General features: G+C 42.8%; 1 pseudogene; it reads right to left on the bottom strand.

Moving 5' to 3' along the window:
* Positions 1-36,646: 36,646 nt before the first annotated feature.
* On the bottom strand, positions 36,647-45,598 carry LOC133777644 (protein TOPLESS-RELATED PROTEIN 2-like; annotated as a pseudogene).
* Between the last annotated feature and the right edge of the window lie 26,491 nt (positions 45,599-72,089).

The following is a 72,089-nucleotide window of genomic DNA, read 5'->3' as shown; positions in this document are numbered from 1 at the left end:
ACATTCTATAATCACGCACGACATGATGTTGCTGGAGAAATTCATCAGAAATTTTTTGCCAAGCCCTGATGGACCTTGGCTGGAGTCTTTTGAACCATTTGTACGCAGGTCCCTTCAACGTGACAGCAAAGCAATGGCATCTGGCCCTACTACTAATTCCCCTTAATTTCATCAAGTTGTTAAATGTCTGCAGATAGTACTTGGGATCCGTATTTCCTTCATACGGGGTCATATGAGGCTCCTTGAAGTTGGATGGGATTGGATTTCCTTAGTGAAGGGCAATTCATAGTCGAACTCGTCATCGATGGCTTGTCCTCCAGATGTGGTGATTATCTTGCTCTGGAGGCTCCTCATTTCTGTGTCTAGGTCTTATCTCCTCTTGTTCAAGGAGTCTCTCAATGTTGATGGGTTAGCCTTTCCCTTTCCTTTGTCTTCCTGGGGCACCATAGGAGGTATAGTCCTTTTATCCATCCTTTTCTTGTTGAGCTCTTCCTGTAAGTCTGACGGTTTTTTCCTTGAAGTGACTTCGACTTCGTTACGAGGGTCAGCATTGTTCTTCTGCTCTGGCCTCTGGGTCTGCTTTGGTTGTCCGGGACATTCGCGCTGCTTTGTCCGGGGGGTATTATTGGTGGAGAGTCGAGTCCTCCCATCATCCATTGGGACTGTAGTTTATGCCCCCTGTTGACCTCTCTCTTTTCGCCTAGGGAGAGAAATGTTTGATTTCCCTTGTAGCAGGCCATTCAACACCTCTTGCATGTTCTCTAAGGTGGTTTCTAGCCTTTGGCTCTTCCGGTGCAGTTCACGTATCCCCTCTTCGTAAAAATTGAGACCTAGAACTCGAGTTCATGGAATTGACTCGGGGATGCTTGTTAGGCCTGCGCATCGATGGGCCCGGATCTTGCTGGCCGGAGTTCGACACTTGTGGCGGTCTTGGGGACGGGAACTCGCCGACATCTCTCGCGGGGGCAGCTGCTAACCTCGGACGATTCTCATCAGGTGGGATGGCCAGGGATGAGGCCTCCCTTTAATCTTCATGAACCCCGGGCTCCTTTGATGCATTCACATTTTTGGGTGGAAGAGGATCCTTCATGGAGGCCTTCAGCTGATCTCCATCGAGGTGTACCTCAACCACCCGTGGTTCTCTTAACTGCTTAGAACGTCTCGACATCTTTTCTATCCGAATCAATGGAAGATTAGTGGCTTGGCACTTATCGTTCCCACAGACGACGCCAAACTGTTGACGGTAAGAACTCGTCAATGGAATATGGATGGAAAACTCAAAAACTTAAATCAGTATCTAATGAACACAAATAAACTTATAGAAACTTAAAGGAATATTGCAAGTAAAAAATAGAAAGAAAACTCTTATATTGCTCTTAGATTAATCTGAGCTTACAAGAATTTTTCCAACCACCTTGTTTGAGGCGTCAGGATCAATTTACAGTGGAGCTCTAATATCTTATGATACATTGTGGTCCCAGGGGACCATATGGTACATGGGTACATCATCAGTGTGGTGGCACAGGTAGTAGTGGTGCAAAAGTTCATGGTGTTGGCTCTGCTACATGGTCAGGATCTGTGGGAATGCTTCCACTTTATTACCTAAATATGCCTCCACTATTTATTTAGTACGATTGTCAGAGATTGGGTGGTAAGGACCACAGCAGGTACTTCATTCGTACGACCACTACTTGTCTGGTGTGTACATCGTGATCGTACTCTAACTCCTCTCGGATTGTAAACGCGCTCTGTACCTCTTCTGACTTTGCATCGAATCGTTGTGAGGCCTTCCCTATCCTTCCCTTAACGCATGTTAAAGAGGTCCTCGACTTTACATCCCGTGAGACCCACAGGAAGAGAGGTGCCCCGTTGGTGGCACTTATCTCAGGGAGAGAGATAAGGCATCTTCAATGAGGCCTGCTACATATGCGATAAGACTTGAGGCTCATGTGTGAGTCGAGGGTCTCACTTTGCGAGATCAATGCCCTGTGATCCCCATGCACGAGACGTAGGCGCGAGGGCCCGTGAGACGCTCAAGGTGAGGCAGGGTAATTTGGGGCCGCGAGACACTTGCCCAGGCGAGGCATGGTGTGCCTCGCTGCGTGAGGCTCTTCTCATGGCACAGACCCGGATGCTCGAGAAACATTTGCAGGGCAATGCCTCACGAGCTGGAGGTGGCGCAAGGCACCCTGGGGCGCTCGAGGCGAAGCGGGGTTGTTTGGGGATCGCAAGACACTTGCCCAGGTGAGGCGTGGTGTGCTTCGCTGCATGAGGCTCTTCTCGTGGCACAGATCTGGATGCACGAGACACCTTGGTGAGGCCATGCCTCACGAGATGGAGGTGGCGAGAGATGCCTTGGGGCGCTCGAGGTGAGGCGTGGTCGTTTGGGGGCCGCAAGATACATGCCCAGGCGAGGCGTGGTGTGCCTCGTTGTGCGAGGCTCTTCTCGTGGCGCAGACCCGGATGCGTGAGACATCATCGCGAAGCCATGCCTCGCGAGATGGAGGTGACATGAGGCGCTCGAGGTGAGGCGGGGTTGTTTGGGGGTCGTGAGACACTTGCCTAGGCGAGGCATGGTGTGCCTCTCTGCACGAGGCTCTTCTCATGGCACAGACCTGTATGTGCGAGGCGTGCCGTTAATTTTTAGGGGTGATCCTGCCTTAGCCTATGCATGAAATGAGGCTGTATAAGAGAGGTGTATGCCTTACGAGGTCCTTGGCGCAGGGTGCAAGGCCGACCTTGGCTACTCGCCTTCCATGCCTTTACCTTGAGGTTCAAGATTCAGGGTCTTGTGCGACTAAAGATCTGAAATCCACATTTATCATCGTAGCAAGGTTTTGTCTTAGGTTGCCTCTAAGAGGCCACTTTGTCGCTAGGCGAGCTAAATTATGGTTAACTAGAAGAAGTCAATGGATATTTCCTCTTCCCAAAGTAAGAATAAGGGTAAGCAGATTGCATCTGAGACCTTTATTCCTGACTTCGGCCCAGAAGTGGATAGGGAGATCGTGGTTGTCCCCAACGCCTTCTTTGAGGCCGAGCATATCAAATCCTGGAAAAAGACTCAAGGCAAGGTAAATAAAATTTTACTAAGCCACGGGATCGAGTTGGGGTCCGAGGGTCTTGTTGTCCGCCCTCTGAAGGAGGGAGAGCGGAGCTGCACTCCACTTCAGGATGACTTTGGGGCTTGGAGTGATGAGCACTTGAAAGTAGGTGCCTTTCTTCCCTTGGACCGGTATTTTGTAAATTTTGTAAACTATGTCGAACTGTCCCTGCTTTAGCTTCCCCCAAATTCGTACTGACTTTTGTCGGGGCTAAAATATCTATTTTTGAAGCATGAGTGGGAGGTCCCCACCACCACCGATATTATGTACTTCTTTTCCTCAAGGCCGATCCTGAGTCAAAGGGATGAGGTGATGGCTTCTACTACCTCACCAGATTCCGCAGCACAACCTCCATCATTGATCTCCCCAAGCACCCAAATGACTACAAGGATCAATTCTTTATGTTAAATGGGTTCAAGAACTGCACCCATCGATATTTCAACAATCCTTGTAAGTTTCTCATCTCCTTGAACCTTGTGGTTGAATTCCTTCTCAACATGGTTTAAACATATTCTGATCAAGTTGTTACCTTGTGCAACAATATATAAGAGAACGGGGTGGTCAGAGACCCTCGAAAATCAATATGAGGCCCTGGCACGTATTCTGAATGATGGTGAATGATGCCACCATGGTGGCCTGCAAGCAGAACCGAAAACATCAGATATTGGCCATCAGAGCTCAAGGGCCCTTCCCGGAGCAACCTCCTCCCTAGGAATTCATCCCAATTGTTAAAGAGGTTGATGAAGTGAAGGAGGTCGCACAATTGGTACACAAAAGAAATGTTCCTAAAAATGGACAAAATCATGACCAAGGCCAAGCTCAATCAGGGCTAGCAACTGGCACCTCTGGCCAAGGTAATCCATATAGAGAAATGAATCGAGCTACTTCCAGTTTTATGTTAGTTTGATTCAACCCGAGGAAGCTCGTGAGTCGACACCTGATTGATCCAAACCTGAATGTGACCCTCATTTAGTGTGTGGATCAATTGTTCGTACGCCACGATCATAGCTACCCCGAATTTATCGTAGTGGTAGATAATACCCTTCACTTTAGGTCCACTGTTTTTTAAGGAATATAGTACAAACCTTTTGTCATGACTTTCCTTGCATCATGGTGATTTTACCCTGGGTATTAAGCAGGCTGAGCACTAGTCTAGTCCAGATAAAGAGCTTGAACCTTGTAGGTTCCAAAATATAATAATACTAGAGTCTCCCCCTCTGATAATCTACTAGTTGGAGGTGAGGCTCTGAACATCCTTATGCTTTTCAGGGGATGGCATATCGACTAGAGCTTTGATCTTGTCGGGGTTTGCCTCTATCCCCGAGAACTGACAATAAAGCCTAGGAACTTCCCAGAGGCAACTCCAAAAGTGCACTTCCGGGGATTTAGTTTCATCCCAAACCTGCAAAGTACTGAAAACACTTCTACCAGGTCATTTGCGTGGTCGGAGGTTGTTCTAGACTTAACCAGCATGTCATCTTCCATCCCAATTGTTCCTCGAACATACGGTTAACGAGGCTTTGGTAGGTGGCACCAGCATTCTTCAGCCCAAAGGGCATCACTTTATAGTAAACTCATTTATCGGTTCAGAAGTTGGTGTGTTCTTGATCCGCGACATGCATGGAAATTTGATTATAGCATGGTGCTCATCCATGAAGAACAAGAGCTCGTGCCAGGAGGTGGTTTCGACAATTTGGTCTATTTTTCGCAGCAGGAAACAGTCTTTAGGGCATGCCTTGTTAAGGTTGGCAAAAGTCCATGTAGGTCCTCCAGGTGCCATTTGGCTTGGGCATGAGGACTGGATTGGATACTGTTGCGAAAATTAAAGATACGCAAGTATACATAATCGCTTTTGTAGTTTATTTCGGTAAGACCGATATTGTTCCCACGGAACTGATTATCAAGTACCAATAGACTATTTTATTTTCTATTTGGTAATAAAAAATTGGAATTTTTAAACCTAAAATAATAAATAACAGAATTAAATGAAAAACAACAAAGAACAATAATCTTGCAGCAAACTTGATTCAAATATATATAAGAAATTAGGGATTCTAATCTCCTCTACTATCCACTTTATTATTCATTAACGCAATCATAAAGATAATTCTTCTCATTAAGATAAAAGACATGCAAAAGTGTTAAATATTCAGGTTAAGAAATATAAAACTTGACATAATGCAAATTCTCTATATTTCTATGAGAAATTTAAACAATAGGAAGCAATGAACTCAGCCCTAAATCACGTAGATCAATTTGATACTCTCGTTCTAAATTAAAATCTATGTCTATTCAATTTTAGCATATGCAAATCTCACTTCATAGATTTTGATTTGAATTCATAAATAGCATGTAAAAGGTGTGCAATCAATCACATATATAATAAACACAAATTGAATAGATCTTAGATGAAAAAGAATTTAGAAAAATTGCATTAATTCATAATAAAGATTCAAGAGATTCAATTAAAAACCCTAAATAGAATTTAGTTCATGTTCATCACTAAGAAATCCATAAACATGAAATTAACATAAACTAAAGATAAAAAGAAAAGAAAAGAACTCTAATGATAAATCCAATCTTCCTCCAAAGCACTCCTAAACTCTTCTCCCAGTCCAGATCTGCAAAGGTGCCTCCTTCCCCTGCTTAATCTCCATTTAAACCTAATTAGCGCTTTTTTAAACATGAAATGACCAAAACATCCTTAATTCAAAATCTGCATTTTTCTCATTTGTAGACGTATCCTGCGGTTGCAGGATGTCATTCCTGCGGTCTCAGGAATCCCCGTGAAATGCCAAAACTCTTGTGGACTTCCGGCTGCAAGACACTCTTCCTGCGGTCGCATGAAGTGCTCCGAAACACCATTTTCCACCAATTTTTGTCATTTTATCGATTTTTCCACCATGTTTCCACACCTAAGTCACCTAAGCCCTTCGACACCTGACAACATACAGAAACAAACGTGAAATAGAACAAAAAAAAGCAAACACCTAAAACTTTATATAAAAAACACATAGATAAACAAGTATCAAACTCGTTTATCAGATACCCACTTAGGATATTGGGTGTCCTGAATGAACCAGTTTGCAAGTAGCTTGTCCACCTTTGCCTTTAAAGCCTTGGCCCTGGTCTGGTCAAAAGTTCTTCGCTTCTGCTGGATCATAGCGATGTTCAGATTGACATTCAGGGCATGAAAAATGATATTCAGGTCAATGCCAGTCATGTCGAAGTGAGACCAGGCAAAAACGTCCTGATTTTCTTGGAGAAAGCTCACCAGTGCTTCTCAGACTTCTGCCTGTAGACTATTCCCGACCTTTGTCTTCCTTTCAGGGATGGAGACATCGAGAGCTACTTCCTCAACCTCCTCCACGGGCTTGATAGTTATCTCTTCTTGAACCTGCGGGTCCAACTCGTTGGTTTCATCATCCTGAACAGCCTACAACTCCACCTCCTTGGGAAGAGGCTGTTCGGGGGCCACAGCCTCAACAACCATTATTGGTTGCCTGAGCGACACATTGTAGCATTGCCTCGCCTCTTTTTGGTCTCCTCAAATTGTGCCTATCCCCGAATCCGTGGGGAACTTCATGCACATGTACCGAATGGAGGTGACTCCACTGAACTCCACTAAGGCCAGATGCCCCTGTTGGGTTTTATGCCCTTACAAAACCATGTCAAATATGTAACACGATTTTATATTGTTGATAAAAGTAGTTGAAATCATTTAGTTGGACAACCGTGTTGTTTGCTTGTTTTATTACATGATAATTGAAATAATACAAACATTTATAAAATCCCAAACCTATGGATAGTTACAATTATAGTGACTAGGTCATAGTGGATTATAGTTGTAATTATATGTTCAAAAGAATGAGTCCTAAGATTAGATCAGCACATTGGATTTTCATTGATTAGGAAATCTACGATATTATCTACTTACACATTCAGGGTGTGATGTCTTGTCCAAGGCATTGACCAAGTAGATAAGATCGGGTGTATATGGTTACATTGGACTAGGACCGATATTGATTATTGATTGATACATAAGTATCGTTGCTATCGAATCTAATCAATGTCACAACATTGACCATAGGTTAAGTCGATCTTAATTATGAGTGATAATATTCTACTAATTATATTATTTAAATCGTTTGACTTGTTCGTTACCATCTTACCGTACAGTCTAGCCCATACTTATATCTTGAAGATTTAGTAGTGTAATTGAGTGGGAGTATTATTCATAGATATGAAATCTATAACTTCTGTATGAGATGTAAAAAGATGATTTCCTTAAATGCTTTGTTCAAAAAGTTAAATGATTGAGATCTCCTTTCTGTGATTAAGTTCATGGAAATATCATTTATAAGGAACTTAGTTGGAGAAAAGGATAAAATACTGACGATGGGTAAAATGGTAATTTTCACCTAGCTCGTTAGTAAGTCATCAATAGAGAATTGACTGACTATAATGGATATAACAATGGATAACGTTGTAAATGTGGGAATTCTTCCCTTGTGAATTCCATTCACAAAAGAACCTCTACACTACGAGGCATCCTAAAGGCTACTTATTGCACGCACAAGGGGACAAGGACGTCACACGGTGTTGAAGGAATTAGGCTAAGAGAGCCACCCTCGCTACACGAGGGCCCTCGGCCGCTTACCAATCCGAACGCCACCCTCGCTATGCGAGGGTCCTCGGCTGGCGTCCCATGCGCGCGGCATAGCCTTGGCTGTGCGCGGGTCCTCGGCCAGCCATCTGCGTACGCCCCGTCCACTCAAGCATCGAGCCTCGCCTCGCCTGCATACGGGAGAAGAAGACCAGCCTCGCTACGCGAGACACCCTCGATGTACGAGGGTGTGGCCTTGTTGCAGCACCCGTATCCTGAGCCTCGCCGTGCCTACACCCAGGGGGAAGAGGGGCAGCCTTGCTATGCGAGACACCCTCGCTATGCGAGGATGTGGCCTCGTTGCACCGTTCCCATCACGAGCCTCGTCTACACCCGGGGGAAGAGGGCCAGCCTCGCTATGCGAGACACCGTCGCTATGCGAGGGTGTGGCCTCGTTGCACCGCTCGTGTCTTTGGCCTCGCTATGCGAGACACCCTTGCTATGCGAGGGTGTGGCCTCGTTGCACTGCCCATGTCTTCAGCCTCGCCTCCATGTGACCTGTATAGGCCAGCCTCGACTCCTAATGCCTTGGCTTCTCATGACACATATAGGTTGAAGCCTCCTTGACATTGGCACGAGGAGCACTTAGAGACACTTAATGGGTGCGCCAAACGAACATTAGGCATCAAACGGGGATTAATGAGGACGGACAGGTACAAGACACGTGTACTGACACGAGGCGTACGGTTGTGAAGAGAACAGAGGCACGGCCCTGTCATCTACATCTGAGGAGTAGTGGCAATACGGACCTATACGAAGAGTAGTAGTACCACTAGAACACCCCCGACCATACGCCAGAGCCGAAAGTACTATGTCCTAGGCCACGACTCTGGCATTGTCAGGGTATACACCACTACGCCCTGAGCCACTACACTATCAGAGTACCCGCGTACGTCCCTGTCTCCTGGGAATTGTTTGTATCAAGGGCCAGTAGAGCCCACCTATAAATAGGCTCCAACCCCTCAGGTTAAGAGGTTGGAATACTGATTGTATGAAAGAGACTTAAGAAATACATGATCCTTGTTTCATTGTTGCTCTTGTTTTTTCTGTTGATTCAAGTTCTTTCCATCTGATTCTAAGCTTTCCGTAGTATAAAATTATGTGTTTTCTAACCTTTAATCGTTGACGAGTTCTTACCGTCAACAGTTTGGCGTCGTCTATGGGAAACTAAGTACCAAGCTACTGTTCTATCATCACTCCTATCAAGAAGAAATGCCGAGACATTCAAAGCGACTCAAGGAGACACGAGAGGTGGAAGTCCACCTTAACGGAGTCCAGCTGAAGGCCTCGATGAAGGATCCTCCTCCACCCAGAGATGTGGAGCCCCCAAGGGACACTGAGGTTCACGAGGGTGATAGGTAGGTCTCATCACCGGCCATCCCACCTAGTGAGAATCCTCCAAGGGCAACCACCGCACCCCCAGGGAAAGCCGACGAGTTCCCGCTCCCTAAACCACCGCAGGTGCCGAACTCCGGCCGGCAGGACCTGTGCCCCTCGATGCGTAGACATGATAAGCATCCCCGGGTCCATTCCGTGAGCTCGAGTTCTAAATCTCATTTCTATGAAGAGGAGATACGTGAGCTGCATCGTAAGAACCAAAGGTTGGAGACCACCCTGGAGAACATGCAAGAGGTGTTGAATGGCTTGTTGCAAGGTAAGTCAAGCGTGACCCTGCCCAAGAGGAAAGAGAAAGGTCAGGAGGGGGCAGAGACCATCGTCCCAGTAGACGATGTGAAGACTCGACACTCCACCAGTAATACCCCCAGGGTGAAGCCGCATGTGCGTCCCAGAACATCGAGGCCACCCCAGGGGCCAGGGCAAAGGAACAATGTTGGCTCTTGCAACGACGTCTAGGTCACCTCAAAGAGGACGCCCTCAGATCTACGAGAAGAGCTCAATAAGAAGAGGGCGGATAAGAGGATTACCCCTCCTACTGTCCCCCAGGACGACAAAGGAAAGGAAGATGTCAACCCGTCCATGTTGAGAGACTCCCTGAAGAAGAGGAGGCAAGACCTCAATACAGAGATGAGGAGCCTGCGGAGTAAGATTGTCACCGCATCTGGAGGACAAAGCCTTGAGGATGAGTTCGACCATGAATCACCCTTCACCAAAGAAATCCAAGCCATTCGACTCCCAGCCAACTTCAAGGAGCCTCATATGACCCCGTATGAAGGAAGCACAGACCCCAAATACCATCTGGACACATTCAATGACTTGATGAAGTAAAGGGGGATTAGTAGCGGCCCTAGATGCCACTGTTTCGCAGTCACATTGAAAGGACCCGCGTACAAATGGTTTAAAAGACTTCGGCTGGGATCCATCAGGTCTTGGCAACAGTTTTCAGATGAATTTCTCCAACAACATCACGCCGTGCGTGATTATACAATGCTGGGCACCAGCCTCACCAATGTAAAACAGGGAGAAAATGAGAGTCTAAAAAGCTATATCCACAGGTTTAACATGGAAGTAGCCAAAGAGGGGAGCTTGACCCGTAGGGAGTTAAAAATGGCCATCACCGCAGGGGTGCGTCCAGGAAGCAAATTGCGGGATAATATGCTCAAAAGGGAAGTCACTGACCTAGATAACTTCTACGAGAGAGCGTAGAAGTATATTCGTGTAGAAGATGGCCATGCGAACTTAAAGGCGGGAAAGTGTGAGTCCACTGCAAAGCCCCTAGCTAATGAATGGTCGAATGGAGCAAAGAAGAAGAGGGCGTACAAAGGGTCGAGGGATGATCAACATAGAAAGCCCAAGCGGGGAAGCGACCATAGGCAAACGACTTATACTTTCTATACGAACCTGATGGATACCAGGGAGCATATTTACCTCACCAACGAAAAGCGGGTTCCCTTCAAGAAGCCCCCACCAATGAGAAAAGACCGGTCCAAGAGGGATCCCAGTAGATACTGTCAATACCACAAGGATATTGGTCACACCACAGCAGAGTGTGTTCATTTGAAAGAAGAAATTGAGGAGCTTATCCGCAGGGGACACCTGGGCCGATATGTCAGGAGAGAAAGGCCGAAGTCAAAGGACGAACCAGTGATATCTCAGACGCAAAGAGGAGCTCCAGAGATTCATTGAGAAGTGAGAACTATTTTCGGAGGTCCAGGGTTCGGGGGAGACTCTCGAAAAGGGCGAGATAGGTACGCTAGAGAAGCCAGGCGAAGTCCACCACCCTGTGTCATGAGTTTGGAACAACGACCCCCGAAAAGCTTTAAGGGAGAAAACGACTCGATCACTTTCACAGAGGAGGATGCACGGGGGGTACACTTCCCCCATAACGACCCTATGGTGTTGACGGTTCAGTTAGCCAATATGCGGGTGCATCGGGTTCTGGTGGACAATGGCAGCTCAGTGGATATCCTGTATCGCCCAGACTTGGAAAAAATGGAGCTGGGCATCCGCCAGTTGAAGCCCTGCCAATCTTCCCTATATGGATTCGTGAGGGACTCGATACAACCCCTAGGGATGATCGAATTGGCAGTTACCATGGGGGAGCAACCCCGACAGACTACAGTCATGGCAAACTTCGTCGTTGTAGATTGTGTGGCAGCTTTCAATGCGGTATTGGGGAGACCATCCCTGAGAGAATTGAAAGCAATAACTTCCATGTATCACTTGGTCATCAAGTTCCCAACTCCCAGAGGAGTAGCTAGTATGAAAGGAGAATAGAGAGAAGCGAGGGAGTGCTACAACACCTCCCTCCGCGCATCCGTGAAACCACAAGAACCAATAGCCATGGTGATACACGAGGCACCACGTACACTCGCAGGAAGCCCGCAGGAGCTAGACCCCAGAACCGTGGAGGAATCTGGGGCAGAACCTGTGGAGGAAATAGAGGAGGTCGAAGTAATGGAGGAACCGTTGAGAAAATTGAAGGTAGGAAAGAGTCTTCAGAATGACGTGAAGGAGAGGCTGATAAGGTTTTTGAAAGATAACCTAGATGTATTCGCATGGAGTCACGAAGATATGGTGGGAATAGATCCTAGTGTCATGTGCCACCATTTGAATATCTCCCCTGAGGCAAGGCCTGTTAGGCAGAAAAGACGAGCGCTGGACCCAAAGAGGTACGCAGCCTTGAAGGAGGAGGTAGACAAGTTGAGGGCCAATGGGTTCATCCGCGAGTCATTTTACCCTGTATGGGTATCAAATCCGGTGCTAGTCCCAAAACCGAATGGAAAATGGAGGACCTGCGTTGACTTCTCAAACCTGAATAAGGCTTGTCCTAAGGATAGTTTCCCACTCCTGAGAATAGATCAGCTGGTGGATGCGATGATTGGGCATGAATTACTTAGCTTCATGGATGCCTACTCCGAGTACAACCAGATTCCTATGAACCCAAGTGACGAAGAGCATACGTCATTTATAACGGATAGAGGACTCTACTGTTACAAAGTGATGCCCTTCGGGTTAAAGAGCGCCGGTGCTACCTACCAAAGGTTGGTCAACAAGATGGTCACTAACAAGATAGGGAGGAACATGGAGGTATATGTTGACGATATGCTGGTGAAGACCTAGAATGCCACAGAGCTCAACAAGGACCTAGAGGAGATGTTTTACACACAGGAAATATCGAATGAAGCTAAATCCAATCAAGTGCACTTTTGGTGTGTCCTCGGGGAAGTTCATGGGTTTCATGGTCAATTCCAGAGGCATCGGGGCTAATCCTGATAAGAAAAAGGCCCTGATAGAGATGAGCCCACCCAAGAATAAGAAGGAGGTGCAATGCCTAACGGGAAGGGTGGCGGCCCTTAATAGATTCATTTCAAGGTAAACTGACAAGTGCCTCCCCTTCTTCAACATCCTAAAAGGGAGCAAAAAGTTCGCTTGGGATGAAGAGTGTGAAGAAGCATTTATCAAGCTGAAGGAGCACTTGGGGAAGCCACCCCTGTTGGAAAAACCTGAAAAGGGTGAGAAGCTACACTTATGCCTGGCAATGTCAGAACATATCGTAAGCGCGACTTTGGTTAAAGGGGAGAAGAAGCATCAACGACCCGTGTACTATATCAACAAGCGGCTGGTGGACGTGGAGAATCGATACCCTGAGATTGAAAATTTGGCATATGCATTAGTGGTGGCTTTAAGGAAGTTGAGACCCTACTTCCATGCCCATGCAATCGAAGTTCTCACTAATAGTCCCCTGAGATAGGTACTGCATAAACCTGATACCTCAGGAAGACTGATGAAATGGTCGATCGAGTTGAGTCAATTCGATATCGTTTATACCCCGAGAGCTTCCATCAATGGACAAGTGCTCGCAGACTTCATAGTGGAGTTCACTAGTCAGCTGAATGAAGGAAGAAATGAAGAAGAGGGGCAGTCAGTTGCGGAAGAGGAGCCAAGGAGTTCTGAGGAATGGAGACTGCCCGTGGATGGGGCATCCAACGAAGGAGGATCTGGAGCAGGCATCATGATGACTGGACCCGAAGGACACGGGATGTACTGCGCAATACGGTTTGGATTCGAAGCCTCGAACAATGAGGCAGAATACGAAGCGCTTCTGGCAGGACTGCGATTGGCCCAGGGGCTGAAGGTAACGCATCTACACATCTTTAGTGATTCACAGTTGGTGGTATTCCAGGTGAAATGGGAGTACCAAGTGAGGGGACCCAAGATGGCTGCATACTTGGAAAGGGTAAGAAGCTATTTGGAGCAATTTGTGGAATATAGCATAGAGCAAATTCCGAGAGAGAGGAATACCCATGTTGATGCCATCGCGAAGCTGGCTTCTGTTGACGGTGAAATCTCGTCAACGAAATTAGATTGGAAAACTCAAAGGTAGGTTAGATGATATTTATATAAGAACTTAGAATAAACTTTAAGGAAAAGTAAACATAGACAAAAAATGGAGCAAGCTTTGGTATATTTCTCAATAGCCTCTGCATACAATGAATTTTCCAACCCCCCCTCATGTGGGAGAGGGGTCCTTTTTATAGTAGGCTCTGATGGCCTGGGATACATGGTGGTCCAGGAGACCAAATGGTACATAAGTACTCTGTCAGGAGAGTGGTTTCAGAAGCTGAGGTCTTGCATCCAGTACAGGGGCAGGCGTCAGGAGGATGTCTCCACTACTTGTCCGTACCCATGTCAGTGGAGTGGGGACAGACATAGTGGCGCAGGTGGTTGTGGTGTCGACTCTGACTCCTGGTCGTAGACGTACGAGCCATAACTCTTATTCCAGCATTCCCACGCCCCCACTGGTACTGGTGTCCGTACTTCGACATACAGGGTCTTAAGGGTCGTACCCATTACTAGATCGTACATGAATGTTCCATTCGACTCGTACCCGGATCTCTAAGCATTGGGGTCTTCAAGGCATAGGGAATGGGACACTTGGTGCATGCAGTGGTCGTGACGTGCCGCGAGGCTCTCGGGTCCTTGGCATGGGATGCCTGTAGCACCCCAAGGTCACTCATGAGCATGGGTGATGGGCATGTGGCCTCAGCAGATGTCTGAGGGTACAAGGCGAGACGCCTTCCCCGCGAGCCCCTTGTGGACACGGCTCCCTTGGCGTGTCGTCCCACTCGTGTGGCCACCTGGTGGCATGGCTTCCATGCCACTCAGACTTTGAAGTCCATGGCATGGTTCCTATTCCTTCGCGAGACCTCCTTGGAAGGCCTGTTGATGGCGTGGCGTGCGTAGGATGCGGGTCCTCGCATGGTGCTGGGCGCGCGCGGGACATGTGGCCTCGCCTGGTGCTGGGCGCGCGCGAGGCAGGGGGCCTCGCCTGGTGCTGGCGCACGCGAGGGGGTGGCCTCGCCTGATGCTGGCGCGCGCGAGGGGGTGGCCTCGCCTGGTGCTGGTGCGCGCGAGGGGGTGGCCTCGCCTGATGCTAGCGCGCGCAAGGCCATCAAGGCTGCCGAATGAGAGGCAACAGTGGCTCGGGGTCACCCCAACCCATACATATTTTTGGGCGTTTAATGGGGCCTAAGCATACACTTTGAGTCTTTATGGGCATGGAATATTGAGCATCCACAAAGGCCACTCTTCATGGCTCACTAAGTGATGCTTCCCTTGGGACAATCTCTCAGTTTCACAAGACTTATAGGTCTGAGCCTGATAATGTGACTAAGTGACCTTTAGCCTTGTATTTTCACCATGTACTAAGGATTTTTTTTCTTGGTGGATTTTTGGCATCCACACTTTCCCCCCAGTCTATAGGGAGGCCTTTAGGCGTTCTTGTAGACTCTTCCGTTCCTTTTTATTATTCTCTTATTTTTCTTCTTCTCTTTTTTTTTTTTTTTTATATTTATCATGTTCGAGGTCCTTTGGAACCCACGCGAAAGGGTGTTCGGTAGGTCCCTCTGTGGTGCGCCTTGGTTGCACCTATAAGGATATATTGACCCCTTGGGTTCTAGTTATCCTTTTATATATCTTCGCGCGCACTTATTATATTTTGCGAGAAGCGTCCTTCTCGTCATTAGGCATAGTACTATTTTTGCAAGCGTCTTCCTTGAGACCCTTTTTGCAAGCGTCTTCTTTGAGACCCTTTTCGGAAGCGTCTACTTTGAGACCCTTTTGGATAGCGTCTACTTTTGAGACCCCTTTTGCAAGCGTCTACTTTGGAGACCCTTTTTGGTGGCGTCTACTTTGGAGACCTTTTTTGGAGGCGTCTACTTTGGAGACCCTTTATGGAGGTGTCTACTTTGGAGACCCTTTTTGGAGGTGTCTACTTTGGAGACCCCTTTTGTTGGCGTCTAGTTTGGAGGTGATTTCCCCTCGGATGGGGACTTTCATGGCTAGAGGGTCTTCGTTCGATCTCGAACATGGTTAGCGGCCCCTCTAGCGCGATGCCCCCCTTCTATATGGAATCCTCAGACATAGTGGTAGTATGGCCACTGGAGGAAGGTTCGCTTTCTTCGACATGGAAGTTCTTATGGCCCTCTTCCACACGTATGTACTTCTGTGCTCTCTCTCGAAGTCGTCCAAATTCGAAACTTCTCTTTTGAGCATGTTACTCCATAACTTGCTTCCTGGACGAACTCCGGCTGTAATAGCCATCTTGAGCTCCGCTTTGGTTAAATCTCCCACCTTTGTTGCTTTTATACCGAACCTATGGATGTAGTCCTTCAAACTTTCATTCTCGCCTTGTTTGATGTTAGCGAGGCTGGTAATCGGCATGATGTAGTCACATGCTGTATGGTGTTGCTGAAGAAATTCATTAGAGAATTGTTGCCATGACTTGATGGTTCCTGGTCTTAACCTCCTGAACCACTTGTACGCCACTCCTTTAAGCGTAACAACGAAGCAATGACACTTTGCTCTGCTGTTGACCCCTCTTAACCTCATCAAGTTATTGAAGGAGTCTAAGTGATACTTTGGGTCTGTAGTACCCTCGTACGGAGTCATGCGAGGCTCTCTGAAGCCAATGGGCATTTGTTCAGCCTGAATCTCCCTTGTGAAGGGTGAATCACGGTCGAATTCTCCGTCATCCATGCGCCCCCCAAGTGTTGTGGTGATCTTGCCCCGAGGGCTTCGCATTTTGGTGCCTAGCCCCCTCCACTTTTTGCATAAGGAGTCTTGCGGGGTCTCGGGTTGATCCCTTGCCTTGGTTGTGTCCCTCGGTGGAACCGCGGGGGGTACGTCTCTTACTTCTGACCTCTCCCCATGGAGCTCTTTTCTTAGGCCAGGGGGTGCCTCTTTTGAGGGGACTTCGACCTTGTTCTTACGACCATCCCCTTCCCTCCGCCTTTTCTCCTGGGGACCTTTTGTTGGCCTAGGTCCTCCCTGATACTTTGTCTGGGGGGTTTTACTGGCGAAAAGTTGGGTTCCCCCATTATCTACGGGGACAGTGCTTTCCCCTTTTTCATGCTCCTTCCCTTTACGCACAGGAGGGGGTGTGCTTGACTTTCCTCGCAGTAGGTCGCTTAAAACCTCTTGCATGTTCTCTATCTGGGTTTCCAGCCTTCGAGTCTTTTTATGTAACTCTTGAATCTCATCCCTGTAGAGGCGAGTCCTTGAGCTTGAACTTACCGAGCGTACCCCGGGACTCTTGTTTGGCCCGTGCGCTGATGGACCTGGGTCTTGGTGGCCTGAGCGTGGTGCTACCGGGGGCTGGTGAAGTGAATGCACTGGCGGCTCCAAATGACCTCCGTCGGGTCGGATGGTCGGGGATGATGCTTCCTTCTCCTCCCTTGGGGGAAGAGACTCCTCTGGTCTGCCTCCATGTTTGGGTGGACGGGGGTCTTTCTGGGAAGCCCCCCGCTCCACTTCATCCCGAAGAACCTCATCATCTTGTATTTGCCATAGGTGTTTTGAACGTCTTAGCATGTTTCTTTGCTGGAAATGATGGAAGAACGCTGGCTTGATGCTTGTTCTTCCCACAGACGGCGCCAAACTGTTGACGGTGAAATCTCGTCAACGAAATTAGATTGGAAAACTCAAAGGTAAGTTAGATGATATTTATATAAGAACTTAGAATAAACTTTAAGGAAAAGTAAACATAGACAAAAAATGGAGCAAGCTTTGGTATATTTCTCAATAGCCTCTGCATACAATGAATTTTCCAACCCCCCCTCATGTGGGAGAGGGGTCCTTTTTATAGTAGGCTCTGATGGCCTGGGATACATGGTGGTCCAGGAGACCAAATGGTACATAAGTACTCTGTCAGGAGAGTGGTTTCAGAAGCTGAGGTCTTGCATCCAGTACAGGGGCAGGCGTCAGGAGGATGTCTCCACTACTTGTCCGTACCCATGTCAGTGGAGTGGGGACAGACATAGTGGCGCAGGTGGTTGTGGTGTCGACTCTGACTCCTGGTCGTAGACGTACGAGCCATAACTCTTATTCCAGCATTCCCACGCCCCCACTGGTACGGGTGTCCGTACTTCGACATACAGGGTCTTAAGGGTCGTACCCATTACTAGATCGTACATGAATGTTCCATTCGACTCGTACCCGGATCTCTAAGCATTGGGGTCTTCAAGGCATAGGGAATGGGACACTTGGTGCATGCAGTGGTCGTGACGTGCCGCGAGGCTCTCGGGTCCTTGGCATGGGATGCCTGTAGCACCCCAAGGTCACTCATGAGCATGGGTGATGGGCATGTGGCCTCAGCAGATGTCTGAGGGTACAAGGCGAGACGCCTTCCCCGCGAGCCCCTTGTGGACACGGCTCCCTTGGCGTGTCGTCCCACTCGTGTGGCCACCTGGTGGCGTGGCTTCCATGCCACTCAGACTTTGAAGTCCATGGCATGGTTCCTATTCCTTCGCGAGACCTCCTTGGAAGGCCTGTTGATGGCGTGGCATGCGTAGGATGCGGGTCCTCGCATGGTGCTGGGCGCGCGCGGGACATGTGGCCTCGCCTGGTGCTGGGCGCGCGCGAGGCAGGGGGCCTCGCCTGGTGCTGGCGCGCGCGAGGGGGTGGCCTCGCCTGATGCTGGCGCGCGTGAGGGGGTGCCTCGCTTGGTGCTGGTGCGCGCGAGGGGGTGGCCTCGCCTGATGCTAGCGCGCGCAAGGCCATCAAGGCTGCCGAATGAGAGGCAACAGTGGCTCGGGGTCACCCCAACCCATACATATTTTTGGGCGTTTAATGGGGCCTAAGCATACACTTTGAGTCTTTTATGGGCATGGAATATTGAGCATCCACAAAGGCCACTCTTCATGGCTCACTAAGTGATGCTTCCCTTGGGACAATCTCTCAGTTTCACAAGACTTATAGGTCTGAGCCTGATAATGTGACTAAGTGACCTTTAGCCTTGTATTTTCACCATGTACTAAGGATTTTTTTTCTTGGTGGATTTTTGGCATCCACAGCTTCCACTAGAGATGGAGATACCCTCGAATCAGTGCCTGTAGAATACTTACCAAGGCCAAGCATTGCCAATCCAGACATTCACATGGTCAGCGCCCCGAAGGAGTCGTGGGCCAGCCCGATTATAGACTATCTGAAGGATGGAGTGGTGCGAACAAACAAGAGGGAGGCTTAGAGACTAGTTTACAAGGCAGCCCGATACACCTTGGTAGATGGGGTCTTATACAAGAGGGGGTTTTCTATACCACTCTTGCGATGTGTTGATGAGGAAGAAGCTATGAAGGTGCTATATGAAGTACATGAGGTTGAATGTGGCAACCATGCAAGTGGACCATCCACGGCTCGGAAAGCCATGAGGCAAGGGTACTACTGTCCTTCCATGGAGAGAGATGCAAATGATTTCGCAAGGAAATGTGACAAATCCTAAAGGCATGCGAACTACCCCCGAATGAATTGACCAGCATGACTAGCCCTTGGCCCTTCACTGTCTTGGGGATAGACCTAATTGGCGCCCTCCCCCCAGGGAGTGCTGGTGCAAAGTACGCGGTGGTAGCCGTAGATTACATCACCAAGTGGGTCGAAGAAGAACCTCTAGTGAAGATAACGGCCAAGCATATCACTACCTTTGTCAATAAACTCATTGTCTGCAGATTTGGAGTGCCCTACAAGATTATTTCTGACAACGACACTTAGTTTGAAGGGGGAACATTTGAGGAATACTGTAGGGAAAGAGGCATAAGGAGGAGCTTCTCGGCAGTTTTGCATCCACAGGCCAATGGGCAGGTGGAGGCCATTAACAAAGTCCTAAAGAGAAACTTAAAAACAAAGCAAGAGAAGATGAAGGGTGCTTGGGTCGAGGAGTTACCGAACGTTCTTTGGGCCTACAGAACCACTCCACGCACAACCACTGGAGAGACCCCTTTCTCCTTAGCATATGGATGTGAGGCTGTCCTCCCAATTGAGATGAAGGTTAACTCGCACAGGATACAGGCATACGAGGACTAGGTCAACCATGCGGCAATGGACAAAAGCTTGGACATGCTGGAAGAGAGAAGGGAAAAGGCGTAAATGAGGGTGGTGGTATACCAGCAGCGGGCAGCCAGGTATTACAACTCGAGGGTGCGAGAGAGAACGTTCAGAATAGGCGACCTGGTATTAAGAAAAGTACTCCCCAACACGCAAGACCCAGGGGCGGGGGTACTTGGGGCGAACTGGGAAGGGTCGTACCAAGTCACTCAGTACATACCACCAAACACCTATAAGCTGGCGCGCATGGACGGCACCGTCATACCTCGAGCATGGAATGCGGAACACCTTAGGAAGTACTACTAGTAAGACTTCCACTCCCAATGCAAGAAGTAGTTTTGTTTAGTTTGTTGCAGGTTATGCTATCATAGTAGACGAGAATCAAAGAGGTTACCTAGATAACCTCCCAAGTAGATGTAAGCCTTTTATCTATATATATATCATTGTAATCTGACTACTATGAATGAAACTGTTCACCACTTCGTATGTTACTTACTTCTTTATGCAAGCATCAACTAAAGTCCCCACCAAGATAAATCTCACCATGCACTTGGGGGGTAGGACAACACGAGTATAAAAAAAATAAAAATATCTTATATTCAAAAGGATTAGCTACCCTTATGAATATCAAGGGAACAGTTTAAAAGGATGACCTATAACTAAAGGCCGACACCCCAAGAGGTGAGGCCGTAAGGAGGGAATCACCCAATAAGCCTAGATCGGTCATTAAGTCGGCTAGCCAAAAAGGGTCCTACAAGGGACCCTTGAAAAAATAGTACTATGTATAACGATGAGAAGGACGCTTCTCGCAAAAAGTAACAAGCGCGCGAAAAGAATATAAAAGGACCCCAACAGCCCAATGGGTTAACGTGTCCTTACAAGTATAATCAAGGTGCACCAGAAAGGCTATCGTCATCAGATCAAGGAAAAAATATGTAATCCACAAACAATAGTAATAAGAGGGACTTACCAAAGCCCCTTAAGTTTGATGAACTCAAAGAAAAAAAAGGAAAAATAATGTGAGGGATTACATAACGATAACATACATAGACCGAATACAAAGGAACCTACAAATCTCCATCTTGACCCTTCCACTCAGAAATCTTCTCGCCGACATAGTCCCCAAAAGGAGATAGGTTGACAGTGGGGTTAGTCCTCTAGACAGCATGCAACATGTTCTCGACTATGCGATTATCAGCGTTCACAAGCTCAGCCTTGAGCGTAGTGATCCTCCCGTTTAGAGTTTGGATGGTAGCCTCTAGCTGAATGTTGGTATGAGAGGTTGATGCAGCCCGGGCTAAGGCGGCATCCCTCTGGCACACCACCTTGGTCAGTTGATTTGACAAGGCATCCTTTGCAGTCTCAGCCACCGATAGGTTCCCCAGTGCCTCCTCAAGTCGTGTTGCAACCGTTGGGCTGATGAGGAGTGGGAGGCGATCAGCCGATGACTCAAGATGGAAGCCTGAGTAAGGGCGAGGATATAAAACAAAGCCCCGAGGGTCAGATGATATACAAAAAAAAAAGTATATATATGACCATCATAAATGAATAAACTGAGTATCACGACAAATACCTGCAGGGAGGCTCGCATATAGGCGTCCTCTAGCTCAGCCTCGGGGACATTGTGCAGCGTTCCCCACTCACCTTTGGGAAAGTTTCCCAGATGATGGCTCATGGCTTCCCCATTTTGGCTCGCAAGAGGATGATCTTCAGGAGCAGAAACATGAGCTTGGTCAGGGGAGGCGCGAGTGCTTGCCGAGGCACGCTTTGTCAGGAATGGGGACCGAGAAGGTCCTGACCCATCTGCAGTTGCGCGGGGAGCAGAAGAGTGCGGAGTCGTTTCCTTGGGTAAAGAGGCGCCTGTAGATGCCCGCCTGGGATACCTCCTCGGGGGTAAAGGAGCCCCAAGAAAAGGAGGAATGACAAAATTACTTCTAGGCACGGAGGGGCGAGGGACAGAAGCATCAAAGGCAAACTCGCCGCCAGGCGTCGACGGCGACATCCAAGAGGTAGCACCGCCAGTATGACCATCATCGGCTACACCCTTAGCCCTGCCAACAGCAGAGTACAAAGAGGAGTAGTTCTCAGACACCACTGTCTCCTCAACATCCATATGGTCGCCCGAGGGGTGGACATAGTCCCTATCGGCAACTTCGTCATAATTTCTTTCATCGTGACCATATACCCACAGACTCATAAGTTCGGGTGCCGCAAAGGGTGGATCCACAGATTCGGGTGATGTAGGGCGTGGACCCGCAGGGTCGGGTGATGTAGGGCATGGATCCTCAGATTCAGAGGAAACAAAGGATAGGGTGACTGTCTAGTTCGGGGTCAGCAACCCATACAAGCGGAGGTTGCTCTCTGTAAAAAGGGCGCTGGCTTGTTTGCATCCCTTCGGCAAGGCCAGGATTTGTATTACTCGATCATGAGCTAATTGTTTCAAGTTGGAACCAACAACCCCTAAGAGACCTGCCATCAAACGAAAAGAAATAACTACAGTTAGAAACGCTATAAAAAAGAGAGAGAGAAGTCGAGTAAAAAGAGAAACCTCTAATATATGGGATCAAAGTGATAATAGCCTTACGTGGGGTGTTGAAGCTAGCATGTTGGGTCTGCCCACTATATGTAAAGAAGTAGTCTAACTTCCACGACCCCCTCTTGGAAATGGAGCCCTCCACAAGGGAACTCCCTTTAAGGGCTGCGACTTTCTGGAGTTTGTAGAACTCGGGGGCCGATGTATTCTCCCTCAAGGTGAAGAAGTAATGAACCTCGCTTATCGAAGGCCCCCTAGAGTACACCTGACGGTACAACACATATAGGCAGCTAAGCATCACCCAGGAGTTGGGGGACAATTGTAGTGGTGCCAATTCAAATTAGTATAACACTTTGACGAAGAAAGGGTGAAGTGGCAAAGCTCCACCAGATCGGATTATGGAATCGCTGAAGGCCACGAACCCTTCTGGCGGTGCGGACGCGCGTTCCTTGTGCTCTGGTATAACGAACTTGAGATTCAATGCTAACTGATGAGCTTTTAGCATGTTGCCCAGTTTCTTTAGGGTAAGTGTGGACCTGCTGGTTTCTTCGGAAGTGTCCAAGGCTCTCTTCGACATCTCAGGTACCTGGACAAAGATAGGCAGCTTATGAGCAATAGACTTTCTAAGGGTCCTGGAAGATCCTCCAGGTGTCCTATGTCTACCAGCGCTTTGCTTGACCCTAGGGCACAAGACCTGGGATAGGAGAGGAAGCTCGGGTGGAATCATGGAAAGGAACTCTGGTTCAACCAATTCACGTCTACCGCCTTCGAAGAAGGAATCCCTATTACCGGGAGACTCGTCATGACGAAAGGAAAAAGGCTCAGGGGGCAAGTTTTCTTCTAGGCAAGCAATTTCAGAAAGGCAATCCTAGAGAATTGATGGGGGGAGAGACCAAAACCCGCGTCCCTGGTGTGGGATTCTAGTTCCCTCTCCAGGCCGCACTCTTTATGTCTGAGGTAGGACAGTCTCTGGAGGTAGAGCGTCCGCACACCCCCGCAGTTAGAGGGTCTACGTACGTCGGCCCCTGAGTCGGAGGATGGCAACTCAATAAATTCAACATTGGACGGACCTTCGGGACATCGCCTAGACGCCATGGACCAGCTAAGACTCGAGGGCGTGTATGCATAAGGGTAACCCTATATCTACAACATGAGTGTGAGGGGTATAAGAAAAGGGCCTATGTATGTGTACTGGAAAGGCTATATGAAAAGAATGACAAACTCTGAAGAATGAGTGTCGTTCAACCATTAATTCTACCCCCGCGTAATCAATGTAAAACAAAAAGAAGAAGAGAGGAAGGAGGCATACCTGTGGGTATATGAAGCTGAAGGTGTGCAAGGATAGACTTGTGTAGGTGTGGGGTCGGTTGAGCGATAAACAGGGGCAAGACCGTAGGAGCAAGAGAATGCCTAGCGTCACCGCAAAGCTAGCCCAAAAAAACAAAAATTAATAAAAAAAAAAAAGAGAAGAAAGGAAGATGAATAACGAAAATAAAGGAAAGGTTACCTCAAGAATGCTTTGGAGGTGGATAGAACCCATGAACTCTTGAAAGTGGTTTGGAGGGAATACCACTAGGCTAGGCAAGTCTTGGTGTGGAGAAATGGCTTCAAGCCTTGGGGTATTTATAAGGAAAGTCAAGGCCCCCTAGCCATTGGATCTATATCCCTATGAATGGTGGAGATCAAGAGTATGGGTAACCTTGGGATCTGCAATTGAGAATGATTGGCCCTTATCCAATCTTAGGGATTTTCATGGATCCCCCAAGAGTTAGATGGTTGTTGTGTTTCTTTGGACACTATAAAGAAACACAACTTCAAGTCTCACTTTGTATTTCTTCAACCTACATTGGGAAACTCTCCAAGGCTAAGTCCCCCAAAGTTGGCCATACATGTCAAGCAAGAGAAAAAGAAAGAGTCTACAAACACACTTAAAAGTGTACTTATAGACTCGGGGGCAAGTGTAAATGTGGGAATTCTTCCCTTGTGAACTCCATTCACAAGGGAACCTCTACACTACGAGGCATCCTAAAGGCTACTTATTGCAAGCACAAGGGGACAAGGACGTCACACGGTGTTGAAGGAATTGGACGTCACAAGGGAACCTCTTCCCTTGTGAACTCCATTCACAAGGGAACCTCTACACTACGAGGCATCCTAAAGGCTACTTATTGCAAGCACAAGGGGACAAGGACGTCACACGGTGTTGAAGGAATTGGGCTAAGAGAGCCACCCTCGCTACACGAGGGCCCTTGGCCGCTTATCGATCTGAACGCCACCCTCGCTATGCGAGGGTCCTCGGCTGGCATCCTATGCACGCCGCGTAGCCTTGGCTGTGCGCGGGTCCTCAGCCAGCCATCTGCGTACTCCCCGTCCAATCAAGCATCGAGCCTCGCCTCGCCTGCACACGGGAGAAGAAGACCAGCCTCGCTACGCGAGACACCCTCGCTACGCGAGACACCCTCGCAGTGCGAGGGTGTGGCCTTATTGCGGCGCCCGTATCCCGAGCCTCGCCGCGCCTACACCCGGGGAGAAGAGGGGAAGCCTCGCTATGTGAGACACCCTCGCTATGCGAGGATGTGGCCTCGTTGCATTGTCCGCATCACGAGCCTTGTCTACACCCGGGGGAAGAGAGCCAGCCTCGCTATGCGAGGGTGTGGCCTCGTTGCACCGCCCGTGTCTTCGGCCTTGTTATGCGAGACACCCTTGCTATGCGAGGGTGTGGCCTCATTGCACTTCCCGTGTCTTCAGGCTCACCTCCATGTGACTTGTATAGGCTAGCTTCGACTCCTAACGCCTTGGCTTCTCATGACACATATAGGTTGAAGCCTCCTTGACATTGACACGAGGAGCACTTAGAGACACTTAATGGATGCCCAAAACAAACATTAGGCATCAAATAGGGATTGATGAGGATGGTCAGGTACAAGATAGGTGTACTGACACGAGGCGTACGGTTGTGAAGAGAACAGAGGCACGTCCCTGTCATCTGCATCTGAGGAGTAGTGGCAATACGGACTTGTACGAAGAGTAGTGGTACCACTAGAACACCCTCGACCATACGCCAGAGCCTACAGTACTATGTCCTAGGCCACGACTCTAGCATTGTCAGGGTAGACACCACTACGCCCTGAGCCACTACACTATCAGAGTACCCGCGTACGTCCCTGTCTCTTGGGACTTGTTTGTATCATGGGCCAATAGAGCCCACCTATAAATAGGTTCCAACCCCTCAGGTTAAGAGGTTGGAAAACTGATTGTATGAAAGTAACTTAAGAAATACATGATCCTTGTTTCATTGTTGCTCTGGTTTTTTCTGTTAATTCAAGTTCTTTCCATCTGATTCTAAGCTTTCCGTAGTATAAAAGTCTGAGTTTTCTAACCTTTAATCGTTGACGAGTTCTTACAGTCAACAAATGTATTTATGGTTTGGAAAATACATTCTATGAATTCAAGAGTTCAATTCTGAGTCTATAGTGGAGTCACAAAGAATTAATAAGGTAGTAAAATTATTCATAATTAAATTCACGGTAACTTGTTGGAGCTTGATTTTATGGATCCATGATGTAGCGTCTTAGAATTTTACTTAGCTAGTAGTAGTAGTAGTAGTAGTGGTGGTAGTGGTAGTGGTAGTGGTAGTCGTAGTGGTAGTCGTAGTGGTAGTAGCTTGTAGTATTTTAGTTTTATTGATTGTTGGTTCAAGCTGGGATTTAGTTGAAAACTTGTAGAAATAGTTATGGATTTTGTTGACGGTGAAATCTTGTCAACGAAATTAGATCAAAAAAGTCAAAGGTAAGTATGGAGATATTCATAAAAGAACTTAGAATGAACTTATGGAAGGATAAACACAGATCAACAATGGAGTAAGCCTTTGTATATTGCATAATAGCCAGAGTGTACAATGAATTTTCTAGGGGTGAAGGTCTATTTATATTGGGGCTCTAATGGCTCCTGGTACATGGTGGTCCAAGGGTACAAGATTTTACATAGGTACATTGTCACCGTTGTGGCATAGGTCGTAGTGGTGTTGAAGGAGTGGTGGTCGGCTCTAGTACGTGTCAGGGGCCTGCAAAAGTACTCCTATATTGGTACCACATTATACCTCCATTACTTGTATGACAAAGATGTCAGGGCCACGCTTCTGTCCTCCACAGGGTCATACGTCCTGTACTCGTACACGTACGGGTGCCTTGCACCTGATGGTTACTCTCACATCTCCAAGGCATGTATTTGCTCAAAGCTATTCCACATTCTACTAAGTGTGGGGAAGCATGTGTGTTAATATGAACGATATACTCAGTCGTGTATACCACTATTGGCTTGATACCAAATAGTTCTTGGGTCTCTTTTATTGCTCCTAGTAAGCCCCTTCCAGGGGTCTTAGACCCCATATGGGCACGTGCAGCGTCGGCATCATGGCATAGAGGCATCTGGTCTAGATGAAGCGCGACACGGGTATACGACACCTCGGCACGGCTGGGCGAGGTGTGGTGCGAGGCCCTAATGTGCGGGAGTGCGTGAGGCGTTGGTGGTGCGAGGCCATGGGGGCCGCGAGACTAGGTGCACCTCACTTGGCGCAAGGCACTTAGCCTCGCTATGCGAGGGGTGCCTCACTAGGCATGAGACCCTTGGCCTCGCAACGCGAGGCTATGCGTTGGGCTCCTCACTTGGCGCGAGACCTTTGGCCTCACTATGCGAGGCTATGCGAGGGGTGCCTCACTTGGTGTGAGACCCTTGGCCTCACTATGTGAGGCTACGCGAGGCTATGTGAGGGGTGCCTCACTTGTTGTGAGACCCTTGGCCTCACTATGTGAGGCTATGCGAGGGGTACCTCACTTGGCGCGAGATCCCTGGCCTCACTATGCGAGGCTATAGGTGCTTGGGATGAGGTGCGTTGCGAGGGGAACCTCGCGAGATGCACGCGAGGTGCGATGTGAGGGGTCTTGGAGGAGCAGGCTTGTGAGATGCGTGTACGCGGTGTGTTGCGAGGGGAGCCTCGCTATGCCAGGCGTGCTGTGAGGGGCAGGCTCATGAGATGCGTGTGCACAGTCGAGGCACATGGCTCCGATGCCCTTGACATCTCTCGACGTCAAGCCAAGTAGGGCCTCGCTTTATGAGGGCCTCGTGCACCTGCCCTCTTACAACGCGTAGCTTGGCCCCTTAGCCTAGAAAGGCCATACTTCATGGCTCATAAGGTGATGTTTCCCTTGGGACAATCTCCTGGTCTCACAAGACTTACGGGCCCGAGCCTGATAACATGACTAAGTGACCTTTATCCCTGTATTCCAACCATGGACCAGACATTTTTTCTTGGTGGATTTTTGGCATCCATAGATTTTATAAGTTTAACCTATAATTAGATATATTATTTTTAACATAAGGTTTGATTAATATATCTGGTCCTAAAAATATTATTAGATAGAATAATTAAGAATGTTACCCTTGTCACATGCATGTTTATTAAGGATTTAAGGATTTTAGATGAATAAATAATAAATGATAGATCTAGAAGGTCTAGAACCTTCCAATAGCTGTTAGGATCATATTTTACCTAGTCAAAGTTATTTAAACAAACTTTAAGTGTGTTGAAAGTGTGCAAAAACGTGTTTAAAATATCAGTGTATGTCGATATATTGTAGCTATAGGGGCCGATATATCGCCTAAGGTTGATACGGAAAACACGTTGACATCGCATGAACGAAACATCAGGATATAGGGACAGGCAATATATCAGCTGCCTCTTGTGTTTTTGAAACTTTATGGAAATGGAATTAGAAACAACCTCAACAACTTGGACTTGCTCTTGAACATTTTTGACCGAGTTCTGGGCATCTATTGATCAGATAATTCAAATTTATTCAATTAATATTCATTTATTTATTCTTTTTAAAAGGGGTTAGTTTCACTCCTTGAACTCTATAAATAGGACCATTCACTCAACCATTTCCTTCATCATTCAAGCATTCTTCAGAGCCTCCAAGCTTCTAAGTTTATTCTAGAGAGAAAACACTAGGGTTTTGGGATTAAAAGCTTTCCATTCTAAGCTTTTCTAAACACTTGGGATGTAAGATAGAGTGACATTTTGATATTGAGGAGTTGACCGAAGTCCTAGTCTATCCAAGGTATTCTTATCCTCAGGTTTAGTTCATTATAGTTCTTTTATTTTCTTTCATTTTCTTTCAGACCCTAACTTGTTATTATGGCTTTTGGTTAGGTGTTTAAGTTTCTTGAAACTTAAGGTTTTCGGTAAGTTTCTATCTTGATGGTTTAGATCTCCATTTCATCACCATTTCTTTCGAAACTTATGATTCTTACGTTTCGTTTTAGGAGTTTTCCAGTCCTTTTCTTGTCTCCAATATTACGGTTTTTGGTAAGGAAAATAGGTTAGATTATATGTGTTATGATTATGATTATATGCTATGTTATGTTTATATGTTATATGTATATGTTTATGTTGTAGTCGCTTGGGAAATATAGTTGCTTAGCTAGGAAATCAGCAAATCCCAAGATTTTTATCATTATAGTAAATTATAGTTATGATTTAACCTACCACGAATAGTAGCAAGAGGACCTAGATGGTTTATCATATACTTTATTGTGTTTAAAGCTATCTTGGATAGTAGCAAGAGGACCTAGATGGTTTCTATCAGATACTACAGTAATAAGTCAATGGCCATTAATATTGTAGTCCTATGATTTTATGATTTACGTTTTTACGTCATATGTTTTATGATTTATGTTTTTTAGACTTATGATTTATGATATGTTTTAGTAGATTTTCCTTCCTGGGCATTAGACTCATTCCTTTTTATTTTAGAAGGTGTAGGAAAATAAGCTTGGAAGGTGGGATGGATTCATGACAGCTTTGGCATGTGTATTGAGCGAGAACTGAATGAATGAACTGATGGAAAGATCGATGATGAAGTTTATATTTTGAGTCATTCTAGTTTATGTATTTATTTTTTCGCATTAAGTATTTGAACAATTAAATAAAGGTTTTTTTTTCTTTATGATTTTATGTAATAATAATGGGATCCCGTATTTTGGATTTTTATAATAAAGTTCTATTATCATATGTATGTATTCCAAAATAGTAGTTATGCTTAGTAGATTCAATGGTCTGAGGTCTTAGAATTAGTCAGGGTATTCCAGTTGGTATCAGAGACACAATTCATATGCATGAGGTTCTCCTTGATACACAAGCAAAAGCTTCGGATCTAACTGCCAATGTAAGTTCTTATGTTATGAATGTTATGTTTATATCTAACGTTTTAGTCATTATGTTTTCAGTCAAAATGAATGGAGCTTTGACCTTTCAAGATATCCGAGTGATTAAGGCATTAAAAAGGATTAGAGAGCCAAGGGATACAATAGAAGTGCTAGAAAGAATCACTAAAAGATTTGTCAATTTTCACAAGGAGATAGTTCACCTTCAAATCGCTAGGCAAATCATTATGAGAGCCATGGAACAATATGTCTTAGTAATTAGGCCTTTTAAGGATTTTCCTACTGTAGTTTCAAAATTAGAAGAATTATGGGAGACTATGGATGATGAAGATGATTTACCAGTAGCCATGAGATATTATTTTCTTATACTTATGTTTACCTCTAAGTTTGAGTTCAATTTACTAATGAACAAAAGCATAATATTTTAATAAATATTCCCCGAGGTAGTTTTGAGGCTCATAGTAATGATGATTATGTGGAAGTAAATGATGATATGTTAGATGAAGGGTCAGATGTAGAAGATCTTGATTTTTAGAAATTTTACCCTAGATTATTATTAGTATAGTTTCTTTATTTATTTTGAATTTGTGATTGTAATTAGTGAAAATATTTTTCCAAATGAATAAAGTTGTTATTTTTGAATGACACGTATGAGTTTGAATTTTTTTTCTGCAATCACAATAAATTTAGAATAAATTCAATAAATAATGACTGAGTTCGGTGAGGGTGGATACAAATCAATGGACCGGGTTCTGTATTGAGAGCTTAAGGGGCCATAGTAGTGGGAACGATTTTACTGATCCCAGCCCTCCCTCAATATGGTTAACTTTGGAACAACGACAAGTTTCGAGCTTGAAAATAAAGTCATATAGGGTGGTTAGAAACAAACTTAGGAAATAATAAAGATGGCTTATTGTTATAAGTATAGAAACAAACCCTAATTTATAAAGATGACTTACATAATTTTTTTCATAAGAAATCATAACTCATAGGTATGAGTTATGTTTGCTTAGACTACGTTTTTCCTTAGAAACTATTAGGGTAAGTTCTAACATGTTTTCTGGACTGTTAGAACTTTGCTGAAGATGTCGTTGCGAAGGTCTTCAGGAACGAACAACAATGCCCCCAGCATCGCCAATGAGACTCATGAAGCCCCTCCAGTCCGAAGAAGGGGAATGTGTGCTACTACTGCTTCTGCTAATAGAAATGTACCACCTCCGGTAGACAACAATGCTTAAATTATTTGGCTACGTCAACAAGTAGAAGAATTGCTGCAAGAACAACAACAGCCGCAGCCTCAGCCAGTGACTCAAGCACCCCCAACAAGTAGGATACCCATATGGGTGATGGCCGATAGCAAACTATGCGCCTTTTCTAGCTCAGTACATTGAGCCAATCTACGAGCGTTTCCGTAAGCAACACACTCCAAACTTTGAAGGGACAACTGACCCCTTTAAGGCAGAAGAATGGCTCAGGATGTAGAGCCTATTCTAGCACATATGAACCTTGGCAATGCGAATCACATATCTTGCATTTCCTCTCTATTGAAAAAGGATGCCTGAATCTAGTGGGATTTGGTACAGTAGACTCATGATGTCACCACCATGACTTGGGCTAGACTTGTGGAGCTGTTTCACAAAAAGTACTACAACTCGGCAGTCATCGCTACGAGGCTCGAAGAGTTTTCTAGTCTGAAGCCGGGCAATTTGACAGTAGTCGAGTACGCTCGACAATTTCATCATCTAGCCAAGTTTGCACCAGAGTTGGTCCCAACCAATTTCTTAAGGGTAACCAAGTTCACCAGGGGACTTAGAACCAAGATTGAGTTGGGAGTCAACTTGCAAATCCTAGAACCACTTCTGACGCCGATGTCCTAGAAACGGCTATAGAGGTGGAAAGGCTCCAAGAAAATGTTAGTAAGGAGGAGGAAAGCAAGTCTAAACACAGGTAGCAGCATCAGACTTAGAATGGTAGAAACAACAACAACCACCAGCACAACAATAACGGGCAGAAAAGAAAGCATCATGATAATAAGCAAGCCAACACTGACAAAAGAGCATGATCTTATAACGGTAATAATAGGTCGGGTTATGTGAAATACCCTCAGTGCTGCAAATGCCATAAAAGACATCCTGGGGAGTTTCATGAGAACACCAAGGGTTGTTTCAATTGTGGCCAGGAAGGTCATCGGAAAAAGGAATGTCCGCAACACAAAACAGAAGAAAATAAGGACAACAAGATGGTTCCAGCCAGAGTCTTTGCCATGACCCAGGGAGAAGACGAAGCTAGTAACAACGTGGTCGCAGGTCAGCTTCCTATCCTCAATAATATATGTCCAATATTGTTTGATTCGGAAGCAACACACTCGTATATCTCGTTAGGAATGATAGAAAAAGTAGACAAACCTTGTGAAAGATTTAGAATTAGGTTTGTTACGGAATTGCCTTCAGGCAAAGTAGTTCTATCATCATGAGTTGTACGAGGAGTATCGATCAAATTCGAGGGCACAGAACTAGAAGGAGACCTGATGGAGCTAGAGATCAAGGACTTCAACGTAATACTGGGCATGGACTGGCTAGCAAGGCATGGCGCAACCATCGACTGTAGACGCAAGCAAGTGACGTTCAAAACTCCTGACGGTCAGAAACTATGTTTTATGGGAAAGATTTCAGGACTACAGACATCGCTTATCTCATCTCTCAAAGCTTAGAGGATGATAGAGAAAGGATGGCATGCATTCTTAGCAAGTGTCATGGATGTGTCACAAGAAACATCGTTAAAGGTTGGAGAGGTCCGCATTATAAAGGAATTCCCAGCGATATTTCCTGACGACTTACTAGAGTTACTGCCTACATGAGAAATTGACTTCACAATCGAACTAGTACCGGGAACCGAGCCTATCTCAAAGGCACCATACCGGATGGCACCAACCAAACTCAAGGAATTGAAAACACAGTTGTAAGAACTCTTAGACTTGGGTTTCATTAGACCAAGCCACTCGCCATGGGGAGCACCCATTTTATTTGTTAAGAAAAAGGATGGAAGTATGTGAATGTATATCGATTACCGCGAGCTGAACAAGGTGACAATTAAGAACAAGTATCTGCTACCTCAGATCGAGAACTTATTTGATCAACTCCGAGGAGCGATTGTATTTTCAAAGATTGATCTACAGTCCGATTATCATCAGCTCAAGGTAAGGGAATAGAATATACCAAAGAAAGCTTTTAGGACTCAATATGGACATTACGAGCTTCTAGTTATGTCTTTTGGTCTTATCAATGCTCCAGCCGCATTTATTGACTTAATGAATCGAGTCTTCACGGATTACTTGGACAAATTTGTCGTAGTGTTCATTGACGATATTTTGGTGTACTCCAAGAATGAAGTCGAGCACGAGGAACATTTAAGATTGACCATGCTACGACCAAAGGAGCGTCAACTTTATGCCAAGTTCAAGAAATGCAAATTTTGGCTATTGCAAGTAGCATTCATTGGCTAGCTAAGTTAGAGGCTATGAAGGATTAAGGCCTAAGAATGCGTCAGAAGATAGAAGTTTTCTTGGGCTAGCAGGCTATTATCGGAGATTTGTAGAAGGCATTTCTAAGATATCCACTCCCCTTACCAACCTGACCCGAAAACAACAAAGGTTCAACTAGACGAATAAATGTCAAGAAAGCTTCCAGTTGCTCAAGGATAAATTATGCTCAGCACCAGAACTTTGTGTACCGACACCCAACGACAATTTTGTAGTATACCATGATGCGTCAAAGCAATGTTTGGGTTGTCTGCTGATGTAAAATGACAAAGTAATAGTTTACGCCTCAAGGCAGCTGAAGGAATATGAGCAACGCTATCTAACAAATGATATGGAGTTGGCAGCAGTGGTCTTCGCATTGAAAATCTGGCGCCACTATCTTTATGGAGAACGATGTGAGATTTACACTGATCACAAGAGCTTAAAATATTTCTTCATGCAGAAGGAGCTCAACATGAGGCAGCGCAGGTGGTTAGAAGTAGTAAGGGATTATGACCACGAAATCCTATACCACCCAGGAAAAGGGAATGTAGTTGCAGATGCGTTAAGCCAAAAGAGTTACAGAAATCTAGCAGCATTATCCGGAATAGAAAAGCTGCTTCAACAAGAGCTGATTAATGCCGGAATAGAACAAGTCAGGGGTCAACTGGCTAACTTGTCCATTCAATCAAGTTTACTAGATGATATATGGATTGGGCAAGGGCATGATGACACGTTAGTATCATATATGGCTGCAGTCAAAGAAGGCTAGACTACGGATTTCTCCATATCAAGACAGGGGTTCTTAAGATATAAGGGTTGGGTGTGCGTGCCGAATGACTATGGGATTAAAATGAAGATTTTAGAAGAGGCACACACTACCCCATACTCAGTTCACCCGGGGTCGACCAAGATGACTCAAGACCTTAAGGCACTATATTGGTGGCCGAGAATGAAGAAAGACATAGCAGAATATGTGTCCAAATGCCTTATATGCCAACAAGTAAATGCAGAACATCAGCAACCTGCAGGCTTATTACAACCGCTTAGTATTTCGAAATGGAAGTGGGAAGACATAACCATGGACTTCATGACAGGATTACCACGAACAAATTAGCAACACGACTTAGCTTGTGTTGTGGTAGATAGACTCACGAAATTAGCTTACTTCCAGCCTGTCAAGACTACATACACTATAGATCAGTACGCAGACATTTATGTTTGAGAAATTGTACGACTGCATGGAATCCCTAAGACCATAGTGTCCGATAGAGGATCAGTGTTTACATCGAGATTTTGGGGAAGCTTGCAGCAAACCATGGGTGCCAAGCTAAGTCTCTATACGACATTTCATCCTTAGATCGACGGTAAATCCGAGCGTACCATACAGATTGTAGAAGATATATTGTTCTATTGTGTACTAGACTTCGGAGGATCATGGAGTAAGTATTTGCCACTTATTGAATTCTCCTACAATAATAGAAACCAGGTAACTATCGGTATGGCACCCTATGAGTTACTTTATGGAAGGAAGTGTCGATCGCCATTACATTGGGATGAGGTATGAGAAAGATAACTTCTTGGACCCGAAGATGTTAGAGAGGCTCAAGATGCAGTGGAGCTGATTAGAAAGTGTATGCTCGCTACTCAGAGTCGACAAAAGAGTTATGCGGATGCCAAGCGACAAGATGTGGAATTCAAAGTAAGAGATCAAGTCTTCTTAAGAATATCTCCTATGAAAGGAGTGAAGCGGTTTGGGAAGAAAGGCAAACTTAGTTCCCAATTTATAGGTCCTTTTGAGATATTGGACAAGGTGGGACCAGTAGCTTATAGATTAGCTCTACCGCCAGCTCTTTTAGATAACCACAATGTTTTTCACATCTCGATGTTGTGTAGATATGTGTCAGACCCATCCCATGTTCTCAAGCACGATATGTTAGCACTTCAGAAAGACTTGAGTTACGAAGAATGACCAGTTAGCCTCTTAGAGAAGGGGATGAAGGAATTATGGTCTAAGAGTATTCTAATATTTAAGGTCTTATGGAGTAATAGTACAGAACTGGAGGCAATGTGGGAGTGGGAGGAAGACATTCGAGCACGGTATCCGGAATTGTTTGGTAAGTATATTTCGGGGACAAAATTCTTTTAAGTAGGGGAGAATTGTAGGGTCTTGTAATTTGACATAGCTAGATAGTAATAGTAGTAGTAGCTTGTAGTATTTTAGTTTTCATGATTATTGGTTTGAGCCGGGATTTAGTTAGAAACTCGTAGAAATAGTTATGAATTTTATAAGTTTAACATATAGTTAGAAATATTAATTTTAACATAAGGTTAGATTAATATAGCTAGTCCTAGAAATATTATTAGATAGAATAATCAAGAACGTGACACTTGTCACATGCATGTTTATTAAGGATTTAAGGATTTTAGATGAATAAATTAATAAAGCATAGATTTAGAAGGTCTAGAACCTTCCAGCAGCTGTTAGGATCACATTTTACCCAGTCAAAGTTGTTTAAACAAACTTTAAGTGTGTTGAAAGTGTGCAAAAACGTGTATAAAATATCAGCGTATGCCAATATATCGCAGCTATAAGTGGCCAATATATCGCCTAAGGTTGATATGGAAACCAAGTCGACTTCGCACGAACGAAACCATGAAAGCTCAGGATATAAGGACAAGCTATATATCGCTTATTGGGGGCGAATATCGACTGCCTTTTGTGTTTTGAAACTTTGGGGAAACAAAATTAGAAACAACCTCAACAACTTGGACTTGCTCTTGAACGTTTTTGACCAAGTTCTGGGCATCTATTGAACATATAATTTAATTTTATTCAATTAATATTCATTTATTTATTCTTTTTAAAGGGGTTAGTTTCACTCCTTGAACTCTATAAATAAGACCTTTCACTTAGCCATTTCCTTCATCATTCAAGCATTCTTCAGAGCCTCCAAGCTGCTAAGTTTATTTTAGAGAGAAAACACTAGGGTTTTGGGATTAAAAGCTTTCCAATTTAAGATTTTTTAAACACTTGGGAAGTAAGATAGAGTGACATTCCAGTATTGAGGTGTTGATCAAAGTCCTAGTCTATCCAAGGTATTCTTATCCTCAGGTTTATTTCATTATCGTTCACTACTACAAAATTGACATGGGACGATGGTTTTAAACCGTCGTATGGACTCTCATACGTCGGTTCTAATACCGTCGTCCCATGCAATGTCATGCCATGTAAAGCATGAAACAACAGTTTAAATAAAAGCGTCATCTCCCGTCATACATGAGACAATAGTTCCTATAAAAACGTTCTCTCTTGTAGTACATGAGACGACAATTTATGTGTAAACGTCATCTACTGCAGTAAATGAAATAACAGTTCCTACTCAAGCGTCATCCCCCTGCAGTACACGAGATGACAATTTATGTGTAAATATCGTCCCATGCAATACATAAGACGACAGTTTTGTGGAGACCGACGTCCCATGTAGAATATGATAATTTTTTCATTTCTCTATTTTCAATACTATATTCATTCATAATTTCCTGTGTAATTACAACATAGTTCAAATAGAATCAATAGGCAGACAAAATCAATATAACTCAGTATGTTCAAAATCTAAAAATTGCAAGATCAAAATATAGACTTGGAATAACTATGTAAGTGCTAACTAAAAACTACAATTAGTATATTTTTTAATTATGATTTGAAAAGTTACTCTAGCTATGACTCGTCCGCTCAAGAATTTTGGTTGCCTATTAATTTCGAATTTCATTAATTTCGCCAAGTGTATATGTATTTTTCCCACCACACTACAAAACACAAAATAAAAAACTAAATCAGAAATTAAATTCAATAAAATTGTAGTTCAATAATAATAAATACAGTTACATTACTAGTTAGCCATAACATGGGTGTCTCATTCAAGCAATAGTCATTCACCATCCTTATGATATAAAAGCTGCACTCTACTGACAATGTTTGACTTAAATTAAATGAAAAGCAAAATATTCGAACATCTAACAGTATGTCCCCTGAACTTATAAAAAGTAAAAAACAAGAAACTTCATCTATGAATGATTTGATATTGAGAGGTGCCTTGTGGTGAAGATGATATCATTTACCTCTACAAGTTGTTTTTATGTCATTTCAACACCCTCTAGAAGTGTTTTTAAAAGTGGAGCAGCTCTAGATGAATCCTTAGATGTGTCAATCTTTGAAAAACTTTCTTTGACAACTGAAGAAGCTCGTCCCAAATTGTCTGCAACATCAAGTAGACTCTTTGCAAAATTCTGCAACAAGATTTCAAGCAATTGGTCAAGCTAAGACTTCAACAGGCGTACCAAACCTACTATTTTGAACAAGGAAACTTTAATGTGAAAAGAAGATATATATGCAAATAAGCTTTGGTACCAAACCTGAATGGAAATTTTTTTCTAATTAAGTGTATTCTTTTCTTCCTGAATGAAGTGCTTTTACCACCTCCTTTTAGACTTGTCTGAATAATCCAGATATTTTATCTTTATGAATTTCATATTTTTAGGTTTAGCCGAAAACTGTAATATCTGTATGGATAGAAGTAAAAAAACATACCGAAACGAAACTTAGGTTAGAATTGGATCAAGGCATAGGATTTAAATTAGATTGAGGCGTAAGTTTCAAAATAGAACATAAAAATATATCACACCAAATTCATACATAATAAAAGAACACTCAAAGTTTCAAGACAAATAGAAGTTCTAAATTAGACAAACATAAAATTTAGTAACCTGGCCTAGTCCTTTAGTCCTGCGTCCAGTCTTTTAATTTAATAGTGTGGGGACTCGAGAGAGAATGGAGAGGATGAGTTTAGGGTTTTAATTTTGAAGTTTCAGTTTTAACTTTATCTCATTTAGGTTGTAGACCCAATAACACATAAGCCCAATTTTTACATAAAAATGTATAAATAACTGAGGCGTAAGCCTCATGATTTTTGGTTCGTAAAGGCACTGAAACGTACGCCTCAATGCACTGAGACATAGGTTTTAAAGAAAATCTGAGAAATGTAAGCCTCAGTATGTTTTTTCTAGCGCCTCAGTTCGAAACGAGTTTTGAGGCCTAGGTTTCAAAAGCTTTTTAAAACCAAGGTAAGAACAATACTACTACCTTAGAATTGATAGGCTCGGAAGGGCCTCGATTCTTATCCATAGCCCTGCTCTCCAGCATCCTTATCAAGAGTAACCCATCATTGTTGGCTAAAATCTTAATACCATTGTCATTTGTTGTGACTGCCAACAATGACCCTTCTTTGTTAAATCTCAATCTTGGACTAGCCTGCAAATAAAAATAGACTAACTGTTACAGATCAACTCTTCTAAAGTGCTATAAAAAATGTGACAAACAACAATACTAACAGGTAAACCCCCATCGACATCGATAGCTATCAACATGTTGGTACTGTCCATATCCCATAACTTAATTTTAAATTCGTCACCAGCAGCTAAAAACCGGTTTCTTGTTGTGTCAAACTAAACAACACCTAAAGATCTCTTCCTGAAACCAGAATATGTACGTTTGATAGCTCCTTCACTCTCATTCCACTCAACAAGATGAGATTCACCCTCCTTACTTGTTCCACATGAGAAGAGCCTGCCACAAGAAGAATTTACATGCTATTGTAAAAACTCGAATTAAAATATATATATATATAAACACAGAATATGTTGGATCAAACAAATCCTTGGAAAATAAAAATAACAATCTATGCATTTTCCTTGTACATCTACATCATGAGAAAAAAATAAGCATAACGACTTTGAAATCAATAGTTGAACAGTTATATGAAAACCCCACAAATAGAAAAATTGGATAAAGCAAATTACAATGCTCTTTCCAACAAAGCATATGTGCTCATCTATTGACTCTCGTAAGCTTTACCTAGTTCCATCTGCACTATATGCCATCATAGTGCACCATAGTCCAGGAGCATCATAATCCACTCTCGATCCCAAGCAATCATAAAGCCAAGCTTTAATTTTCCCATCAATAGCAGTTGAAAATATGAACTGCACGAGTAGTGTGTTAATTTTTACAGGAAGAATTTAGCTTTTGTAGTAAAATGAAAAATTGGATGTACTACTATGAAAAGCTACGTATTAGAAGTAATAAATAGCTCCTAATTTGTTTGATAAGCTAAATAGCTCATAATGAGGATTTACAGGAGATATACCTGAATATTTTCTTTGTAATGAGGACAAACAGAATATACTGGAGCTTCATGAGCTTCAAATATATAGAGTCTACGTCCAGATACAGCATCCCATACCTGTACAACAACATATACAAGTTATACTAAGATGCCTAAAGATTCTCTAAATATAAGACTAGTCAAGCGTGTGACAACCAATACCTTGATCATCTTATCATCTCCACACGTAACAATGCAATGTTGCTTGTTGGGATGGGCAAAGGCAATGTCATTAACTCCACCCACATGAGCATCAATCTGAAAATGAGACAATCAATATCCTACCATTGCCAATGAAGAAAGAGATAACAGGGAAAGGAATAAGATTTACCTCCAAATGTTGACGGAGTTCCCCAGTTGGATTGTAAGTATATATCTCGACAATGTGCTTTGAAAATGCAACACCTATACAATGTTAAATACAGCAAGGACCTATCAGTATTCTCCAACAAGAATACAAACAAAATAACATGCTGGCACTGAATAGCAAGGTTACACATACCAAGCATGAGCCCATCTGACCCCCAAACACAACGATTCACTGATATTCCAGCATCACTTAACAAAGCTGACTGAGGCAGAGAAAGAAAGTTGAAAGGAAAATCAGTTTAAAGAATCACCAGCTAATTCTTTTTCCTTCGGAAAAGTTACCACAATCGAATCCATAGCTATTAGGATGTGCTAATAGAAAAGTGCAAGGCGCAAGCAAATAAAATAGCTATTTGGCTGCATAAAAAGAAATATATATTTATTTTAATAAGAAATTATAAAATAATGAGCAAAAAAGGTACCAGCAATGGCATCGAAGCAGATTCTATATCCCAAACCTTGAAGGGTTTATGTACCATCCTCTCCCGCGACCCAACTTCCCAAAGGCTAATGTCACCAACATTTGTCCCAACTACAATGTAATGAAAAGTACAATAAAAATATTTGCAAAATTGTTTTCTTCAGCAAGACATTTAGTCACAAACCTAGCAGTATGGTTTGTTGCTGAGGATGAAAATCCATGCTCATAACATTAGATCCTTGACTAAGGGTCCTTGACTAAGGGTTTATGTACCATCCTCTCCCGCGACCCAACTTCCCAAAGGCTAATGTCACCAACATTTGTCCCAACTACAATGTAATGAAAAGTACAATAAAAATATTTGCAAAATTGTTTTCTTCAGCAAGACATTTAGTCACAAACCTAGCAGTATGGTTTGTTGCTGAGGATGAAAATCCATGCTCATAACATTAGATCCTTGACTAAGGGTCTGGACAAGATTTTTGGGAATGTCATCTTGTGAATAGGCCCCAGAATGCATTACACCAGAGAATGATACCTGTAAAAAGCAAGTATGAGAATACTATGAGATTTTTTTTTTCTCACTCTCTCCCTCTCTTTCGATGGCTGTGAATGGGGGCGAAGACAAGATAACACATACAGCAACATAACGAATATTTCTACACATATATATACTAGATGCAAGCAACATGCAATGTAAGTTTGCTGAGTTTTATTTAAAAAAATTATTAATTATTTTTGTTAAGTTTTCATGATTGTCATATAAATTTTGAATAAATAAACAATATAAAAGAATGGCATAAACATATTAAAAGAAGAGTTAAACCAAAACATTGCTTATGTTTTTTTTATAAATAATGTGGCAGTGTGAGAAGAAAAGAAAGAATACACTACAATTACAATGAAAGTTGTTGATAAGATATAGATATATATAGTAGATTTGATAATTGAACCTTGAACATAGAAATTACATAATATCCTCTTCCTAACCTCATCAGACTGTCCAGTACGAATGCGCTTAATCAAGTGCTCAGAGTCAGCTGATTGATAATCCATCCCCGTAACACCTGTAGGAGTCCTTGGGTGTTTAAAAAATGCAGCTACATGCGAAAAAAATGATGAAAGTTATATTAGATCTCAAAGTAAGTCAGCAATCTAGAAATCAAGTTAGATAATACATAACTATGGGAATGAAGTAACGATTCTCATTCATATGATAAAATTAGGTGGCATCATAACATACACACAGCCATTTGGCACAAAAAAGAATCTATATAAAGAAATTGTCTGACAGAATCAAACAATAAACAAAAAAGTGAACAATCAAGAATTGAGAACTAGCAAAATTACTCTCTCTAGAATACGGTGGACGAACATTGAAACAAATTGTCGGAGAAAAAAATTCAATGGTTCTCCATTTCTATTTGGTGATTCTTTCAGTAGATACCATTGACATTCTTACCTGCACTAGATTGCTGGACTAAACCAGGAGGTGGTGCTGCCACAGCAGGATGAGACAAAGATGAATTAGAATTTGACATCCAACCAGCAATAGTACTAGGAGATGGGGACACAACCGGCTGAAATGGCTGCACAGAATAAAAAGAAACTTGAAGTGTTAGGAAATCGTTGCAAATTACTCTGGCAAAAAAAAACATTGAGGGAATACACTTACACCATGGGCACCAATAGGAGGAAATGCACCAGCCTTGGGAATCGGCCCCACAAGGTTGTTTGTTGGAGGAGGACGAGATCCATTAGTAGTTGGATTGTAAGAATGATCCGTAAAAAGTGTTTTTATATCAGGGTTTGGACGAGGATTCTTGCAAAGTTGATGCTGCCAGTTTAGACTGAAAAATTCTCACTAAATGAGATTCAAGTAAACAAAGCTTATGCAGAATATAACATTAGACAAAAGGAATAGTAATTTCATTGACTTGGACAATAATACAGAGCAATTTAATCATTTAAACCTGTGTTATAAGAGTTGATAGTTACACACAAATTAAATATATATGAGTATATGCAAGAATCACCTCTGATTTATTAAAGTCCTTAGACGCGAACTTTTGAAGGCTGGGAATGTAAGTTTATCACGAAACAAAGGGTTCGCTTCAATTAACTTTTTAAGTTCTATAAGCATGTTGTTTCGAGCTGATTTTGTGTCCCCATACTTGGAAAGCTGCTCATTCTGCCTGTTTATATGATACAAATAACAAAAATAAATAAAAACCAAACAATCAATCATCGCAATTTTTTCAAATTTTTTCGAGTTCTCTGCTTCACGTCGTGTCCTGTCCATGATATTCTCCATTTCCGCATAGCTTCTGAGGACTTTATCTTGCATTTTCTCAATCTCTTTATGCGTCTGCTTCAAAAGCTCTTCCTTCTCAGCCACAAGTTTCACCAGATCATCTACACTCAAATCCTCGTCGGAATCTGAATCAGAAAATGATGTTCGTTTAGTTCTTCTCCTTGTTTTCACATTATTAGACATAGTAGACTGAGAATCTGATATAGAACCTGATTCTTTTGTCTGATCAGCAACATCACTCTGCCCAGAGGCGGCTTGACTGGAGACTTTAGCATCTCCATTATTCTCTGAATTACTCCCATGTTCTTTTTCAGAAGTCTCGGGGGACGCAAAAAAAGCAAAACCAAATCTTTGAAAGGGAGAAAAACTTAGATGGAATAGAGACACCTGGCCAGGAGCCAACTAAAGAAGAAGAAAAAACCCAAATACAATAAATTAGATAGCTTTAAAAATTTCGGAACACAACTTAAATTTTGAAAGCACAACCCTTTAAACTTCAGCAAACACAATGGTTAGATACATAAGCTAATACAACGGTTAGATACATAAGTAAGATGAAAGTTAATAAGAACCTCAGCTATATAAGCTAAAGTTGTAAATATAACCATAAAACTATATTTAATTAAGCGAACACATTAAAACAAAAAATTAGAAACAAAAAATCTGTACTTCAGACATTACAGTAATCATGAAGCGTGCACATATACATATAATGTAACAATCTGAAAGATGCCCAGAAAGCCAATCAAGTATTCCCCTCAAAATTTGTTATTGACATTAATCAAATAAAGGAACTAAATGAAGAAATTGTATGAAATTACTTTTGTCCTTATAGTAAGTGAAAGTTTCATAGCGTTAATGTCCAAGGAATAACGGAGAATAGTTTCAAAAGCTTACCATAAAATATGTGCAATCTTATGCGTGGGGACCAAAACAAAACCATCTCGGTTATAATTCCAATTGTTATAATTCTTATATCACTATTATAAGTTGTATTCACGTGTTATAATTCCACTTGGTCACCCCCCAAAAACCCAAATACAGAAATTCAATAAAACAAGGAGAGCAAAAGACACCGCCACACCACCAACAAAACAAAAAGGAGGGGGGCGAAAGAAGTAGACAACTTTAAGAACATCCATCAGCGACCATTTTTTTCTAAGGTTTGCATAAACCAGGGTTTATGTAGAATATTATAATTTACATGAAACTAAATATAGATATACAATTGTTATACATAAGCATTCATATTGCATAGTTTCGAAAAACATAGGGAAAGAAACAGTTAGACTGGATGTATTCCCTTACTTTTCACACAACATAGATAAATTGATACTTCCGAATATGATATTTCAACGAAATATTAAATCCAAAACTATAATATAGGGTCTATTCTCTCATAAAACGCAATAGTTATCTGAGTAATAGCATTTTATAGGAAAAACTATTATATCATAACATATATGTTTACTCTAATAAAAATAACTTTTCATATAAATAAATATAGTAATAAAAAGTCACCTCTTTCCAATCTGGGATTCCACCTTCAGGAACCCAAATAGCATGGTCAAATTTGCAGCTATCTCCAAATTTACAGGTTCTTGTTTGCATATAGTGGACACAATCCTTCTCTCCAGGCCTTTGTGGATATATAGGCAAATTGCTTGCACTCTCGTATCTAAAGCGCTTGGCCAAAGCATTTGCAGAATACCAAGCTTCTTGCCCCATTGTATTATGGGCACCCAAAACAGTTGGATGATACAGTGCTATAGTACATAGTAGACAAGTATACACAAAAAAAACCAAGGAAATATAATAGTTACTATATAGCTATAGTTAAAAAGTACTTAATAGAGAAGAACATACTTGGTTATACATACATAAACTCAAACTTTCTACAGAACTGTATGCAGAAAACATATAGTTGATAACTAGGTTTTAAATTTAGGAATTAAATAGCAAACAAAATAGAGAATCCACCCCCTTTTTACCTTTTTAATAAAAATATCTAGTTCTTTTCATATTAGTAAACATATATTGGCAATATATATTTGTTACTTTCCAGATTTCCCACATCCGGCACCCAAAATTTGAAAGCTGGCCACTCAAAATTTCTACACTTGCATTACCATCTCCAATAAGATAAATAAGAATGACCCTAAAGTGCTTAAAATCCTCTTTCATTCAATTTATAATTTCCAGTTCAGTACGTAAAAATCTTCCCATGATAAAGATGAATTGACATCAATACCACACACACAAAAACAAGCTTTAAAATAAAATCATAACAGAAAATATTAAGGGTCCAAGCTGTCTATCATGGATAATGATATAAAGCTTATACTTGAATTTGCTCCATAAAATAACTAGATATGGCTCGCTGAAATTAAGAAAAATAACGGCTACAAGACATTCTTGTGGAATCATAATGCCGTCATAAAGATCTAGTTGGCATGACCGAATACATTATTACATAGCCTTTTGTGGTTTTCTACATAGTATAGGAACAACAATATATCATTAAAGGGAAACGATCATAAAACTTTTCCTCAACTTCAATTTTCAACTGAATTTAAAAGATACTTTACTTTGCTCCTCCAGGATCAACAATATAAGAAAAAAGTACATTTTAGTATAATAAAATTAATTCAATGAATGAGAAATAAATGTTACGACAGTCTACAAAAAATCCTAGAGCCATCTTAAAAAACAAGGTCAAATCTCAACCAAACAACGATAACAAAACACAAGAGCTCCCAATGTGGTGCTTAAGAGTACCAATAGACAATTCTTGACAATCTAAACCCCCCTTCGAATGTGGTCCAAAGCAAAGAGTAATCGTCACTTAAATAGTCAAAACTAGCGAACACTGCAAACGAAGTCCGCTCTCAAATCAAAACTAAAGGAAAACAATCTCTTCATGAGTGAAGAGCGATTAAGACAGTAGATATTACGAAGCTACCAAAAATCAAATGATTCATTTCCAAACGAGACAATGTACAAGAAATCCAAAACCGTCTGTTCTAATTCAAACAAAAAATGCAAAATATGCCATATTCAATCAAATCTTTAGTATTTAAACCAAAAAACTCAGTCCAGAGAGAGAAAGAAAAAAAGAAAATACCCAAAGTCTTGTGGCTATCACTATGATGAAGATAGAGAAGCAGGTACAGGGCAGCGAGAAGAGCTTTACGCCGGAGATGGGTGGAAGGCGGCGATCGAACGGTCGGATTGAGAATTAGGTGCGAAGAAGCCGGAGCTTTAGGCCGGAGATGGGTTGGACCACAAGCATATTAGGGTTTGCCCGTACGCAGGGAAGGATCCATCGTCGCCGCCGTCACCTGGGCTGTCACCGTTCTCCCTAGTTGTCGTCGATTGTTGGATTGTTGCTGGTCGCTGTTATGGCAGAGGGTTGTGCTATTGTCTTGTGCACAAGAGAGGGTTTCTTTCACAGTTAGTATTTTTATTCAATTTCTTTTTATATATTATATTTTATTAGTTTAAAAACATTATGGTTATAATTTAAAAGTACTGTTAATGGAAGTATATATAACTAATAGAAGTATGACTTTTTTTTAATTAGTTTTTATCTTTTAGTATTATTAATATAATATTATTAAATAAGTTAACAATTAATATTAAATAACTCTTTTAAATTTAAATTTGAATTATTAATTATTATTTATTTTTTATAAATATATTTGCATAATAGATTAAGTATATTTATTAATTCATATTAAAATATACAAATTTAATTAATGCCAAAAAATTTGGGTTACATTGAGACAACGTTTCTATTAGAACCATCTTCTTGTGTTAAAGGTAGATACGTGACAACAGTCTCTATAGAACAGTCATCTCATGTAATCTTTGGTTTGAATGGAACGACAGTTTTAGACAGTCTGTCGTCTCATCTCTACTTTTAACATGAGACGACTATTCTACTAAAAATGTCGTCTCATGTGCGTCATCTAAGTACAATTTTCTAGTAGTGGTTCTTTTATTTTCTTTCATTTTCTTTCAGATCGTTGCTTGTTATTATGGCTTTTGGTTAGGTTTTTAATTTTATTGAAACTTAAGGTTTTTGGTAAGTTTCTATCTTGATGGTTTAGATCTCCTTTTCATCACCATTTCTTAAGAAACTTATGATTCTTACTGTTTGGTTTTAGGAGTTTTCCAATCCCGTTCTTGTCTCTAATATTCCAATTTTTGGTAAGGAAAATAGGTTAGATTTTATGTGTTATGATTATGTTTATATGTTATGTTAGGTTTATATGTTATATGTATATGTTTATGTGAATGCCAAAAATTAAACATGATCTAGAGAGGGCCACACTCAACGCTCGAGAGAAGAGTTGAGGCTTTCCCCTAGTAACCTCGGGCACGCCAAGGAACCTTGTGTCTCACCCCACACGAGACCAATGCCTCATGTGAGGCCTTCGCGAAACTACACACTTCTCGCCCCACACAAGGCCCTTGCGAAGTCGTGACCCCTGGCACACCTCACCTCACCCACCTCACTGAAAGTCCTACAATTTCATGCCCAGGTGCCACGCACCCTTGTGCCTCAGCCAGTCATGCGCCTCGCAAAGCCATGCGCCTCATGAAGCCAACGCCTCATTGAAGGTCCTATGGTCTCACACCCAGGTGTCGTTCACCCTTGCGCCTCCTCCAGGTGTCACGCAACCTTGTGCCTCGCGACGCCACCACCTCACTGAAGGTCCTACGGTCTCGTGCCCAGGTGTCGCACACCCATACGCCTTGTGAAGCCACCACCTCACTGAAGGTCTTGCGGTCTCACGCCCAGGTGTTGTGCACCCTTGACCCTTGGCCACATGCCGTGCACCCATGCGCCTTGCGAAGCCAATGCCTCAGTGAAGGTCCTACGGTCTCGCACCAAGGTGTCGCGCACCCATGTGCCTTGCAAAGCCAATGCCTTGCTGAAGGTCCTACAGTCTCGCGCCCTGGTGTTGTGCGCCCTTGCTCTTCGTGAAGCGCCATCATGACCCAGGTCCGCACCACAGCCCCATGCATACTTCAGGATGCACCTCGCGCCTTGCACCTTGGGATCGTGTCTCCCATAATGACCCATAAAGGCTCCAAAACTTAAATTTTAAGATAGTAGGATGCCTTATGATTATAAGAAAACCCACGAATGATTCAAAAGAGATCATACGGATACGAAGTACATAAGAGGGTACAGCCCTGAAGGCCCCAAGTGTCTGACCCTAAGCACCACCCCAGACAAGTAGTGGTCGTACGAATACGGTACCTAATGTGGTATTTCCCAGCCAACCTCTGACATTCGTACTAAACTGATGGTGGAGGTATAGCTAGGTACTAAAGTGGAGGTGCTTCCATAGACCCTGAGACTGCACTGGCACTGACCACCATGTTCATGGCAACACTACTATCTGTAGACTGCATATGCAGAGTCATGTCCTCACGGACCACCATGTACGATGAGCCAATAGTGCTATACTATAAATATGACCTCCCTTCAGCTGAGAAGAGGGAAGGAATTTTATGGAGAGAGCTTTGGAGAGTATTTTGTAACCACACATTGATAATGGGAATAGACACTATACATTCTCTATATTTTTCATTTTGAAATTTCATAATTTTCATTTTTGTGTTATGGAAATCATAAGAAAGTTTGCTTGAAGTTCATTTGATTTGAATTCTATAACTCATAAAGTTCTTGATCTAACTTAGTTGACAAGTTCTCACCGTCAACAGTTTGGCGCCGTCTATGGGAAGGATAAGTTCCAAGCCACTATTCTTCCATTGATTCCGGTAGAGAAAGATGTCGAGACGCTCTAAGCAGTTGAGAGAACCTCGAGAGGTTGAGGTCCTGCTCAATGGAGATCAGCTGAAGGCCTCCATGAAGAATCCTCTGCCGCCCGAAAATACGAATGCACCAAAGGAGCCCAGGGTTCCTGAGGATGAAAGGGAGGCCTCTTCCTGATGAGAACCGTCCGAGATCAGGGGCTCCTCTTGTAAGAGATACCAGAGAGTTCCCGCCCCCAAAGCCGCCGCAGGCACCAGACACCGGCCGACAAGATCTAGGTCCATCGATGCGCAGGCCTGACAAGAATCCCTGAATCCATTCCATAAGCTCGAACTCTAGGTCTCCATTTTACAAAGAGCAGATACATGAATCACACTGGAAGAACCAAAGGCTAGAAACCACCTTAGAGAAAATGCAAGAGGCGTTGAATGGCCTGCTACAGGGGAAATCAAGCATGTCTCTTCCTAGGCGAAAAGAGAGAGGCAGAGAGGGGGCAGAAACCACAGTCCCAGTGGATGTTGGGAGGACTCGACTCTCCACCAGTAATACCCCTCGGATGAAGCAGTGTGAACATCCCAGACAATCAAACACAGCCCCAGAGGCCAGAACAGAAGAATAATGCTGACCCTCGTAACGAAGTCAAAGTCACTTCAAGGAAAAGACCCTCAGACTTGGACCAGCGGGTCATGGAGGAACCCAGGGCCGAGCCAGTAGAGGAGTTGGATGAGGTCACAGTTATGAATGAGCCATTGAGGAAGTTGAAGGTAGGAAGAAACCTTCCGGATATCATGAAAGAAAAGCTGGTGGAATTTCTAAAAGTTAACCTCGATGTATTCGCCTGGAGTCACGAGGACATGGTGGGGATGGACCCATCAATCATGTGCAATCACTTGAACATCGACCCAAAAGCAAAACTTTTGAGGTAAAAAATGAGGGTGCTAGATCCAGAAAGATATGCGGCCCTAAAAGAAGAAGTTAACATGTTGAAGGCAAATGGGTTTATCCGAGAAGTATTCGACCCAGTATGGGTATCCAACCAAATTTTAGTCCCAAAGCCCAATTGAAAGTGGAGGACTTGCATGGATTTTACTAACCTCAATAAAGCCTTCCCTAAGGACAGCTTCCCACTTCCTAGGATAGATCAGTTTGTAGATGCCACGGCTGGGCATGAATTACTCAATTTCTTGGATGCCTATTCCAGGTACAATCAAATACCCATGAACTTGGCCGACGAGGAGCACACTTCGTTTATAATAGACAAAGGGCTTTATTTCTACATAGTGATGCCTTTTGGGTGAAAGAATGCAGGTGCTACTTATCAAAGGTTGGTAAACAGAATGTTTGCGAATCAGATAGGAAGAAATATGGAAGTATATGTAGATGATATGTTTGTAAAGACAAAGAGGGCAGAAGAGCTCACAAGTGACCTCAGTGAGACGTTTAACACCCTCCAAAAATTAAGAATGAAGCTAAACCTGCTCAAGTGCACATTTGGAGTTTCGTCAAGGAAGTTCTTTGGTTTTATGGTGAATTCCCAAGGTATTGAGGCCAATCCTGAAAAAATCAAGGCATTGTTGGAAATGAGCTCACCACGAAGCAAGAAGGAGGTGCAGTGCTTAACAAGGAGAGTAACAACCCTCAATAGGTTCATCTCCAGATCCACTAACAAATGCCTCCCTTTCTTCAACATCTTAAAAGGGAGCAAAAAGTTCGCTTGGGATGAAGATTGTCAGGAAGCCTTCGCTAAACTAAAGGAACGCCTTAGAAAACCACCCCTTTTGGCTAAGCCAGAAAAAGGGGAAAAACTATACATGTACTTAGCAGTGTCAGAGCATGCTATAAGCGCTGCCCTAGTCAAAGGAGAAAAGAAGCATCAGCAGCCGTATACTATGTTAGCAAGCGGTTGGTAGACGCAAAAACCCAGTACCCAGAAATAAAGAAGTTAGCATATGCCTTGATAGTGGCTTTGCAAAAGCTGAGACCCTATTTCCACGCTCATGCTATTGAAGTTCTCACCAACACCCATTTGCGTCAATTCTTGCACAAATTGGAGACTTCGGGAATGTTGTTAAAGTGGTCAGTTGAGTTAAGTCAGTTTGACATATTTTATACCCCAAGGACCTCGGTCAATGGACAGGTACTTGCAGATTTTATAGTTGAGTTTGCATATAAAGAGAAATAGAAGTAAATGAACCATCAGGCAAAGGGAAAAAACAGCCTGAAGAATGGAGCCTCCATGTGGACGGGGCGTCAAACGAAGGAGGAGCCAGCGCCGGCATAGTCATGACGGGACCTGAGGGACATAAGATGTATTGTGCATGAAGATTCGGATTTGAAGCTTCCAACAACGAAGCATAATACGAAGCACTACTGGCTGGCCTGCGACTAGCCAGGGAGATGAAGGTAACACATTTGCATGTCTTTAGTGACTCACAGTTAGTAGTATTTCAGGTGAAGGGCGAATATCAAGATAGAGGCCCAAAAATGGCTGCATATCTTGCCAAAGTGAAAAGGTATTTGGATCAGTTCTAAAAATACACCATAGAACAGATCCCAAGGGAGCAAAACACAAATGTCGATGCTCTCGCAAAACTCGCCTCTACTCGAGACGAAGACACGCTTGAGTCCATCCCTGTCGAATACCTCTCCAGGCCGAGCATAGTAGAAGAGGAGGTTTACATGGTCAATAATCCTGAGGAGTCATGGTTTACACCCATGTCGAGGTACTTAAATGATGAAACATTTCCTTTGGACAAAAAAGACGCCCGTAAGCTGATTTACAAAGTCGCCCAATACACCCTAGTAGATGGAGTTTTGTATAAAAGATGCTTCTCCACCCTGCTCCTATGGTGTATAGACAAGGGGGAGGCTTTAAAGGTCCTGCAAGAGATCCACGAAGGGAAGTGTGGAAATCATGTTGTGGGGAAATCCACGGCAAAAAAGGCCATACGACAGAGGTATTATTGGCCTATCATGGAGAAGGATGCAGGTGATTTTGCGAGAAGATGTGACAAGTGCCAACCAAATGCAAATTACCCCAGACAGTCACCAAATGAGCTGGTGAGCATAACCAGTTCGTGGCCATTTGTTGTGTGGGGGATTGAATTGATCAGAGCATTACCAATAGGAGGAGGAAGAGCAAAGTACGCGGTTGTAGCAGTCGATTACTTTACTAAATGGGTGGAAGCAGAGCCTCTAGTCAACATAACGGCTAAGAAAATCACCACCTTTGTCAACAAATTTATCGTCTGCTGGTTTGGAGTACCCTACAAGATAATCTATGACAATGGGACATAGTTTGAAGGAGGGTTATTCGAAGAATATTGCAGAGAATAGGGAATCAAGAGGATTTTCTTTGCTGTAGTGCATCCGCAAGCCAATTGACAAGTGGAGGCCATCAACAAGATCCTAAAAAGAAACCTGAAAAAAAAGTTGGAAAAGTTGAAAGGAGCCTGGGTCAAATAGCTACCCAATGTGCTTTGGGCCTACAGGACCACACCCCGTTCCACTACTAGGGAAACGCCTTTCGCCTTAGCCTATGGGTGCGAGGTTGTTCTTCCAATAGAAATGAAAATCAACTCCTTCTACATACAAGCATATGATGACCAGGCTAACCACACAGCATTGGCTGGAAATTTGGACCTGCTGGAAGCAAGAAGAGAAAGGGCACAACTGAAGTTGGCAACGTACCAGCAACAGGCCGCAAGGTACTATAACTCAAGGGTAAGAGAAAGGACGTTCAGGGTCGGAGACCTTGTATTAAGGAAAATTCTGTCAAACACTCGAGACCCTAGTGCGTGTTTATTAGGGGCAAACTAGGAAGGGCCCTACCAAGTTGCCCAGGTGGTGCCCCCTAACACCTACAAGCTGGCACATTTGGATGATACCATGGTACCTAGAGCTTGAAACTTAGAGCATCTAAAAAAATTTTACAATAAGACCTCCATGTTTGAGGCAAGAATATTATTGCTTTGTCTAAACATGCAAGTTTAAGTGTAATTGCTATGAAGTCCAGGGCTAACTTAGACCCCTTGATATGTAGTAAGAACAAAGTCACTGTAGGTAACTATGTACTACACTCACATCCAATGAACATGTAGTAAGAACTCTCGTGTATGAGAAAAATGATCACACTATCTAACTCTCATTTCCAATAATTATCAAAGTGCATAAGCAAAATGATCAAAGTTCCCGACGAGATAAATCTCGCCAACCACTTGGAGGGCAGAGTACACAGCCAAAAAAGATCCTAAAAGAGACCCTTATATAAAAAGGGGTCCTAAAAAAGACCCTTGTAAATAAGGAAGAAGACCTTGCAAGGAACCTCTTGAGTTCACGAGGACTAGCAACTCTTATGAACATCAAGAAGGTTAAAAGGTCCTCTAGGAAAAGCCTCCTAATAAAGGTTGATACCTCCATGAGAGGAAAGGCCTCAGGGAGAGCATCCACAAATAAGTCTAGAGCAGCCACCAAGCCATCTAGCTGAAAAGGGTCCTGAAAGAGACCCTTGCAAAAATAGTAATATGCATAATGAGGAGAAGGACGCTTCTCGTAAGAAATAATAAGCGTGCGCAAAAGCATATAAAAGGATGACTAGAACCCAAAGGGTCAACATATCCTTATAGATATAATCAAGGTGCACCAAAGAGAGACCTATCAAACCTGTTTTTGCGGGCCCAAAAGGACCTCAAGCATAGAGAAGCAAAAACAAATGATCACACACATATATATAAAAAAGGTTGCGATAATGTGGCAGGACTTAGAAGAGTTCCAAAAAAAATGAGATTCAAATGAGCATACAACCACATCGAATTAAATGATAAAAACTGCAGAAGCAAAACCTCAAGGCCTCTCGCCGCGAGCATTCCACTCGGCCACCTTGGCGATGGCATGCTCACCAAAGGATGAGAAGTCGAAGTTAGGATTTTACCTCCACATTCCATGGAGGGTGTGCTCTATGGATTTGTATTCGATCTCAGTCAAATTCACGTCCAGAAGAGTGACCCTCTCCTGCAACATTGCAACCTTGGATTCCGCTTCCCCAAGATCAGCCTCCAAGAGAGCGACCCTCTCCTACAACATCATAGCCTTGGCTTCTACTCTCCTCCTCTTTTCTGAGGATGAGGAGGCCTTTGCCAAGGCCTTCTCCAACTTGAGCTTGGTGTCAGTAAGCTCCCTCTCCAGCTCCTGAACTTTGACCGCTAGATGGTCCCTTTCAGTGTTCGACGAAGAGAGGTCCTGTGCTGAGTCGGGCAAGCACTGAGCCACCAGAGAAACCTGTAAGAAAGCAAAAAGAAAAAAAATGATGAGCAAACAAAGAACCCAAAACAAAACAAAAAAGAATGAAAGAGAAAGACCAATGTAAGACGCATAAACTCACCAAGGCTGTGGAGTGCACAAGGGTCTCCCAAAGCTCAGCCATGGTAAAATTACCGAGACGTCTCCACTTAGTCTCAGGAATACCTCAGTGACTCGGGTATACGTTTGCTTGTAAGAGGCTGCCATGCAACTCACCTAGGACGTCCCCCCCAAATCAGAGGCTCTTGGGTGAACACGGACTAATGACCCACTCACCGAAGGAGGAGGAGGTCCAGGAACATCGGAAAAATGGGGCCCCGAAAGACCAAGATTAATGGGAGCATGAGTAAGGTTATCGTAGTCCTCGGAGAAGGGCTTGACGAAGCACCCTGGCATGGCCTATGGACCGCAGGAGTGAGAGGCCATATCAAGCACCCCTTGAGAAATGGAGACAACCGGGGTGGGTGCCTAGATTATGGGGAAATCTCCTCAAGCACCCACTACGCATCACCCCCATCCAAGTGAGGCTCAACTAGAGTCACTTTCTTCTTTTGTTCGGAAATATGCCACAGCAAATCGGGATCCGAAACTATGGATAAACTATAGCGGTTAAGGTTGGCAACAGTGAAGATACGGGTGGCCATTTTTTTAGTGGGGTCGGCATCGAGAAAGGTGTCCACTAGTGCTGCCTCTGACTCAGGAACATTGGGGATACTAAAGCTCTCTCCACAATCAACACAGTTGTCAATATTAGCATAAGTTCCAAAATAGAAAATTCAAAGTAAAAGGAAAAAAGCTTGAAGTGCTCTTGGGGATGAGTTAAAATGTTCACATACAGAAAGGGGACCTTTCATGAAGAAAAAATCCTGCTTCCTGGTCCCCGGGTTGGACACGGAAGCCTCTATCAGGGAGACCTGAGAATTGGCTTTCTGCAGGAAATGGAAGCCTTTGGATTTAGGGGTGGGCATGAGGTTGTACATAAAGTGCACCTCTTGAGCCGTAGGAGCACGGTGGTTAAACTCCATAAACACCATGTATAAGCAGCTTAAAGTCAACCAGTTGTTAGGCACCTGTAACGACCCAGTTTCGCTAATAAGGCTTAAGGGCCTTGATTAGCGTGCCAGGAGGGCATAATGGAAATTATGTGTGATTTTATGAGTTTAATGCATGGGTATGATTTAAAGCATGTTATATGACTAATTGAACATTGAGGTGCATGACTACGTGGTTAGTATGCATGTTAGGTGAAATAATTATGCATGTGGACCCCGTTTGCATGATAGGGGTAAATTGGTAATTTTAGCCCGCTGAGGGCATATATGTGATAATTGTATTCTGTGATTTGTACCACGTGAGTGTGGTGTTATTGTTGTGATGCATGTGCCGAGACGGTCCTAGAGAGCAAATTAACTTAAAAGTCACAACGGGATTTTATACCCGGCTCGGGAGGAGCCCAGGGGTACCTTGGGAATTTTATGGTTAAGTTGAGATTTAGCGGGTAATGGTTATTGGAGATTTAGTAACCTGGGTAACCATTAGTTACTGCTGAGAGTAACAAGTTTTAGAAAGAAAATGGTAGAAATGAAATAGAAATGAAAGGACTTAAGTGCCCTTGAGGTTTAAGTAGGAAAGGATAGGCAAGGAGGGGCAAATTGGTCATTTGGTTGGGAAATAGATAAATGGCAGCTGGGATTTGGGGGTATACGGTTTGGGGCATTTATGCCACTTGAGGCTTAATAGAAATTGAAGAGAAGAAAGAGAAGGAGAAAGAAGGTTAGGGCAAGAAGAAGAAGAGAAGGAGAAGTGGGAGTCTAGGAGCAGATCAAGGACTTTGTGTGGGTTCTCCATTTGAGGTAAGGTTTTTAGACACATCTAAGTTTTGATTTCTGTTTTGATTGGTAAAATCTAGAGCTTGAGTTGTTTTTGTTGAAGTTTTGAGTTAGTTGTTTGAGTTTTGGTTTGGGTGGCTGAAAATAGGAATCAAGGGGTGGATTCTTGGGTGTGTTGATGTTTTGATCTTGTATATAGTGCCTATAGGTTGTTAAGTTGTTCATATGAGGTTTGGAATTGAGTTTTGAGATTGAGATATGTGTTTGGGATGGTTTAAGGTGAGGTTTAGAGATTAAAATGGTGGGTTTTTCTGGGTTCGAAGGGTCGGGCCGCGGCATGGTTCTTGGAGGGCCGCGGCCCTTGAAGGCTAAGATGCACTGAGGATGGAGGGCGGGCCGCGGCATGGTCCTTGTAGGGCCGCGGCCCTTACCTGTTTCTGGGCATTTTGTGGCCCTGTTTGGGGGCCATGCCGCGGCATGGTTGGGCCATGCCGCGGCGCTTAAGGAATTTTGGGATTTTGAGAATTTAGGCTTGGGAATTTAACCTAGGGTGCTCGGGGTTGAGTCTTTTACCATGTTTGGTGAATTTCAACGTTTCGAGTACTAGAACTTGGCCTGGAAGCTCATTTAAGGTTGTTAAAAGTGTCTTTTGTGTGTTGTGACTAGGATTTCGGGGAGGCTCGTGCTAGTGGACCGTGCTCGTGACTGTAGTGCATCGGAAAGCAAGGGATACGGGTAAGAAAACTATAACACCCGTAGGATAGGGCGTGGGCCCATAGTGTGATTGCCGGGCATGGGCCTATATTGCATGTTGCATGATGAGATGATTGCAGGGCATGGCCCCAGATTGTGTTGTGTGCAAATGTTTAACCTTAAATGAATCGTGATGTGTGTGAATGATTATTTCGAATGTACTATATGTGTGATTATGATGAAATGAATGGCAAGGGCCAAGTACGGCGTAGGCCAGGGCGGCCGTGGGCCGAAAGTAACACCTAGCACATGGGATGCTATAGTCAGGGCGGGGCCCGGTGGATACATGTGTTATGCTATATTCAGGGTGGGACCCAAGGGATACATGAGTTATCCTCGCGGTGAGAACCGATACCCCAGGCTTCGGTAAGGCTCTGGGGCGGCATGGCCGTGTTTGCTTAGTCTAATCGTTGACTTGTTTATTTGTGGATTATCTTATATGATTAACCATATATATTTGCATATGTTATGTTCTGCATGAGTTTTCTTGCCGGGCTTCGGCTCACGGGTGCTCCGTGTTGCAGGTAGGGCAAAGACTGAGTCAACCAACCATGAGTACGGAGAGCGTGAAGCGACGCGTACATGTTTGGCCTGCCCGACTGCTTTGGTTGGGGGTTTATTTGGAAAATGGCTGTAATAATCTATGATTTTGTAACTGATCAACTGTAAACTTATTTCAAGATGTAAATAGTTTTCAAACCTTATTTTGGGATCCCAATTGTCTAATACTAGAAGTTTTTATTGAGTCAACGCATTTTCAAAGATTACAGCCTTAACTTTTAATCAGTCACACTTTTGTTCAAAACCTCGGTTAGCGAGTTCATTGCACACTGTTTCGTCTTAAAAACTCACTTAGTAACGGCTCTAAGGATGTAGGGCGTTACAGCACCAGCTGGAGCAGAGCAAGGTCAGAATGGTTGAGGACCATGACGATGAACGGGTGTAAGCGAATAATCCCACCCGCCTTCAGGATGTGCTCACTCATGGACACGTACGCCTTGGGGGGATTATCGACCCGACACTTGTTGGAAGGAACGTACAGCTTGTACTCCTTGCCAATATAGTATTTTTGGGATAACTCCAATAGTTGGTTCTCTGACACGTTGGATACGATAGTAGACGCCAACAGAGGACCAAAATCTGGCCTCTCGGGAGCCACCTGTCGCCACACTCTCTTTGACATATCTACGAAACCCAAAGAAAAAGGTGAGGTCGAAATAGGGCACTTTACCCTCCATTTTTTCTTTTTAGCAAGAGTTTTCCATCGACGCGTTGAGTGTGGAAGCACCAAACAAGGGTGGATCGAAGACAAGGGTTGAGGGGAATCCAGGATGACCTCATGGCAACAATAAGGGAAGAACGGGGCAGAAGGTTCAGGTGGGAGGCTACCTTCCATGAACTTCAACTCCATTTGTAGATCAAAAAGGCTCACTCTAAGGTTTGCGATGTGGTCACTAAGGTCAAAGGGGAAAGGGACTCGTCACCCCTCAAAACCGAATCTAATTTGCTCTCCACCACCCAGATTTTACGCCTTTCTTCAGCCATGTGTTCAAGGTGACATATATGGGCCTTCCTCAAAGTGTCATAGTCTTGGTAAGGGTTGCTCTCTGGGGACACCGAGTCTGAAGATAAGTCTACAAACTCGACCCCCAGAGGAACGCCAGACGATCCCTCTCATACCATGAAACCTCGCCTCATTGATAATAAGGGTGAAAGTGTAAGTGAAGGGGGTGCTACAAAACACAAAGGAATATGCTCAAAACTTCTAGACACAAGCGCTCAAAATGACCAACTATGGGGTACAAGCAAGGGTATGTATGTGTATTAGCTCATGAGGAGCTTCGACCAAGGCCACCCATCCTGAGTAGTGCTAAATTTAGACCCATTGAACGTAAGAAAGAAAGAAAGTATACCTTGAGTAAGTAAAATCAAGCCCTGTCACGGTCGAAAGAAGGCCAAGGGTCAAAAGCACAGTCACAGTCGAAAGAAGGCCAAGGGTCAAAAGCATAGTCGTGGTAAAAAAAAAGGCCAAAGGTCGAAAGCACCGTCATGGTCAAAAGTACCATCGCGATCAAAGAAATGCAAAGGGTCGAAATTATGTGTCTGCAAAAATAAAAGAGAATGGTGTTTTAGTCTCCAATAACCTATATGGACAATTGCATAAATGAAAGAGATTTAAATAATAAAGAGGAAAGACAACTAAAATGAGTTTGTGAGGAATTGAACCCCTTACCTCTTGGAGGAAGTGAAGACACTAAGACCACCCAGCTGAGAAGAGCATATGTAAATATTATGCTTGAGATGAAGGTCTATTTATAAGAACCACAAACTCATCTTAGCCATTGGATCCACGGCTTAATCAATGGTCAAGAAGGGGGCTTGGCACTTACCTTGGGATCTGCGAAGCACAATGATACGCTCACATTCACTCTCAAAATCTCATAATAGTCCTCAACTCCAAAGTGTGTTTCTCTATAATGCCACAATGAAGAAGCAAGCTAATACCTCCCGGGCATCCCAAAAACATTGCACCTTGAAGTCTACTAGAGAGCCTGAAGACCCTTTCGTAGACTGGGGGGCAGGTGTGAATGCCAAAAATTGGACACGATCCTGAGAGGGCCACAGTCAACACTCGAGAGAAAAGTTGAGGCTTTGCCCTAGTAACCTTGGGCAGGCCAAGCAACCTCGTGTCTCACCCCATGCAAGACCCTGCCTCATGTGAGGCCTTCGCGACACTTCACTGTCTCGCCCAATGTGAGGCCCTTGCGAAGTCGTGATCCCTAGCACACCACACCTCACCTGCCTCGCTAAAGTTCTTACGGTCTCGCGCCAAGGTGTCGCACACCCTTGCGCCTCAGCCAGGTGCCGTGCACCCATGCGCCTCACGAAGCCAACGCCTCACTGAAGGCCCTACGGTCTCGTGCCCAGATGTCGTGAACCCATGCGCCTAGCGAATCCAACGCCTTGCTGAAGTTCCTACGGTCTCGCGCCCAGGTGTCGCACACCCATGTGCCTCACGAAGCCACCGCCTTGCTGAAGGTCTTACAGTCTCATGCCTAGGTGTTGCGTTGCGCCTCGCCCAGGTGTCGTGTGCCCATGCACCTCGCTAAGCCACTGCCTTGCTGAAGGTCCTACAGTTTCACGCCTAGGTGTCGCACACCCTTGTGCCTCGCCTAGGTTTCGCGCACCCATGTGCCTCGCGAAGCCACCGCCTCGGTGAAGGTGCTACGGTCTTGCGCCCAGGTGTCACGGACCCATGCGCCTCGGCCAGGTGTCGCGCACTCATGCGCCTTGCAAAGCCAAATCATCGCTTAAGGTCGTACGGTCTTGCGCCCAGGTATCACACACCCATGCACCTCGCGCAGCCAATGCCTCGCTAAAGGTCCTATGGTCTCGCACCCAGGTGCCATGTGCCCCTGCACCTCGTGAAGCACCATCACGCCCCATGTCTGCGCCACGGCCCCGTGCATACTTCAGGATGCACCTCGCACCCTACACCTTGGGATCATGTCTCCCATGATGACCCATTAAGTCTCCAACACTTAAAGTTTAAGAGAGTATGATGCCTTATGAGTATAAGAAAACCCATGAATGACTCAAAATAGATCATATGGATATGAAGTACGTACGGGGGTATGGCCCTAAAGGCCTCAGGTGTCTGACCCTAAACACCACACTAGACAAGTAAGGGTCGTACGAATAGGGTACCTGATGTGGTCCTTCCCAGCCAACCTCTGACATTCGTACTAAACAGATGGTGGAGGTATAGCTAGGTACTAAAGTGGAGGTGCTCCCATAGACCCTGAGCATGCACTAGAGCCTACCATCATGTTCATGGCACTACTACTATCTATAGATTGCATATGTAGAGTCGTGTCCTCCGTGACCACTGTGTACAATGAGCCAATAGTGCTTTATAATAAATATGACCTCCCTTCAGCTGAGAAGAGGGAGGGAATTTTTTTGGAGAGAACGTTGGAGAGTATTTTGTAACCACACATTGATAATGGGAATAGACACTACACATTCCCTCTATTTTTCATTTTGAAATTTAAGAATTTACATTTTTGTGTTCTGGAAATCATAAGAAAGTTCGCTTAAAGTTCATTTGATTTGAATCTACTTCTTTTATAACTCACAAAGTTCTTAATCTAACTTAGTTGATGACTCTTAGCATCAACAGTTTATGTTGTAGTCGCTTGGGAAATATAGTTGCTTAAATAGCAAATAAGCAAAGCCCAAGATTTTATTATTATCGTAGATTTTAGTTATGATTTAACCTACCTCGAATAGTTGCAAGAGGACCTAGATAGTTTATCATATACTATATTATGTTTAAACCTACCTCGAATAGTACCAAAAGGACCTAGATGGTTTCTATCACATACTACAGCAATGAGTTAATGGCCATTAATATTGTAGTCCTATGTTTTTATGATTTACGTTTTTACGTCATATGTTATATGATTTATGTTTTTTAGAGTTATGATTTATGACATGTTTTAGTATATATTCCTTGCTAGGCATTAGGCTCATTCCTTTTTATTTTAGATAGTGCAGGAAAATAAGCTTGGAATGTGGGATGGATTCATGGCAGCTTTGGCATGTGTATTGGGCGAGAACTGAATGAATGGACTAATGGAAATATCAATGATGAAGTTTATATTTTGGTCTTTCTAATTTATGTATTTATTTTTTCGCATTTAGTATTCGAACAATTAAATAAATGTTTTTTTTCTTTACGATTTTATGTAATAACAATGGGATCCCTTATTTTGGATTTTTATAATAAAGTTTATTATCCTATGTATGTATTCCAAAATAGTAGTTAAGCTTAATAGATTTAATGGTCCGAGTTCTTAGAATTAGTCGTGGCATTACACATGGTCCCCACATCACCTTTGAGTAAATCATCTAAAATGTCTCAATTAATTGATTTAATTATCAATTAGGACTTTTAAAATTGACTAGCTCAATTTTGGAAAATTTACGAAGATATGAGATTTAGAGAATAAAAGAGAATCTTTAAGTAAGTTTATTAATATTGATACATTGGTGTCAATATATATAAATAATATTAAATCAAGTTTCAAATTATATCAACAACAATTTGTAGTTACTTTCACAAGTAATAAAATCCTATTTCATTAAATGGATGTGAATTGTGGGGTGGATGTATGAAAAATGGGCTACACCTATTGCAACTAAACGAACCCTATGTTCTAAATAATGAGTTATTTAAGATAGCTAAATCTAGGATCATTAAACGACAAAAGGTCAATAACGTTAGAAATGACGTGCCTTTGGTATTTTCGCTTTGGTCATATTTTCTATGATAGGCTTCAAAGACTAACAAAGGATGGGCCTTTGAGGCAACTCACCTAGGGTGACCTACCTGTTTGTGAATCTAGTCTCGAGGGCAGAATGAAAAAACGTCCATTCTCTGTGATAGGAGAAAGGGCCAAAGAACCACTAGGGCTAGTATGTTCAAATGTCTAGGGACTTATGAATGTTCAAGTGAGGGGTAATTATGAGTATTTCGTCACCTTCATCAGCGATGACTCTAGAGACTCATGTAAGTACATAAAGCATAGGACTTCTGTGAATTTGTTAAGAAGTTCAAAGAATTCATTTCTATGGCTTTAAAACCATATTAGGTAAAACGTTAAAGATCTTGCAATCTAATCAGGGTGGAGGATATTTGGATAATCGAAACCAAGATCATTTAATTGAACTTGGAGAATTGTCTAAAGCGACTGTGGCAAGGACTTTGCAACAAAATAGTGTTGTTGAGTGGTGTGAATTGCACAGTATGAAAATGTGTATTCTGTGATAAGCTATTCAACTCTACAAACTTCTCACCCAAATATTTTATGGAGACATACTACCTAGACCGCATGTGACATTTTTTAAATGTTGTGCTATCTCAAAAGCTGTCTCCAAGACACCAATAGAATTATGAAATGGTCGTGAACCTGATTTACGTCATTATGGAATTTGGGGTGTCCTGTTTATGTCCTGAGGAAAAAGGTATGAAAGCTAGAACAACGAACTGAGGTTTTCTTGTTTGATGACTATTCTAAAGGTACTGAGGGTGGTCTGTTTTATAGTCCAATAGACAAGAAAGTGTTTTGCTCTACAAATGCTACTTTTCTGGATAACGACTACATAATGAATTTCAAGTATCGTAGCAAAATAGTATTAGATGGAAAAATGATAAACTATTGTTCCATCCTCACCGACGAAGTCAATGAAAACAAGGTAGATTTAGAAACCACTAATCCAAGTCAGAAAGTTACGATGCCTCGTCATAGTGGGAGGGTTCTCGGAACCCGGTACCTATGATATGGATAGTGAAACCCACAAGTTGGTTGGGGACACAAGTAACAATGATCCATTGGCTTTTGAATAGGCAATGGGTAGGTCTAAAAGGGATCTTTGAATCGAAGCCAAGTACCAGGAAATAGAGTCTAAGTAGTCTTAATTTGTTTGAGATCTTGTAGATGTACCATTGGACTTTAGGCCCATTGGGTACAAGTGGATCTATAAGAAGAAGAAAGGAGTTGATGGAAAGGTTTAGACATTTAAGAATCGACTCATGGCAGAGAGAGAAAGTTGACTTAGAGAAAACTTTTTCTCCGATAGCCATGTTAAAATTCATTTAGTATACTCTTATCCATAGCCACGACTCTTGATTAAGAGATAAGAAAAATGGACATCAAATAAGCATTTTTAATGGCTATCTTGATGAGACCATTTACATGGAACAATCAAAAGGATTTAAAGTAGTAGGACAAGAAAGTTGGCAAGCTGATTAGGTCAATCTATGGACTTAAACATGCTTCGCGCTTTTGGAATTAAGGTTAAATGTAAACATTAAGACCTAAGGTTTTAAACAAAATGTAGTTGACCCTTGTGTTTCACAACTTACGGAAAATGACATTGTGGTGTTCTTAATCATTTATGTAGACGATATCTTATTCACTAGAAACAATGTCAAGAAATTATCAAACATAAATAATTGGCTGGAAAAGAACTTCCATATTTCATTGTAGCAAGTTGTGTTCTTGGTATCCAGAACATCAGGGATAGAAATAATTGAATTTTGGTTCTAACTCAAGCGACCTACTTTGGTGAGGTGCTTGGTCGTTAATCTGTAACAAATTCCGAGAAAGGATGTTTAACATCTTGACATAGAGTTTATTTTTCTAAGCAGCAATCTCCATAGACTACTCAAGAGAAAGAAAAGATGTAACAAATTCCTTATGCATTTTCAATTAGAAGTCTAATGCATAATATGTTGTGACTAAAGATCTGCTATACAGTGGGAGAGGTGAGCAAGTGTCAGTAAAACTTTGGAAATGAACAATAGAGGGGGTCGGTATCTTTGATGGACTAGAGACTATATGTTAGTCTTTTCAAGTGGATCTTTGAACCTGTTAGACTACACAGATTCAGATTTTAGATTGATGTTGATGAGGAAGTCTAATTCTGAAAAAGGTGTTTACTCTTGGGGTTGGAGCTATAATTTGGAGAAGTGATAGGTTGTCTGCCATCTCAATAGATGTGAATTGGATAAGCGTTAGGCTATCTGCCATTTCAGAATCCACCTTAGAAGTTGAGTACATAGTTGCGTCCATGACGACTAAGGAAATAGTCTGGCTAAAGAAGTTCTATACGGATCTCGGTGTTATTCCTGAAATGGATAAACCACTCATTTTGTCTAGTGACAGTAATGAAGCAATAGAAAATTCGAAAGGACCTCAAAGCTACAAAAGAGCAAAGCATATAGAGAGAAAGCAGCACATTATCGAGGATGTGTGGCAAAGGCGTGATGTGAAGGTGATGAAGATAGTATTGGAAGTCAATCTTTCATATCCCTTTACAAAGATATAAGTAGAGAGCATAATTGTCAAGCATGTAGAATGCATGGTTTTGAGAAACATGTCCCATTTGTTTTAATAGAGCAAGTTAAAATCATTTAGTTTGACAACTGTGCTGCTTGCTTGTTTTATTACATGATTATCGAAATAATACAAACATTTATAAAATCTCGAACATATGGATAGTTACAATTATTGTGACTAGATCACAGTGGATTATAGTTGTAATTATATGTTCAAAAGAACATGTCCTATGATTAGATCAGTGCATTGAATTTTCATCGATTAGGCAATCTACGATACGATCTACTTACACATACGGGTGTGATGTCTTGTCCAATGCATTGACCAAGTAGATAAGATCAGATATCTTTGGTTCCATCGAACTAGGACTGATATTAATTATTGATTGATAAATAAGTATTTTTGCTATCGAATCTAATCAATGTCACAACGTTGACCATAGGTTAAGTCGATAATAATTCTGAGTGATAATATTATGCTAATTATATTATTTAATTCTTTTGACTTGTTCGTTACCAGCTTACGCTACGGTCTAGCCCATACTTACATCTTGGAGATTTAGTAGTGTAATTGAGTGGGAGTATTATTCATAGATATAAAATCTATAACTTCTATATGAGAAGTGAAAACATGATTTCCTTAATTGCTTTGTTCAAAAGGTTAAATGATTGAGATCTCATTTCTGTGATTAAGTTCACGGAATTAAATTTATATGGAACGTAGTGGGAGTTAAGGATAAAATACTGATGAGGGGTAAAACGGTAATTTGCACCCAGCTCGTTAGTAAGTCATCAATAGAGGATTGACTGATTGTAATGGTTATAACAATTGATATCATATTTATGGTTTGGAAAATACGTTCTATGAATTCAAGAGTTCAATTTCGAGTTTATAGTGGAGTCGTGAGGAATTAATAAGGTAGTGAAATTATTCGTAAATAAATTCACGGTAACTTGTTGGAACTTGATTTCATGGATTTATGGTCCCCGCATCACCTTTGAGTAAATCATATAGAATGTCTCAATTAATTGACTTAATTATTAATTAGGATTTTAAAAGTTGACTAGGTCAATTTTGGAAAATATACAGAGATATGAGATTTAAAGGATAAAAGAGAATCTTTGGGTAAATTTATTAATATTGATAAATTAGTGTCAATATAAATAAATAATATTAAATCAAGTTTCAAATTATAATTAGTTAATTTGAAAAGGATTTAATTAATTAATTGAAAATAAATAAATAAAAGGTTTTAAATTTAGGCCCTATTAGGATTTAAATTCAAAACAAAGAAATTGGGCCCAAGTTCATTTGTGGGAGCCCAAGGCTTTTATCTTTTTTTTTATTATTTTAAATTTAAATAAAGCCCATTAAGTTGTCTATATAAGGAATATGATGTCTAGGGTTTTCATAAGGAAGTCAGTCTCAATTGATTCATTGGGCAAGTGAAAACCTAGATAGTCTAACTCTTTCTTGGTCACTCTATCTCCTTCTTCTCTTCTAGATTTCTATCTCATGTATTGAGAACCAACCCACACCAGTTCTAGTTTGATCAAAGGCTTGGTGAGGAAGACTATGCTACTGATCTAGTTCAATCTCTTGACAATACTCTGCTACATAAAGGAATCAAGGGTTAGAGAGATTGAAGGAATGAGTTGTTCCAAATTCGCTGTGTAATGTATGTTTTTACTTTACTATGTATTTATATCAATTTCATAGGAGCATGTTCTAGGAATTTACATGTTTAATTGATAATATCTAAATTATATGAAAATACATTAATATCCTGCAATAAGTAATTCCTACAGCCCCAAGATGGTGTTATATGCCGAAGAGCAATCCACTATTATGAATGTGAAGTACTTAAAGGCCTGACGAGGCACTTCTCCAAGTGTCATGGGCAACTTTTTTTGGCCATTAGTATGAGACCTTCCCCCGAGAACCCATATCGAGTATAAGTGCACAGGGATAGGTCGCTTATGGCCAACCCGGTCATCTCTTAGGCTAACTTGAACAGGATGTTCACTGAACTCCCGTTGTTCAGAAGGATCTGAGCAACCATCTTATTAGAAACCTGGCTCTTGATCACCAAAGGATCATGGTGTGGAATGTGCACTCTCCAAGCATCATCCTCGGAGAATATGATTACTTTTTCGGTCATCCTTGGCATCTGGGCTTGAAATTAAGCTAATTCCAACACTTCATCATCATGGTTTATGGCCCGCACATGCCTATTTTGCGAGCCTCGGAGGTTCCCCCCAAGTGGGCTCCTCTAGAGATGGTCCCCACTTGCCCATTCACTGGGGGAAGTCCGTGGACTATCTGATGCTGCGACGATGTGGGCACTGTACCCGGAGCATGGGGGCTGTGAGTTGTGTGGGTGTTACTGTGGCCGGGGCTTGAGCCTGGCGTTCTCCATCCCGAGCATACTGGTGAGAGGTGTCTCAATTTGATGAGGAATTCGATCTCATCATTGAATTGGCGACACTCATTTATGCGGTGCCCCACATCGTTATGAAAACAACAAAACTTGTTGGGATTTCGCCTTTCCCTGTTTCTTTGAATGGGTTGTGGCTTCAAGTAATGAGCGTGTTGTTCTATATCCACAAATATGTTTTCCCAAGAGTCCACTAGGTCAATATACTCAGAGTACTGCGAAACGTACTTCTCATCGCGAACAGTTCCTTGTCTTGTCAACACTGTCCCATTTTCCCTTGTGCTTTCTACCTTTGCCTTTACCCCCGCATCTACTGCTGTTGAGGGTTCGGTTGAGTGTGGTGCACTGGGATGGAGCAACAACCCCAACACTGAACATAGGCTGATAAGTATTGTATCTAGTGGGCGCTGTTCCATATCCCTTTGGGGCTGCAGTGAAACCAGCGGGTGGCACGATGCTAAAGCTAGCTGGCTGGGCAATTGGACTGTACTAGGCTCCTACCATACTTGGTTGGATAGGAGCGTAGGGTGGATAATGGGTCCCCAAAGCCATGGGGCCTTCCATTGTCAATGCGGGGAAGGTGATGGGCCCCCCAAATGCTCCGATCTGGGCGTCTTCCCAGCTTATATATTCTTGTGCCCGACGGATGAAGTCGTCGAGATTTCGGCATGCTCTCCATTGGAGGTCAACCCACAACTGCGACCCCGCACAGATGTTGGCCGGTAAGGCCATTAGTTACTGGCTATTGTCGACCCTCTTGGTCCTCACAACTTCTCATTGAAGCTCTTGATGTAAGCTTTGATGGTCTCGAATGGTCCCTGCTTTATGTTGGCTAAAGCGTTGACCTCAAAGCTCAACTTCCGAGCAGCTATGAATTCTATTCGGAAGGAATATTACAGCTGGTGTGAATAATGAATAGATCCTGGCCTATGCTTCTTGAACCATTCATCTACTAGTCATGTCAAGGTTATCTAGAACACATGAAACTTGTAGTCTTTGGAGACGTGATGCATCGACATCAACCTGTTGAACTTTGAAAGGCGGTCGGTGGGATATGTACTGCCATCATAGGACGTGATGGCAGGCATCTTAAAGCCTCACGGTAAATGGGCTTCTACAATGTGAGGAGCACATGGCTCCCTGTCCTCGTCCTCTGAGTTGGAGTCATGGCCATGACGTCGGGACATTCTGAGCATTATCCTCTCTAAGCTCTCTAATTCAGCGCAGAGGGGGTCACGGTTGTGGTTGGCACTTTGTGCCGGGTTACTCTTCTTCTGAGCGTTGAGGCTATCCCGGAGGTCTGACTGGTCCTTCCTCCCGAGTTTGCGCATGAAAGGCTTGTTACACCTACGAGTGTTCACGCCTTTTTCCAGGTCAGTTTGGCCTCAGAATGCACCACTGCCCTCAAGGTATGCTACTTCCATTTCTCCATTGGACTCAACGTTTTCATTGTTAACTAAGATGTTGATGTCGCGTTATCGGAGAATGTAGATGTTTCGCTTGTTGGCTCCTTGGCCATTGTTCCTGTGGTGATGGCAAGGTGTTGGGGGGACACCACCTCCAAGCCTCGCGCGATCCATATTGGCACGCCTGGGCGGAACGCCCTGTGCTCCACGAGCGCTGACGGCCTAGTACTATCCTATGGCACCTAGGCCTTTACCCTTACCAACTGGCCTCGGGGCCTGGTTGTCTTCGGGGTTCTGATGAGCCTTCTTTTGCTTGGGAGCATAAGTTTTTCGTCGATCTTACCCTGGCCACGATCCTATGGGATAGGTGGGGCTCCAAGTACGGCTGGTTGCATGGGTGGCACACCAGCTGGCGGATCTTGCTCCATATCAGTTGGGTGTCTTAGAGGCACACCGGCGTGATCAACAAGTGGCACTCCAGCTTGGTGCATTGGTGGCACACAAGCTAACTGCCTAGATGGTACTTCGCCAGGGGGGTCCACTCGCAGCCCTTGGTCCGCCAAAGTAGCCCTCATGGCATTAACCATTTTCTGTAGGGCGGCGATATTACCCTCCTGGGTCTTGAGTTTCTACTGCTGAGTGGCCACCTTGTCGAGGAGCGCCACCACCTCTGGTGTCTCCTCCACGTCCATGGGCTGAGGGTATTCCTCCTCATAATACTCGTCATCCATGTTGTCGTATTTGAAATTTTCGTCATAGTCTTCCCCCATCTCAGGGAGGTCCTGGAGTGGTGGAAGGTTGGTTTCTCCTCTCTCAACTTTGACGAGAGGAGCTGCCTCATCTGCTGCATTCTTTGAGTGGTCACTATGGCTATGTTCTTCAAGATTTCTTCGGCCTCTCAACGAAAGAACCAAAATGTTGACTACCTTTTTCGTTGTCAACCTAATATGAGAATATCAATAAAATAATATAGAAGAACACAAGGGTTTTACATGGTTCAGGCTATAAAATAGCCCTAGTCCACGAGTCTCTGGTATTTAGTGAGCTTGAAACTTGGTTGAGCAAGCTTAAATTGTGGTTCTCAGGCAGCGTATATATTAGACTGAGTTACAGATTTTATCTCTCTAAAAATCCAAACCCTTTACAAGGAGACACCCCATCCCTATTTATAGGGGCTGGGGTCATTAATGTTAATCATCTATCATTATTATAAAATTCACCCATTCTGGGGTATTAATGTTTAATCAATACAAAAAAGGTTGTACTAAATAAAGACTACGACCCAGGCGGATTGTACGGGGCCCATTTGTAGAAAGTTGCATACCAACTTTATGGGGAACATGTCTCTGACTGTCAGGGTGCGGCGCACGTTCACCCATGTCAGGCAGCGTTATGGGAAATGTCGATTGTCGAGGGTATGAACTAGACACCACTAATCGAGGGTCACCAAAAGTTGTTAGATAATCTTCTGGTGGCCCATACCTTCAGTGACTAACACCTTGCAGCTAACCTAGGTCCTAGGAACAAAATCCTAAACCTAGAGATGGGCGAGTGAAGAGAGCTTCTCGGGACGTGGCCTCACATTGAGACATCCTCGCCCTGAGGATAGACCTCGGGGCATGGCCTCACTTGGAGACATCCACGTCTTGGCCAGTTTGGGTTTCATGGAAGAGTTCACCCACCGAGAACCTCATGACTTTTCTTGTCATTAATTACTCGTAATTGCCACGTGTCTGATGGTGAAAACACGGACAACAGATATAATTATAAAATAGCACGTTTCTACAATTAATGTGATCTAAATAACTACCCATTACATTCATCTAACTTTACTAAAATACTTTTTAATTAAAGTTGGTTATCTTAAAGGCCTATTGTAACGACCCGGATTTTCAAGACTCAATAATCCGGAAATATAAATGTTTTCATTTAACAAAATGTCTCAAAAACCCGTATAAAAAAAAACTTTTTAAAAAGTTGTATGGCCATACTTAACATTTAGTTACAAACATATTTTATAAAGAGTAGAGTGAGCCTTGTTTAGGAAAATTACACAACATTTCCAAAAATAAAACGGCTTCCCAAAAGGTCCGTCCACATGTACATTTGCAAGGAAGACTCCAGCGCTCACTGCTCTGCCTTGCCCTTGCACTTACCTACAACATGAAACAACTAGGTAAGCGAAAACGCTTAGTAAGATCAACTTTCAAACAAAGCAGATAGAGAAATAGGGATCCGGACCCATCCGGACCCTACACAATCAATTTCAAGAACGCTAAAGCGTCCTGGCAAACTTATGGTCATGCCTGATAACCAAGGATAAATTAATTAGTAACTAGATAAAAATCCTGCACTCAGAAAAATCCCAGAACAAGCAGATATATTATATCACAACTATATCTTATCAACAATTATATCCCTGCACTCAGAAAATCCCAGAGCAAGCAGATATATTATATCACAACTATATCTTATCAACAATTATATCCCTGCACTCAGAAAATCCCAGAGCAAGCAGATATATTATACCACCATATAATTCGAGACCAACGCTCCACAATTTCCAACAATTCAGGCGTAACGCGCCCTCCAACATAATTGCTAATCTGTAAAAGAGAACCGAGTCTCCACACTAAGATCTAGCCAATAAATATCCTCAACAATGGTAACTATCGTGTTACCTAGGGCATCGCGACTTATCCAAGAGTGTAATCCAATTTACACGGTTTTACGGAGACTTCTATGTTAATCAGTGGTGCTGGTGAGCAGCTTCCCCTAGGGTGTTCAACCTCACTCAATCTTGGCAACCCCTAGTATCTCTAGGCACTCTCACGGAATGGCCAATATTCACAGCTGCTATCCGGGAATAACTTATCAGAGCACTTGCTCGGATTCTAACCGTCCAATGATTAAGTAAGCATGAGGGCCCCTAGGTCCCATTTATCTTGGCGCCCCTAGGTTTAACCAGCTTATCCTCATCTCATGGCCACTCGTCGCGGTAATGAACCGGACATAAATAAAATCAAGCAGTGTGACGGGGATCAACCGTCTAGGATATGACGGACTTCTACCGTTCATATTTTCTAAATCAGCACTCACTAGACTAACGTCTCTAAGCAACTTTCTATGACAGCCTATATATATGCATGTATCCCTATACTAACATACAAGACAATAATCATTTCATGTTGCAGCCATACAATATAAGTTGACTTACCTGGAGTCCTTAGCGCTCAGCAGGTTTTCACCCTCCAACGTTCAGTCCAGTTACGCTTAGCCAATACTGTAGTTATCCATACAGTATACTCGGATTAATTATGGCACTCATAATTCATTATTATTATTTTGGGCAGTTTGGTCATTTTAATAAAAGTCATTTGTAAGGATTTACAGTCCTTATTTGGTTTTAAACCTATTAAGGGAAGTTATACAAAATATTCGAGACTAAACCCTAAGTCTCGAGGAGACCTATCCTAAGGTCTCGATACCTAGGCTCGGGTATCACAATGGTATTTCCCCACAACCCGCTAAAAATCTTACTCTTTCAAGGTATCGCTATTAACCCGCACTTTCGACTAGTCGGTTAAAATATGTAATATTTTAGCCGGTATTATATCCAGAAAATACAAATAAATTCCTTAATTATTTTTAAAGAAAATAAACTCTTTAAATTTTCCTTTTTGTTTTCTTAAGGTTTTTAATATCTAAAAACCGATTTAAGAAAATTGCCTAATTTGTCTTAATTAGGAAAACCGTTATAAATTTCTCATCTTGACTAATTAATTTTCCAAAAGCAATTAATCAATTTTACTTACTAGAAAAATAATTCATTTAATTATTTTCTCAAAATATAGGGTTTTAAACCCTCTTTTAATTTATTAACTATTAATAAATTAAATCTCTTATTTTTAAAAAGAATAAAAACTCCTTAATAAAAATAATTCATTTAAACTCAAAGGGGTAATTTTAGTGAAAATATGATTTCAAGACTTACCAATTTATATCTTGAAATAAGCAAAATTTTACTTTTGACCTTATGTTCCAAAATCTCATTTTTACACTAAGTGCGAAAAACCTATTTTTCACATTTTTAACTACATACTTCGTTAGTTCATAACTTGAAATTTACTTATCCAATTGTTACCAAAATTTTCCAATTCCATTTTTGTTATGCCATTTAGGCCTTTGTAAAATCTTAGGTCAAAATGAGCATTTTTGGTTGGTGAAATCATTTTCCAACAATGAGGTAAAAATGACCTTATTTTAAAGTCCTTATTTTTTCCAAACTTTGACAGTTAATAACTTTCAAACCGTTTAATATTTTCTTACCAAATTTTACAGTGGAATAAAAGGTTATACCAGTAATATGTCCACAAAATTTTAGAAAAAACTGGGTTCATTTTCCCTATACAGTGGCTGTCCAAACTTGGTTCCGAAAATAAGAATACGAAAAAACAGTTTTTTACCTAATCTTTGAAATAGCATAACTTACTCATTTCTAAACATTTTTTAGTGTTTCAA

This window comes from Humulus lupulus, chromosome 5 (assembly GCF_963169125.1).
Source record: "Humulus lupulus chromosome 5, drHumLupu1.1, whole genome shotgun sequence".
Classification (NCBI taxonomy): domain Eukaryota; kingdom Viridiplantae; phylum Streptophyta; class Magnoliopsida; order Rosales; family Cannabaceae; genus Humulus; species Humulus lupulus.
The sequence above is the reverse complement of the archived record's forward strand: the minus strand, read 5'-3'. Positions and strand labels throughout refer to the sequence as shown.